The 60,948-nt window shown below is 39.0% G+C and overlaps 1 protein-coding gene and 1 non-coding gene across 9 annotated transcripts; one reads left to right on the top strand and one right to left on the bottom strand.

Annotated features, from left to right (window-relative positions):
• Window positions 1–1,327: 1,327 nt before the first annotated feature.
• SSX2IP (SSX family member 2 interacting protein) lies at window positions 1,328–46,345 on the bottom strand. Of its 8 annotated transcripts, none has more exons than XM_047872480.1 (14): window positions 46,213–46,345; window positions 26,345–26,476; window positions 25,026–25,195; window positions 24,344–24,556; window positions 21,963–22,073; window positions 19,754–19,889; window positions 17,863–17,938; window positions 17,603–17,792; window positions 13,563–13,713; window positions 11,671–11,807; window positions 11,169–11,342; window positions 8,226–8,340; window positions 7,492–7,657; window positions 1,328–4,085 (listed from the first exon to the last, which is right to left on the bottom strand). In XM_047872480.1, exons 2-14 carry the CDS (start codon window positions 26,385–26,387, stop codon window positions 3,911–3,913), a joined length of 1,857 nt encoding a protein of 618 aa, XP_047728436.1. In that variant the 5' UTR covers window positions 26,388–26,476; window positions 46,213–46,345; the 3' UTR covers window positions 1,328–3,910. The 8 variants fall into 8 exon arrangements, with proteins under 8 accessions (XP_047728436.1, XP_047728440.1, XP_047728435.1 ...); XM_047872484.1 differs by lacking the exon at window positions 46,213–46,345 and adding an exon at window positions 45,968–46,160 and having other exon boundaries at window positions 11,169–11,339; XM_047872479.1 differs by lacking the exon at window positions 46,213–46,345 and adding an exon at window positions 45,968–46,159.
• LOC125174147 (U6 spliceosomal RNA) lies at window positions 27,318–27,425 on the top strand. The gene has a single exon (XR_007155278.1). It is a non-coding gene; the product is annotated as a U6 spliceosomal RNA (small nuclear RNA).
• Window positions 46,346–60,948: the final 14,603 nt, after the last annotated feature.

Genomic DNA, 60,948 nt, shown 5'->3' with positions numbered 1-60,948 from the left:
TACTGGGTACAAGTATTTCTAAATCTTAAATATATCAATATTGAGGTGGACCTTTTACCAGCGTCTAATCACAAACCTTCCAAAACCTTCTGAACCCCTCTGAATTCAGTTTTGTGTAAATGTTAAAAATTTACAATCTTAACCAGTCAAGTGAAACAGTTTTTATATTAATCAAATAATCCATCAAATATCAATTTGTCAATAATTAATCAATAATCAATTTATAGTTTGGTATTAAATAACTTATCAATTATCAAAATAACAATTTATCCACTCCACTTTTATATCCAGCCTGAAAAATTATATTTAGAAAAGGGACCAGAATGACCTACTTCAGGACCCTTATCAACATGTCCCAAATCTTTGCAAATGCATTTTCTTTTCTTTTTTTTTTTTTTTTAACGTTTATTTATTTTTGAGAGAGAGAGAGACAGAGCATGAACGGGGAGGGTCACAGAGAGAGGGAGACACAGAATCTGAAACAGGCTCCAGGCTCTGAGCTGTCAGCACAGAGCCCAACGCGGGGCTCGAACCCATGGACCGTGAGATCATGACCTGAGCTGAAGTCGGACACTTAACCGACCGAGCCACCCAGGCGCCCCGCAAATGCATTTTCTATTACATAGTACTAAATGGTCTGTGGGCAGAAAATCTTACACCGCTTTGCAGGTCAGTATTTTGATTGTAAAAAAAAAAAAAAAAAAATGGAAACCCAGCAAAACAAAACGGTATTAATTACACAGTACTTCCCATAGGAAATCATGCAGACTCTTTAATTAGAAGCCCAGCCACGTCACTGTCGTGAAATGGACATACACGGTTCTGCAACAGAACCACCAGTCCAAGTTTTATTGAGACTGAATGAATAGCAGTAAGTGCTATTTCTTTATTATAATTTTGGTTTACATAGCCAGACTTCCATTCAGCTCAGAGGCTCTTGGTGGCAGAGTGCGTGCACTTAGTCTGTCTTCCTACCCCAGTATCTAAGAATGTAGTAGAGTAAGCCCTGAATACAACAGGTACTTCATAAATGCTTACGAAGATTGAAAAAAATTAAGGGCAAATATAGGGAAAAATATATTTACTAGCCTTCATGACCCATACTTACCTTAAATCCAAACCTAGAAACATACTTTGAAGATTTTTACAATAGGGCAATCGCATGAAGGGCTTCCTAGCTCACATCGTTCTGGTTATACACACACAACCTCTCCTGGCTTCCTGGGGCACTCTCATCATGCACCATGGAATGTGTTTTCCTACAAAAGCCGTGTTCCCACAAGCCTATACACACGTCTGGTAAGCAAAGGTAGGAAACGTGGAACTCTTTTCAAGTAACAACTGTTTTTAATTGCACCAGAAGGAAAACAATTTGCTGTGGACTATTCTGTGCATCTAAACATTTTAATACATTGCTTCAACAAACAAAGCAAAACAAGAAAACAAAAAACCTACTTATTAAGTTAAACTTTAATCTTAATTTTCTGCTATGATTCTTCTTCTAAATTTCTCATCATCATAAATTCAAGATACAAAAGTTTAAGAGTAGGAAATAAAATTTTTCTCTTAAATTTTACCGTTTTTGTCCTTTGAAAATTCAAAATGGATATGCCATGTAAAAACAAACAAGATTTCAGTTACATATCGATGAACAAGAAAACATTTATCAGGAGGACTTTGAAGCTGAGGCTCCCTGTGGTGCCATCATGTAATCATGGCTTAATGTAAGACCAAAGCATAGTTGAATTATTAGTACCTTGCAAATACCTAGAGAAGGGGAAGGGAAACAAAATTCTAGGAGTTGTATGTGTGAAGTCAGGAGTTTTCCAACACAGAAGGCATTCCAATCATCGGGGAAGTTAAGCGTGATTGGGAATCGCTGGAAGTTGCAATTTACAGTAAAGCAAAAACTGATGCTGTTCGGTAAAAGCTACAATGTCTAGCAGATCTATGCAGATTTTTATTAAAAACGTAAGGAACCTGGCTTTCATTTTACTGTTTCTTTCACACCTTTTATTTCAAAATAAGTCTCAAGAGATTGTTCCTTCCAATATGAGAATTCAACCAGCTTAGAATGGAAACAGAATAAAAAATAGATGCTGCTTTGTAGAAATCCATTTTTGTCAAGTGCATTATTCTCTGCAGTAAGATTTATTTTAAAAATTAAAATGTTCTTTCCTGGCAAAGTAGATCATGGAAACTCCTGCCAAAAAAATTCTTGATAAATGGATCAATGACTATTTCTAAATTTGATTGCCTTTCTTTGATCATATTATTGCTCAATAGTTTAAAAAAAAAAATCTCAGTTGTTTCCTCCTTTGGAATATGGTACAATCTCAGAAATTTTGTATCATTTCTAATATTTTAAACTGTGAAGAAGTGACCATGCATCGAACAGAAGGCAGTGACTGCTTTGCTTTCTAAGAGCCAGTTTTTTGAGACTATAAATGTGGCTATTGTGTTACAAGCAGTTTCGCTGTCTTATAAGATATTCTATCAGCCCTGAAAAAAATGGTTGCTACACAAACTCTTAGATCTAGTGAACGATGACAAAAATAAGACTTTTTCTTTTCTTAGCATGATGGATTTAAATGGAACACCCATAACAGGGTGAGTGTATATAAGTGGTTGAACTACTAGAAAATGGGAAGGCAGATAAGCTTTACAATATCTAGCTAGAACTGGGATCTGTATAGGCTTCTATGTACAAAGACAAACAGGGTTAGGCACTGAAGCTTTTTGATACAAATTCTGGGAAAGAACCTGGGCCTACATTTATTATCATCGGTAACAAGAAGAAACATGCAATCAGTTCTGGAAATGAGATGACACAAGTTTATCCAGAGTATTATATTTGGATAAAATCTGATGCTTTTTACATTGTCAGATTTCTTTATCATTTGTGGCAAATACTCCATTGAAAAATTATTTAAAAATTACTGGCAACTATACAAAGCCCGAGCTGGTACAGATGTTGCAGTGCTAGTCCCCATCTAGTAAAGAGAAGATCACCATTCTGATATCTTAAATATCTTCTATCATCCCACGTATCTTAAACGGATATTCTTAACTTGTTTTATTCAAGGGTACTTTTATCTTGCCTCTATTATCCTATAATCAAAAGTCCTTTGAAAAATTATAATATCCTACATATATAAAAGTCTACTGCTGTAGAAATCTCAAAAATGTAATGTCAGTAATGTTAATTATCTGAAGAAGTCAGCTTCATGGAACAGCTTTTGAGTATTTATTGCTCAGATGCATTCAAAAAATTCTTAAACATAATGTGGCAATGGCTCTAATACATCTGTAAACAGAATACCACTAAAAAAATTTTATTGGCATGAAATACTATAATTATGGATGTGTAAAATTTTTAAATCTTAAAGCCTCTTAACATAATCATGTATATCTATGTACAAAACATACATAAATTTCACTTTATTTAAAACATATGAAAGAGGAAATTTCAAATCACACTAAACATAATAAATATAGAACTTGCTTTGTTAAAAATCTACAGTATACATTCAAGTAAAGGCTAAACTTCCAATGCCAACTATATAGGAGACAAAATTAAACATTTACAATAATCAGTTTCCTAAAAGTGCTATTTTTAATACCTATAAGAGGAAACTCATTCTAGTGCTTCTGTTTTCGACCAAACATATACATTCCTTTATTCACAGAACCAGATGCTTCTGTTACTAAAAATACATTATCCAAAGCTTTTATATCCTTTTAAATAGATTTAACATTTTAGCTCTTTGGGGGAGGAACAGGAAAGTCCAAACAAACAACTCAGACCACCTTAAATTAGTAGAGATGACTGACTTTATGACACACCCTGTTTCAACTTAGATGTGAAATCTGATGAACGTGTTAATGAAAACAGTTCCAGTCCACACGTCTAAGGTAAGTCATCTTTTTCCACATGGGAGTTGGTGTAGGTCAAGGAGCACCCACTATAGCAACCTTCCTGTGACTCAGGTCTCGACGCCATGCTCCACTTCTGATTTGCACATTCTCTTCCAACCTGATTTGGTTTAGTTTCTTCAGGAGTTATATTCAGTACGTTGACTGAACTATTAGGAAAAGAAAGGCAGATCTTAATAACCATCTCCTCTTTCTTTTATACTTAAGCTAGGCTTGAATGTCTAAAGTCAGATTGCTCCCTTGTCCGATGCTAAGTCAATTGTGAAGATACACAGATAGGGAACAAAGAAATGTTTCAAAATGGCCTAATTTATCACTTTTATCATATCTATCCATGTATTATTTTTCTGTTTACCCACTTATTTTATTTTTCTCTTTGGTTTACGCTGAAGCGCTCTACCCAACTAATGCCTAAGTCAGATACAGGACACGTGGGCTTTGAAAGCCAATGTCCCTCCATGTCCCCATCTTCCTGCCACTATTTTGTAATCTGTTTTTTTTATATACATATCCATTTGTACACGCAAGTTTTCCTCTACCCACCCATTTACCCACACAGCTATTTAATGAGTGCCTACAAAAGTAGTAAGGAGTCCAGACTCTGAAGTCAGATGGTTTAGGTCCATACACCAGCTGAACCACTTACTATGTCACTGTTTCTTCAGCTTCCTCAGTTGTAAAATGGAAATAATAATAGTATCTATCTCACAGGGTTGGATGGAACTGAGTTAACATACATTAAGTGCATACACCAGTGCTGAATTAATTGTAAGTGTCAGGGAGTAACACTCTTAGGTTCTGAATGTGGACACAGCTGCTACCCTTCAATGACACAATCTGAGAGCTATGCTCTGTGACCATCTCTAAACAAAAATAGCTGGTTAAATGATTACTTTCGAATCTAAGGGGTTTAGCCAACAAATAATATATTTTTATCAACTGAGTATCTTTTTTTCCCAAAAACAGGGTTTTTTCCCCCCTAAATGTGCATTTTTTGAGACTTTGGTTTACTAACTCAACCTCGATGTGGCAATCATCTTATTACAAACCCAGATCTAAGGTGCTTCAGGAGCAAGGAGTCCAAATTTTCCAAATAACTTAAAATTTTAAGAACTATGTCAAGCTTCAACAGCTTCTCTCCTGAAACTAGTTACACAACTCTTTTCTGTGTTTTACATTCAGAGGCCAGTAACCACAAATATTAATAGCTCAATGGAGCTTCTTGATGCTCCAAAGTTCTATTTCTATGCCACTGATGTTCTTTAGTGTACCCCTTGGAATATATGAAACAGAAAAGTACTTTTATAAACCATTTATATTTACATATATTTTTATGTTTATAGCCTGAGGGCTTATAATGGACCAAGTACTGTTTTAAATGCTTTATATGTATCATCACTGAAATCTCATAACGCCCTATTATATAGGTACTAAATGTTGGACTTATCTTTACTAAACACAAAATAATGTCTTCAAGGAATGTTATGTCAAATATTTCATAACTAAAAATTAGATTTAAAAGAATTTTAGATACATAAAAATAACCAAGACAAATGCTATGTTCTCTCTCAGATTTAGAATGTATTATTTGAAAATGGCGACTAGAATTTGTGTTATTTACATAGAGCACTCTAATTGGTCAAATTTGGGAGTTTAATAACACTCCGTATAAGAAAATACTCTGAACTTACAGTATCTTTTGATTGTAAATTCAACTTTCACTTCCGATACTCCCCCCATTAGTCAATCCGTTGGTTGAAAAGCAAAATATATCCCAAATCCAGTCATTTCTACCTTCATGTTATGACCCTTGTCTAAACTACCGTCACCTCACCTTGACTCCATTAATGTCTCCTAACTGCATCTCCTGACTTACAGGACTCACTCCTACAGTCTGTTTTCCAAACAATAAAACAGTCATCTTTTCAAAACAAATATTTTCCACTGCTTACAAATCTCCAATGCTTTATCTGTTGCCCTTAGAACAGTATCTGACCTACAAATAGAGATTGAAATACTTTACAAATGAGGGGCACCTGGGTGGATCAGTCAGTTGAGCGTCTAACTCGTGATGTCTGACTTGTGATTTTGGCTTAAGTTATGATCCCAGGGTTGTGGGATCAAGTCCCGTGTTGGGCTCCGTGCTGAGGGTGGAGCCTGCTTAAGATTCTTTTCCTCTGCCTCTCTGCCCCTCTCCCCTGCTCTCATGCGTGCTCCCTCTCAAAAACAAAAACAGCAACAAAAAACCTTACAAATGAACTGCCCGGTGTGTGTATGTGTATGGGGGCAGCAGAGTGGGGTTATGTATGAACAACACGGTCATAATTTGGTAATTGTTGAAGCCGGGTGATGGCTATAAAGGGCACCATGACCTTATTCTCTCTACATTGGTATATATTTGAACTCTTGCATAATAAACTTTTTAACCCTACTCACCCAGGACCTTATAGGATGTGATCCTTGCCTACCTCCCACTATTAACTACCTCCTACCTCTTGGTCTTGCTAGCTAACAACACTTGCCCTCCACAAACACACCAGTGTCCTACACCTCAGGGGTCCCTACACTTGCCTGGAGGACTCTTCCCCAGGCTCTTTTTTGCCCCTCAATATTTAGAGTCTTAAACCTTTTAAAACTCAACAATATGTACAGTGTCTTATCCTTTTTAACCTTCATATTTTTGTTCTGAAATTCATTTATTTAACAATTCTTGGTCCAAGGGCTAGTAGGCTTCTTCAACACTTAGCTCCACACCAGTATCTCACTACCACAGGCAAGTGTGCCCCTGCTTTCTGGGGCACCTACCAAACTGGCACGTCCTCATGCCACTGTCCTCTGCTTTGGTTAAAAAGGAAAGATCACCACCACACTTTCCAAGGTATCCCTTTGTTCTTTGCTATTCCTCTGTCGCTAGGAATGTTCTATCTACTTAATCTTGGAACAGGCTCTGAGGTAGAATATTGATATTATACCTTAGAATATGATTTAACAATTTGAGACAGAGAAAAATACGAAAATGCATCAGGTAATAGAAGTATGTGGGTTTCTGGGGCGCCTGGGTGGCGCAGTCGGTTAAGCGTCCGACTTCAGCCAGGTCACGATCTCGCGGTCCGTGAGTTCGAGCCCCGCGTCAGGCTCTGGGCTGATGGCTCAGAGCCTGGAGCCTGTTTCGGATTCTGTGTCTCCCTCTCTCTCTGCCCCTCCCCCGTTTATGCTCTGTCTCTCTCTGTCCCAAAAATAAATAAACGTTGAAAAAAAAAAAAAGTTTAAAAAAAAAAAAAAAGAAGTATGTGGGTTTCCTGGGGATAGGGAACAAATTTTTTAGCTCCCAGAAGACAGGGACCAGGATCTACTTTGTTTGCTACTGCATTCCCAGCACCTAACACTGTCCTTATATAATGGCTACCCAATAAATACTTGTAGAATGAATCAATCTACTAAATTCCTCTCCAAAGCCACTATTGTTGCTAACACTACAGATATGCCACCTTTCCCTCAGCAGTGCAACTCTAGCAATGGTACAGATATGTGCAAAGATCACCCATAGACCAATACCTATGTTCAGATGCACAGGAACGTGTCTGGCAAAGGTCTGAAGTAGAAGGAGAAGCGGGAAGAGACTTAGTAAGTTTAGATGTGCAAACTGGAGACCCGTTAGACATATTCTGAGGCTTCTTTTGCCGTGGCCTTGAGTGCATTGTAAGACTGTCCCGATCAGAACCTGTTAAAAGAAAGAAGAAAAAAAGGAAGTCCCTATGGTGAGGTATCAAATATAGTGAAGGTAATTAACTATGATCACCTGAAGGGTAGTGAGGTGTGAGATAGAACAAGTTAATGTGGGTGTTCACTCAAGCCCTTGACTCTAGTCTTGCTAATCTTGCCATCTCTTATGCATATTCCATAAACATCTAGAAGGATTTAGTTTTAAAAATATTTGGTGATCTCCAGGGGTGCCTGGATGGCTCAGGTGGTTAAGTGCCTGACTTGGTTTCGGCTCAGGTCACGATCTTGCGGTTTTGTGAGTTTATGCCCCACATTGGGCTGTGCGTTGATGGTGCAGAACCTGCTTGGGATTCTCTTCTCTCTCTCTCTCTCTCTCTCTCTCCCTCCCTCCCTCCCTCCCTTCCTCCCTCCCTCTCTGCCCCTCCCCTACTAACGCTGTGTCTTTCTCAAAATAAACTAAAAAGAATTTTTTTTAAGTATTTGGTGATCCCCAAAGTTTTATATTAATAATTTAAAGTATTTTACTGACATGCATTTTCAGATTAAAGGGTTAATGGAGTACTCACTTCCTGAGAAGGCACAGAAAAGTTTCACATTTTCTGAGTTCTGGTGGTCAAAGGTAGTCATATTTAAAAACTGTTGCTTTAACCAACTGGCTCTTTCTTCTTCAAATGCCTTTCTCTGTCATAACAAGCAAACCAAAGAAATACTGATCAGTATTTCAACATTCACACCGGTGCCACTTCCCATGATTTCTGTAGCTGTTGGTGTTTGCTTTCTGGCTACCATCTATATTTTGTAAGTCAAATGAATTAACCTAAAAAACTAAGAAAAACTTCATTTAAGAAAATCATATTTAAAGAATAAAAATTTACCCATCTCACCTAAAAACCAACTGTTATTTTCACATCTATTTTAAACAAATTCAAATGGATAATGCAAAAAAAAAGATAGCACATTAGAATTTTTGAACACACAGAACATTGTAAGTATAAAATTACAAATGACAGAAAAATACCCACTGTAAATTAATCACGTGAGAAAAAGAAGCTATGACCTCACCAGGCATCGCTCTCAGCCTCCAACCATCTACCAGCACCAGCAGCCACCACCACTAAACCACAAGAGGGCACACGTCAGACCTTCCCCTTCCCAACAGCCAATGATAATCCTCAATTCTCCCTCATCCCTCAGGTCTCTTGTGCTTCCTTCCCATCCTTCACTGGCCCCACTGACCAGAGGCAGACAGACTGTCCTGCAGAGAACTGGGAGTGGTACAAAAAGTAGCTAGAGGATCTCCCGGAATAGGACGGATACAGGGATTCAGAAAAAGGTTCCTGTAAGACAGGAGAAAATGCTGATGCAAACGGATTTTATTTTCTGAGAAAGGTAGCTATTGATAAGATCAATTTTCACAAGTGTGGAGGAAACCCATGTCAGCTAAAAGCATATATCTTTCATTCATAAACACTAATACAAAATCATGCGTCCCCAGACATTTGAAGAAAACGAAGAGCATGAAAGAAAAAGAGCCAACATAAAGAGACCTGACTATAGGTAACAGTTCAAGAGCCTTTCGAAAAAATATTCTAACACAAATGACCAGATTTATGAACACCTGTAAAATAATATAATGCTCTACAAAAAGAAAAAAAATGAGGACACCAAAGCCTTGAAAGATAAATTCTAAAATAAAAACTCCTTGGATGAAATGAAGAGTTAACACTGATGGTGCTGAATATCAGGTTGGTGATGTACAACATAAAGGTGAGAGAATACCCTTAAATTCAGGACATAAAGTCAATCTATGGATGTAGTCAGAAGGCCAACCATTTGTCTAATAGGAATGTTTGAGAATGCAAGGGAAAAAATACAGAATCAAAGAAAATATTCCAAATTGAAGAAATACAGTGTCTTCAGGCTAAATTACCTAGATATATCCTCATAAAATTTTGGAACTTTAATATAAAAAGGAGAAAAGAAGAAGAGAAGGAAAAAAATAAAGCACAGGGTATCTACAAAGTATTGCCTGTAGGTTATATGATAACCGGGCTGCTTATTTGCAAAACCAAACAGCAGAAGAAATGGAATAATGGGAAACTGAATTCTATATGCAGCCAAAACAATCACATATGAGTGCATTTTTGGATATCCCAGAATTCAGAATATTTTTTACTCACACAATACTTACCAAAAAATTACTCAAGAAGCTAATACAGCAAATTGAAAAAGGAACCCAAGAAAGTAGACAGTGTGAGCTACAAATTGAATGTGATTCAGGAAATCCTAAGCTATAAAGAAAGTCAAAAGATTCACTACACAGTGGTACACGAAAGATTCTCTCCAAGGTGGCAAAGTCTTATTAATATAGAGTATTTTCTATGTGATCAAACATATTAGTAGGTTACAGAATGAATAATATTTACAGAATCATGATGTCATCAATGTTCTTTCCATTTTTAAGTCTCAACCTTAAAGTACATACACCTGGATTACACCGTAGGGCAGAGGACAAATGTGGTAACACCCAACGATGAGAAATAATAACCATAGACAAAACTTGGGAAGTAGAAGGGCAAGAGAAGGGGAACAAGGGTAAGTACAAGAATGTCTTCATCTTTCATTGCAGGGATATGGTACTGCCTCAAGTCAAGCACACGTGAAATGGAAGCATCAAACATATTATTTAAAAAAGTCAACCAAAAGAAACCATTTTTTAAAAGTGGTTTTAAAAAAGTATGAAGTATGAAGTATGAAGTATGTATGAAGAAGTCATATATAGAGATGAGCAACAGCATAGATGGGAGCTGCGGTAAGGACACTACATTCCTTATCTTTCATAGCCGGGAATCAATAGATTGTTATCAAGAAAACAAAGGCTGAAATACACTAAGGTTAAAACAGTACTTCTCAGAAGAATTACGAAGTTCAAACAGTGGTGACTTCTGAGGAATGAAACTGGTGGTAAGAATGGAGGACATTTGTTCAGTTTGTGGTTTTTTGTAGGAGTTATTTTTTAAACCATGTTCACACATTACTTGTGTAACTTTTGAAAGGGAAATATGTAGGTTAATATATCGTTAAGTCAAAAAGCAAGCTGTAGAAGGTGTGTGCACACATCCCTGGGTGAGGGGGAGAGGGAGAACTTTTGTACTACTTTTTGATGCCCACGGACAGTGGGAAGATAACAAATGTCCCAGAGAGATCTCCTGTGTGAAGCTAAACACTGACCAGTAGCAAGCCAACCAGAAGGGGATAACGGATGCTTAGAGTTTTCTAAAAAGAAAAGTTTCAATTCCCAAATCTGGTAAAGGCAAAACGACACCCTTCTATAATAGTTCACATGCTTACAATCCTTTCCAGTTTGTTATTTATAAGATCGCTGGTGAAATACTTTAGGGAACAACTGGATGGCAAAAAAACAATGAAAGGCAGAACTTCGATACATTCTGCCGGGCCTCCCCAGAACTTGCAAAAGCTCTACAAGGAAAGCTAATTGTTTAAGATACCTCCAATCCTAGGCGGATAGCCGCTTCTGTAAAGCTTCGTCTTTCCTTTTCAAAATTCTTTTTTTGCTCTCTAAATAGGGACCACTCTTCTTTGAGGCGCTCCTTTTCTTCCAACAAGTAGCAGTCTCGAAGCAGTGAAGTGGTGTCGTCATCACATGCAGTAGCAAGCTGCTGCTATTAAATTTTAAAACATAGTAAGTTCCAGAAGGTCCCCGCGGCACCCCAAGTTAAAGCAAGGGACGGCAGGTCAAACTTTTGGGGAAGGACAGAAATGATGAAGAATCAGCAAGTCAATGGAGGACTCTCATTTTCCACTTGGCAAAGCCCCGCCTCAGGAATGGTACGTAATGTCCCTGTTAGTAAGCCCAGAACTTAGTTTAAAGCAGAAAAATGTCAAATACTACATATCTTCTGAAATAAAGGAATAAAAATCTAGTTAAGATTCAGTAAAATCCTGGCCCTTTACAGGGGAAAACAGCTTTAAAAGGTAACTCACGTTTACCTGTAAAAGCTGCTGCTGAGTTTTAATCATTTCTTTACACTGTTGAATTTCCAACTCGAGTTTTTCAGTTTCTTGTTCGTGGTCTTGTCGTGAGATTACGTCTTCATCATTGAAACCTTCTAAGTGTACCTTTGAAACTAACATAAAACCAGTAATTTGACATAGGTTTTACAGCCTCCACTCAGTTTATGGGGCACCTGGGTTGCTCAGTCAGTTAACAGTCCGACTTTAACTCAGGTCATGATCTTACAGTTGGTGCATTCGAGCCCCACATTGGGTTCTGTGCTGACAGGTCAGAGCCTGGAGGCTGCTTAGGATTCTGTGTCTCCCTCTCTCTCTGCCCCTCCCCCACCTGGTGCGCGCGCGCTCTCTCTCTCTCTCTCTCTCTCTCTCTCTCTCAAAAGTAAATGTTAAAACAATTAAAAAAAAAAAACTCTCAGAATTTTTCTAGAATCTCAACAGGTTTTCTAAAAGGTACCTATTCCCTTTGCTCTCTAAAAATTTCATAAGCTATAATAATAAAATTAAATTTATGGTATTTTACCACCATGAAAAAATGTAAAAAGCAAAGCAACTATAAAGGATTCAGGACAACTACAAATTCATACTATTTTTTGGACTCAAATGATATCTTTACTAGTTCTACTATGAACATTTAATTTGTAATCTGTATTTATTCAAGATTATGTCCTAATTAAAAATGGACAACCTATATTCACAGAGGAGAAAAATAACAAATTCATAAACTACTTTCAACACTTCTTCAAAGATCAATGCAGCACTACAAATCTTGCTCTCCAATATTAAATTCAACAAATAAAAAGTCCAAATATACTTGCTATTTACTAATAGACTGGGACTGAAATCAACAAAATCTCATGTAAATTAGTTTTGGTACAGAATTTTGTTGATTAGTCTTTACTACTAAAGACAACTGGCAGTGAGTTTGTGACTTCTGACATTTTAGAATAAATTTTCTTTCAACAGACTTCATTTACTGAGCAGAAACCTTAATTTTCTTGATTTAGAAGCTTGCAACCTTCAAAAAATATAAAATGTTAAGAATACATTCATCAATGTAAATTTATACTATCTATGGTGACAGGAAATGGTGTCTAAAATAATACATACACTCTTAAGTGAAAAAAAGTGTAGAAAGAATACCTAGTATTCGGTTTTTGTTTTTCATATACATATATATATTTTTTTCATGTTTGCTTGCTTGCTTATTTATTTATTTATTATATTTATTTATTTATTGAGGGAGAGCACAAGAGAAGCCCAACACAAGGGCTTGATCCCACAATCCTGGGATCATGACCTAAGTCGAAATCAAGAGTTGGACGCTCAAATGACTGAACCACCCAGGTGTCCTGTTTTTTATATATTTTTAAATAAATTTTGTAAATGCCTACAGAAAAATCAAGAAAGATATGCACCAAACTGTTGAGTGTTAGCTATAGGGAGCAGAAACCTGAATATTCTACTTCATATACTTCCTAATTGATACTTTAAACCTCTATTATATTGAAAATAATTTAAAAATAAATTATTAGGAACCTAGAAGTATGCAAGTATCTAGAAATAATAAGCAACAGGTTTATATTTATACCACATCATGATTAATAATTCTTCATTTCCAAGATTTAGTAAGACACTCAGTTCACTTCATTCAACTGTATACTGCACTCAGAGAAAGATTCACTCTGAAGGCAAAGTATTTTCTCAGTGGGGTTCAAACCTCACCTCTAGAAGTAGATAGAAGCTTGATTATCAAACTACCAAACTGAGTTCGAGTACTTCACAGCTGAGCCCATAACGTGGCTTTCTAAGTGACTGAAATTAAGAGCTGAGTGTCAACTCACTTTGCATGCACTGAGGCAGTAAGTTACCTTGGTTATCAAGCTTTTCTACATGACTTTTCAAAATTCTCCACTGTTTTCTGATGCTGTTGGTAAGCTGCTCTCTCACAGTTTCACAGGAAAGGTCCCACATACTCTCCCTACTCAGTTCCCCAGCATCTTCCTCAGCATCAGAGATAACCTACAAGCGAGAGAGGTGAAAGGGAAAGACCAGTATCTTAAAATGGCTCTAGATACTCAGGCAGTAGTAATTATCAGAGATCCTTATCAAAATCATTTCTGCACCATATCTGAAGCATATGTGACCTAACATTTAAGATAGAAATTGTCCAATTCAAGTCTCTTCAAATGTGAATTTGAATCTAGTGATGAGAGTCAAGGAGCTGTGTGAGGAAGTTATTCATTACCTGTCCAGTGCTGTGTTAGATGCTCTCATATGTTAATTAACCCTCAAATCATGTTATAATGTGGGAAAAATGAGGCTTTCAGAAGTAGACACACTGCCCAATATCACACAGCCAAGAGGCAGAATGGAGATCTGAAGTTAGATCAACTTATCTCCAGTCCTAGGCTGTTTAAATAAATAAACCAGTGAAGTTATCTAAAAAGTAACTGTGAATCCTATTTTTTTCATAGAATTTTTAAAAAATAAAACCAGAGGGGCGCCTGAGTGGCGCAGTCGGTTAAGCGTCCGACTTCAGCCAGGTCACGATCTCACGGTCCGTGAGTTCGAGCCCCGCGTCAGGCTCTGGGCTGATGGCTCAGAGCCTGGAGCCTGTTTCGGATTCTGTGTCTCCCTCTCTCTCTGCCCCTCCCCCGTTCATGCTCTGTCTCTCTCTGTCCCAAAAATAAATAAACGTTGAAAAAAAAAATTAAAAAATAAATAAATAAAAAAAAATAAAACCAGAGATTATTTTCCTTTTTACTCTACCAGCACATTAATCATAGGAAAATACAGCAACCACGGACATATGATCACACAGAATCAAAGCAGGATAAAGAACATAGGAAAACAGTATTAAAATATATCGAAATAATCTATAGCTACATAAACAATAATATATATTAGACAATAATAATATGTATATAATGTGCAGGTATATATACATATATTATATATATATGCAGGTATATATATGTCTGCATAACAATCTGCATGGTCCTATTTTATTATTAACATCCAAGAAAGTGGACAGATCTACTTTACTAAACTGAACAGTAAATATCTTGCTGGGGGAAAAAAAGAAAAAACAGAAGATGAGAAGAAATGCTGGTTAGGCTGTTCCTGCATGCAGATGCAGCAGGAATGAGCGAGTGACTCAGTGTGGAGAGCTGTATCAATAGTGTGAGGTCAGCAATGGCTGCCAAAGTCAAGGTCTCCCAGGGGAAGCAGGCTGGGGAAGGGCCCAGCGCGGAGCTCACTATGACTCTGCTTCTTGCCAATCAATCCTCTGGAGCTACTTGCCAGTAATTCTTCCAAGAAGCTATACCTTCTATGTGTTAAAGCATACCAGAATACTATAAATCCATTACTTAAAACATTAATAATAATAATTGCTTTACACTCCCCAGACTAAATTAAATGCTAAAACCACAAAATGAAAACAAAAAGTTACCTTGAATCTTGGGCATATATTTTGGCTACAATTAAGTAAGAAAATAACTAATAAGTGAAACCTGAAGGCTACCTAGGCATTCTAAGGTTATACCTTACTCCCTTACTAAAATGCTCCAAAATCCTTAAAAGGACTGATTTAAATTATAAGAGAAAAAAGATCTAGAAAAACAGACCTTTTAAAACCAAGAAATATACTTAATTAAGGGTACTTCTCCAAACTTAAACATTTGCATTATTAAGAATTACACAGGATACTAACCCACTGGATGAGTAGCGGTGAGGAGAGGGAAATTTAAATATCTGAGGAAGGTCTCCTTGATTTACTACTTACTCTTGCTGACTGAAAGCTGGTACTGTTTGTAAAGGTTGGGCCAAAACCTGAAGAAACTACAGGAGTAACAGAAACTATGGTAGCTCTGGGAAAGCATTTGTGGATTTTCACAACGAACCAAAAAGTGACAGACTTTGAGAGAAAAGGCTAACTCAATATAAAGGTCAAGAAGGTCCCAAACTGGAGAGTTTATTTTTTTATTTTATTTTATTTAAAAAAAAATTTTTTTTTAACGTTTATTTATTCTTAAGACAGAGAGACAGAGCATGAACGGGGGAGGGTCACAGAGAGAGGGAGACACAGAATCTGAAACAGGCTCCAGGCCCCGAGCTGTCAGCACAGAGCTTGACACGGGGCTCGAACTCACGGACCAAGAGATCATGACCTGAGCCGAAGTCGGCCGCTTAACCGACTGAGCCACCCAGGCGCCCCAAACTGGAGAGTTTAAAAAGAACATCTAGGTAATGATTTTTTTTTTTTTTCTGAGAGAGAGAGAGAGAGAGAGAGAGAGACAGAGAGAGACAGAGAGAGAGAACGCATGTGTGCAAGTGAGCGAGGGGCAGAGAGAGAGAGAGCATCCCAGGAGGGGCAGAAAAGAGAGAGAGAGAATCAAGGCTCGAACTTATGAACTGTGAGATCATGACCTGAGCTGAAGTCAGATGTTTAATGACTGAGCCACCCAGGTGCCTCAGATAATGATTTTTTTTAAAAAAGAAAGAAAATAAGAGGTAGAAGAAGGTAGACTTATCAGCAGGACTGATCTGTGACACCACAAAGTAAACAGTCCCCAAATGTAGGTTTAAAAACAAGTTCTGATGGACTTGCTGACAATTAGCATTTTCCATCAACATTGCTATTTTCAGATTTTTAGTCACTTGGTTGAATCCAGAATTTAAACATGGAAAGCAATTAAGTTAAAAGAAGTTTTCACCATGATGTGACTTGTTCTTTCAGACCTCTGCACGTATCATTCATTCCCCTTGCATCACATGCTTTCTACTCCCAAAACATACACCTACTTATTTTTAAGAACCACCTCAAATTCACTTGCTCTCTGATGCCTTCCTTGACTGCCTCACTTGATTTGTTCTGCACACTGCACCACCCCGTTATAGCTCTTAACAAGTGTAACAGTTACTTTTCTACATGCCCCTTCTCCCCAGAAGAGCTTCTGAAGAATGCAATGGACTGAATGTGTTCTCTCAAATCTGTGTTGAAATCCTAACACCCAATGTGTGGGTATGCGGAGGTGGGGCCTCTGGGAAGTGATCAGGCCATGAAAAGTAGAGCCCTCGAGAATGGGAGGAGTGCCCCTACAAAGGGATTCTGGTGAGCAATCCTCCTGTTTCTGGGCATGTGAGGGTACAAGGAGTCAGCAATCTGCAACCTGGAAGACCTCTCTCACAGACACTGGCCCTATGGGCACCTAGATTTTGAACTTCCCGGCTCCAGAACTGTAAGAAATAAATTTCTGTTGTTTTTAACCACCCAGTCCATGGTAGTTTGTTATAACAGCCCCAACTAAGACAAAAGAAAAAGTCAAAGTCCTTTTAGCCTTTTCTTTCCAGGGACCAGACAACAAATTTATGGACTGAATGATTAGCTGGTTCCCAAAGTTAATGAATGTTTCACTCTCTGGAAAGCAAAGCATACTTAAATATGTAACACCTAAACTAAACTATTTAGAGGATATTCAGCACAGTACTTAAAAACATGAACTCTGGGGTAAGGCAGACTTGGATTTAAATCCTGATTTTGTCCTGTGTGATACTAGGTTAATTAGACTAAGGTGCCTCAGTTTGCTCAGCTATAAAATGGGGGATAATTATAATATGAAAAGCATCAAATTATAAGAATGAAACGAGACAATGCTCATAAAGAGCTTAACACAGTGTTGTGGGCACAGATCAAGTCCTTGGAAAATCATCTCCCTCATTTCCCAGGGCATGTCTAGAAACATATCGGACAATTTTTTGGGTTGTCACAGTGATTGGGGGTAGTACAGCAGTGAGTGTCCTGTCCAAAACATCAGTAATGTCCCCCACTGGGAATACCTATCTAATGTTTTAATTGTTCAACTTAGCAATCCAAAACTGTATTAGAGAGGAAAGAGCCACTTACAGTTCCTGTACTATCATCTGCTCTTTCTCTAGGTTTCTGCTTTTGGGGAGAAAGAAGAGAAATCATTTCCTTTTTCATTTGCTGAAGAACCTTCTTAAGTTCAGCATTTTCCATTAGGATTTGTTTCTGACGATATTCATAATCATTCAAGAGAATTTTATACATTTCATCTTCATTCCTGAGAAAGAAACTGTCAGCATGAAAATGCAGTTATAGAAAGAAAAGTCTGATGAAATGTATCAATTTAAATTGGAACTTACCTGGCCTCAGTTTTACCCGTCCTCCAGGAGCCTCTTTTTCCATCAGCTCTCCCCACATAATTTAAAACTTCCATAGCTACAAACATGAACATGCAAAACAAAACCAATTCTTAACATACATGTTTAAGTGTATAAAACCCTAACACACTATAAACACACTGGAGACCTAAGTCAACCTGGTGCAGATTAGGATTTGGGCTCAGAAAGTCCAGGATTTCAAGTTCCAGTTCTCCATTACTGATAAACACTGAGATCTTGACAAGTTATTTACCTGCTAAGCCTGTTTCTTCATCAATACAGTGGGAATAATGAAAATATCTACCAAAGAGTTGTTGTGAAGAGTAAAAGATATTGTTAAAACACTTAAAGTACTTGATAAATATTATATTATCATTATTAATTTTATCTTCGGGGTTGGCAAACTATGGCCTGCAGGCCAGATGCCTGATTTTTGAAATAAAGTTTTATTACAACACAGCCACACCGTTTGTTTATATACTCTTACACCACAAGTGCAGGGATGAATAGCTGTGACAAAAGGCCACAGACTCCACAAACCTGAACACATTTACTATTAGAACCTTTATAGAATAAGTCTGCCAAGCCCCGCATTGTCATCATCATCAAACGAGCCAAAGCCCCTGACAGTATTAATTTCTCTTCTATCCTAGGGGGAGACGGAAGCAGTTGGCATAAGAAGGAAAGAAGATGACAATAAGTTACTGTAGTTTTAAGCTTGATAAAATCATTATGAAAATACCACTTCCAGTTAGGTTTGGACTAGGAGACAGCCAGATTCCCACCAAATAAGAGCTCTGTTACCAGAGTTAAATCTTCAATAAACTTCTCTAATTAGTACACTTCATACTTCCGGCATTTCATCTTGCTCTTTATTTAATTCACGGATGAACATGAGGTTAACCAATGAAGTTTAAGTTTGATTACCTAAAGATTTCCCACCTTGTCTTAATAGCTTACCACACTTCCGTTTTTCAGTAATGTTTAAAATAAAATAGCTGAATAACTGAGTCAATAGTGAGCTGCCTGCTGACAGCGGACATGGCCCACCAGGTGACAGCTTGGGACATCTGCTCATCAGCTGTCGTGTCAGCAAGTCCAACTGAGCTCTGTTTCCGAAACCACGGTTTAGGGTATTACTGTAGCATGCAGGTTAGAGGACAACCTGCAGCCCACGTGGGAACCACTCCTCGATAAATAAATGCACACATTTCCTGTTCTGCATCTCACCAGCCCAGTAAAACCTTGCATGTAGCTCGACTTTTGTGTGCATGGTTCCACTTTGTAATCTATGTCATGTACCTGAAATTATGCTTGGATGATGTAAGCTGTAAATTAATTTTCAAAAGAGTAACACTAGAAAGAAAAAAAAAAAAAAAACGTAGGCACAAGCAAAAGCATAATGTCCACAGTCCCTTCTTTAGACCAGCTGCTTCAAATATGCACAGCTACATTGAAAGGAAATGACATAGATGATTTGATGTGAAGAATAATTTTGCAAAGTTATTTCTAAAATCATATACTTTTTTTGGTACTCAGAAACTCATCTTGCCTTTTCATATTATCAGTTCTTTGCTATAGAAGATTAGAATATCCTCTGGCTTAGTTTTTTCTCTATGGAACCACAACTGCCATATTAAAAAAATATGTAATTCTTAAATGCAACTAAGGAAGCAAAGCAAAATTATTTACTTTTCACTAACGAGTTGTCTCAATTTCTAGTTTATGTGGATATATACCGTCTAGAGACATTTTATGCATAAGGCATAAAAATAACACTTCATGGGTTGTTGTGCTCCATCTATTCACATTTCTTTCTTAGCATATTAGCTTATGCATTTACTTTGCTCTATCTCAGCCAGTTGTTTCTTACCTATTTTTTTATCCTTCTTGTTCATAACAAGTTGATGCAGACGCTCCTTTAATTTATTATATTCACGTTCTTTTCTCTTCATATCATGATTATATTGAGTAGCTCTACTTGCAATGATATTTTGTAATTTTTGTACCTGAAAAAAGCATTTTCCATCAAATGAGTCCCTTTATGATTGACAATCCCCCAGTTAAAATTTATAAATTCAGGGGCGCCTGGGTGGCGCAGTCGGTTAAGCGTCCCGACTTCAGCCAGGTCATGATCTCGCGGTCCAGGAGTTCGAGCCCCGCGTCAGGCTCTGGGCTGATGGCTCGGAGCCTGGAGCCTGTTTCCGATTCTGTGTCTCCCTCTCTCTCTGCCCCTCCCCCGTTCATGCTCTGTCTCTCTCTGTCCCAAAAATAAATAAACGTTAAAAAAAAAAAATTTATAATTTCAAAAGAGAATAGAAGTCCTAGCATTCACCTCCTCATAAAATAGTTTACTCTAGGATTATTCTTTCTTCTCAATAACCACTGGAAATCACTTTGAAAAGTATCATTAAGTGAACCACAAAGTTTTTATTGTTTAATTCTGAAACTTCCAGAACTCCTAACTTTCGAAATTATCTTTTTCTACCCTCTTTACTCTACATTTAGAGTCTGATCATTTAGAAGCCAGAAACTCTTACAGAAGTATTAAAGTGATCAGAGCTTCATCTGAAACAAGAATCAATTGATCATTTGTAGTGACTTCCTTACATTACTTACTTGAACCACTTTATTCCCTATAAATCTGTGACAAATTAGCCATAGCACATCACAGCATGTAAACAGGTTTATTTTTTTGTTTGTTTTTTGTTTGTTTTTTTTTAATTTTTTTTTTTCAACGTTTATTTATTTTTGGGACAGAGAGAGACAGAGCATGAAAGGGGGAGGGGCAGAGAGAGAGGGAGACACAGAATCGGAAACAGGCTCCAGGCTCTGAGCCATCAGCCCAGAGCCTGACGCGGGGCTCGAACTCCCGGACCATGAGATTGTGACCTGGCTGAAGTCAGACGCTTAACCGACTGCGCCACCCAGGCGCCCCTTGTTTTGTTTTTAAACAGGTTCATTTATCTGATCACAAACACTTCTCAAATTAGAGTAAGCCCAAATAGCAGACAGAATCTAGTTCAAATATTTGCTGAGTACCCACGATATGCCATGCCCTACTGTTCAATGTTTAGATCTACTATGGTTTCTCAGGCAACCCTTGATAGAAAGCATGTTCTATTCTATAATAACATTTTTAATCTCTGGTGAAGATGATCACGTTTAACTCAATCCTTACTAAAGACTAACTACATTCAAACCACTTAAGTGTAATCAGCACATCAAGTCAACATTTTTCTGGGAAATAACTCAAGAAAATGTATAAGCAATCTTGCAGTTTAACTAAGATATTTCATTATCCACCAACGGAATATATTACCAGTCAAATATGATAAAATCTGTCTAAATCACTATAAGGTCATTAATGAAATATGCTCCCTTAGAAGTCCTTAATTATAGTTTAAAAAAACATACACAACACTGAAAATATTGTATTTTTACAGTTATCAAGTGGTCAGGGATCAAAAACTGCAGAGCAGTAAGAACATAATGGTTTCTTCATATATAAATTAAAAAATAACTTCAAATGCATGAACTCTATAGATCTAAATACTAAGTAACCACTATAGCAGAAGTGAGATTATAATTATGGTATCATTAGCAATCAGAAGTAAGATTTTTAAATGTGAATTCCTTTTTTTAAAAACCAATAACTCTTGTGTCCATTTAGTCAAGTAACTGCTTGACTGTATGAATAATGGATTTAAGATAAAGAAGAGGGATGCCAGATATTAAACAGAGATATAGCAGAGGATAAAAGATCTGCATTTAAAGCACCCCTGCCCCTCGGAAAAAATATCAATGCATTTGAGTCCAGGCAGACATTACAGGACACTGGCTGTCACAAGCTATGGACCACTACACTAAACCAAATGAATCCTCTTGGAGCAGGGATGACACAGAGAGTTCCTGACCTCAGTTAAATATGCTGCAGTGGTGTAGAAAGAGGTCCACCATACCAATTTGACAAAGGATGAATTAATGATTCTTGTTTTAAGGTAGCCATTATGGTCACCTCAAATCAAAGAAGAAAAAAAAAAAAATCACTCAAACTTTGTCTTCAATAACTGACAACTCACTTCATCTTTTTCATTTTTCAGTAGCTGATGCAAATTCCGGTTCTTGCACTGTAACTGTCTGTCTCTTTCCTGAAGCCCAATCATTTCTCTCCTGGAGGTTTCCAGTTGTTCCTAAAACATCCACATGCAATCCTGATTAAAATTAACACAGGACTCAGAGCAAATGAATTTTTAGAAGAACAGTATAAACAATGTACACATACTAGGGTTCGTTAGCTAAAACTGCAGTTCAATGGCACACAAAATGTTTAGTTAAAACGATTATTCTCAAACAATACTATAAAGTTATAAATTTATTTAAATTCCAAAATGTTGTATGTATCTGACAAAAGAGTTTCGAAGTGGACCCCTTGAAAGGCTCTTCACTTATTCAAGTGATGCTGCCACTGGACACTTTTAAAATTTCCTTTTAGTACTTTGTAACATGGCTATAGCACACTCTTTGAGAAAGAACCAAAGTGATTTGGAGCTAAGTCTAAAGAAGATGGGTGACCAAGCAAGCAACAACCCTTCAGGTCAAAAAAAGTGAGGCTCAGCACAATACTAGTTCTCCCTTGCAAGTGGGAACGTCTGAAGATTTTCTCCAGAGAGGAACGGCAGCATTGCTGGAATCAGTATGGGATAAGATGCTCACTTTGAATTCATTCCACACGTTCCGTGAGGAAATGTGCCAAGTTCTGCATGAGACCATTGGAATATTTTTAAAAGCCTCTTATCCTTATAAAATAGAAAACCCACTCAACTTATGGCATAAGTGACCATAAATGACAACTTGCACAATCTCTTTAACAATGGATCTCAAGAGGATTTAGGAATTTATAAAACTTAGGAATACAACTTGGATAACTAAGGCTGTCAGAATTTTTGGCACCTTTTTCTCTGGAGTGCTGAAAGCTTCCTATCATGCCAGACCATTTGGAATGGCTGAACTTAAAGGCACTGGGCCAGTTGACATGTCCCACATATGTCAAATCAGATTCACTCTGAGTAATTATCAGTGCTTTACCTGAACTATCATCCCTGCAAATCTGTACACCCCCCTGCTATATCACTTAATTCAGTAAATCATACCATCATCCTCTGTAAAGTTGACAGAGACCTGGCTGGTATCTTAATTCATCACTCTCTTTACTCCCCAAATTCAATTTTTCATAGAATTCTACCCATTTTACCTCCTAAGTTTGCTTAATATCTCCCTTTTACCATCTCCACTGGCAAAACCTTTCTGGCCTTAGCAGCTGCTAAGGCCTGCCAACAGCTGTCCTTTCCACCATGCCTTCTAGGCTCCCTACTTCCACCCCAAACACAAACCTACACCTCTCCCATAATTTCTCCACCCTACTGCCAGACTGGTATCTCTACATGATGCCCACGATGCCTTCTCTTGCTTACGTTCCTTGGTGCCTCCAGGTTTCTGCACAATGCGCTCACATCATCTGACGCCTGGGTCCCAGCCTCACCTATCCGTCTTCATCATAACCATATAGTTCAGCTCCTACAGGGCTACTATCTGTTTCCTAAAAGTAAAATCCTCTCTCATACCTCTATGCTTTAAACAGGTTGCACCCTCTGCCTAGAATGTCTTTTCCAAACATTAGCAAATTTCTACTTATTCCTCAAACCTGAGATCAGTGTTAAGTCTCTGTGAAGCCTCCTTTTACCTCCAAGAACAATTAATGACGCAAATAATCTTAGTTCCATGTATCGTCTTCCACTGGACTACAATCTCCTTGAGAGCAGGGACTGGGGTTCACTCCTCTATAAACCCATTGACCCTAGCACACATAATACTCAATAAATTCTCCTCCACAAATTGAATGAATCATATACTAGGAGAGATCAGCAACTTTTGCCACTGAACACATTTCTGTCCACAGAGAAATACCTGATTTTGGCCCAGGTCAAACCCTGAATTAGAAGACTTCCTGGAAAACACTCTATACTCTGGGCTGTCCTAATAAGCGACCACTCCTTAGGGGAAAGGCTAAACAGCCCCCGGTTATCAATATCATTGCACGATTATTCACTATCTACTTAAAAAACACTCAGCCAAGGTTATCCAGATATAAAAAGTTTTAATGCAGAATTACTGCCTTCTTAGGCTTACAACTCTGAGTCACTCTAATTCATAAGACCTTCCATAGGCCTCTCTGATTAAAATTAAAGTACTATCCACAACCCACAGCCTTTTTATAACCTGGAGGGTATACCAACTACCCCCTCCAGCCCACCACAGCTCCCCTGTCAAAATAATCTCTAGCCTGTAGGCACCGTAGGATGTACAGAGACCTAAAAATATTAAAGAGAAAACATTGTTATCATTTGGCTTAGCTTATGAGACGTCTGCCTTATTGAAATACAGGTTGACATGCAATTTCTACCTTAAGTTTTGCATAGCAGTTCTGTAGATGGTCCATATCACTTCCCAGTTTCAGATTCTGTGTTTCTACATTTTCCTGAGCTAGAAGGTTCTTCCGCTGAAGTACAAGTAGCTCATTCATACAATTTAAAACAGCAACTATATTTAATTCTCTCTTTGTGTCTTTACCTTTGGATTCTTCATATAATGAAGGAAAACCGAAAGTAGTCAATTCCTGGTAGGAGAAAATGTTTTCCTCAAAGTTGGTTATCAGACAACTAAGCATAGAAACAAAAGACAGAAATATTTTCTGAGAAATCATAAAAACTACCCTGAGTTAAGAAAACTGTAAATATCCCAAAGGACAAAGAACAGAGAGAACTGGGCTCTTTTAGTCTCTGCTCTGCAATTGCCTGTATCCTGGAGCAAGGCACTCAGGTTTCTGCAGCAGTAAAATAAGGGAGAGACTCCAAGTGGAAGAGCCCCTAGGGTGATGTGCAGGCCAACCTGCTCCTGACAAAAACATTTACCATGTATCCAGACTAGATGATCACGGTGGTTCTCTGCATTTCTAGTGTGTTTAAGTCCCAGGCCGATACATAACAACATACATGTGCTTAACAAGTGTTTTTCTCATAACTTTGATATGTTCTATTATATAACATGATTTATGCTATTCTTCTCACAAAACATTTTTTTTTTACCTGATCAAGATATGAAACACTTTGTTCAATATTCTCCTCTGTGCAGAAGGCACTGAAAAAACTGTGCACATTTTTTGATAAAGGTATTGAAGAACATAGCACTTGCTGTGAGTATAAACTTGATGGAGACATCTTTGTTTCTGAGGTATATTGACAGATATTTTTGCTTTCTGAAAGAATAAAAGGTATTTACTTAAACAATTTATAAAACACATGCAAAGAAAACTATCTCCGTTACCAAAGATGTTGAATTATATAAATATTTTTTAAAATTTTCAAATTCAGACAAAGCTGGTTTTTGTAAGAAAACTACACAAAATTGACCCTTGAACACTGCACTGACTTCCAACACAGCTGAAAAATCTGTATATAACTTCTGATTCACCAAAATTTAACTACTAATAGCCTACTGTTGACCAGAAGCCTTACGAATAACATAAGCAGTTAACACATATTTTGTATGTTACATGTATTATATACTGTATTCTTCCAAAAAAGAAAACTAGAGAAAAAAAAGTATTATTTAAAAAATCATAAGAGAAAATAAATATGCAGCATGGTACATTTATCAAAAAAAAATTCTTGTATAAGTGGACCCACAAAGCTCAAATCCATGTTATTCAAGAGTCAACTGTACTTTTTTTTTCAAAAAGATACAACTATCAAGTGCCCTTAGGAGGCATGTTAAGATACAATAGATTCTTAGTTTATACTATTTCAGATTTATAAAAATAACAGAAGGGGCGCGTGGGTGGCGCAGTCGGTTAAGCGTCCGACTTCAGCCAGGTCACGATCTCGCGGTCCGTGAGTTCGAGCCCCGCGTCGGGCTCTGGGCTGATGGCTCGGAGCCTGGAGCCTGTTTCCGATTCTGTGTCTCCCTCTCTCTCTGCCCCTCCCCCGTTCATGCTCTGTCTCTGTCTGTCCCAAAAATAAATAAAAAACGTTGAAAAAAATTAAAAAAAAAAAAAAAAAAAATAACAGAAAAAAACCACCTATGTCAAAGTTTATATATTAAAGGAATAAATCAAAGTGTACTGAAGTAGCCAATAAACTCATTTCAAATGCATAAACGTTTCTCTCAAAAACAGTAACAATCAAACTCATCATCCGTCAAAGGCATTTAACCCCACTTAAGTATGGCACAATTCTTAGCTTTCCCAGATAATTTTTCTCAAAATAAAAATCTAGATATTTTACAATTATTTATGTCTCTCTCTAGTCACATCTTCAATATCTGTGGTAAATCATTTTACAGTTTCATTTAAAAATCCACCTTTACAATTACTGATTTAGTTTATACTTATTTTAGACTCAGGTACCTGAAGACAGATCTGGATCTGTAACAGTCATCCACTCTCCCATAGCAATCACCAGAGCCAGGATACCTGAGGAACCAGTTCAGCAGTGAAACATTCAGTCCAGCTGCTGTCACTCTTCTATGTAGGCATCTCCTTAAAAAGCAAATCATAAAATAACAGCATTTAACCAAAAATAAAAGCAAATATAAAATCAATGTGTAAAAAGAAGGATTTTGCATTATTTACTCCTGCACTCCCATGGTAGAGCAGAATGATAATCTGTGTCCATGTATGCACGTGTGTGTATGTGTGTTTAAGAATCAGGAGTAAAGAGGGATGTCTGGGTGGCTCAGTTGGTTAAGCATCCAACTTTGGCTCAGGTTATGATTTCACGGTTCATGAGTTCGAGCCCCACATGGGGCTCTGTGCTGACAGCTCAGAGCCTGGAGCTTGCTTCGGATTCTGTGTCTCCCTCTCTCTCTCTGCCCTTCCCCAATTCACACACTGTCTGCCTCTCTCTCAAAACTAAATAAACATAAAAAAAATTTTTTTTAATTAAAAAAAAAGAATCAGGAATAAAGAGTTCTAGTAAAGTATTCATATTTTTTCATATACGAAGTACACAGTACATGATTTGACTCAGAATATAAATCTAGGTACAGCATTGTTGTACTAATAGATATTTCTATATTATATTCCCTAAGATAAAGTACAAAGCATTTATACAGATAAGAGAAAGAAAAACTTCTTAGATAGCATTCTCATTTTTTGTTTTTACTAACTATATTAGCAAAAAAAAAAAATTTAATTGCAATTCCCAATGGTGGCACAGATGTAGAAAAAAGCATACTCCCATACACTGCTCGCCACAAAGATCACATCAATTTATACAACTACCAGTGATTTGGCAATATGTACCAAATCTTAAAAATGAAAACACATTTTGACCTAGAAAAATTACTTGTAAAGTTTTACCCTGATAAAATAATGATTTATGCTCATTTTCAACAGCACATATACAAAAATTGGAACAATACAGAGAAGACTAGCATGGCCCCTGTGCAAGGATGACACACAAATTTGTGAAACGTTCCATATTTTTTATGTGGAATTTAAGAAACAAAACAGATTAACATGAGGGGAGAAAAGAGAGAGGCATAATAGGAAAAAAGACTCTTAACTACAGAGAACAAAATGAGGGCGATGGAGGGAGGTGGGTGGGGGGATGGGCTAGATGGGTACTGGACATTAAGAAGGGCACTTCTGATGAGCACTGAGCATTGTATTTAAGTGATAATCACTGGATTCTACACCTGAAACCAATATTACACTCTACATTAACTAACTGGAATTAAAATAAAAACCTGAAAGTAAAAGAAAAAAGATTTGTACAAGGATTCATCTACAAGTTGTTCTTGAAATCAGAAATAGCTTGTATGTTCCACAGGAGACTGGTTAAATAAATGACACATTTATACAACAGAACACCTTTAAACACAACCATGTGGAGTTAGGGTGGTTAACAAATACATGAGAGGCCAGAAATATGTATGAATGAAGTGGACTAAGTATAAGAACCTTTCATATAACAGTTTCAGCCTACCATCATTTCCACTTTTTTATAAAGAAAAATGGAAGAAATAAATACTTCTACACCATAAAAAAATTCAAATGAAATTTTGTGAAATCTCCTAATGTTAGAAGCTAATTAGAAAATTACGCAAGTACCCTGTGGAAGGGGCAGTGGCTGGAAGGAGGATGTGAAAGAGCCTTTTCCACAGTGATCCGAGATGGCTGCACAAGTATACACATTAGTACAATCCTTCAAGTTGTACACTAAAGATCTGTGCACTTAACTGGATGTAAGTTACACTCCAAACAACATTTTTTAATAAGCCAAATAAAAGGCCGGATCTGGATTATGAAACAAAGAGTTCACAGCCTGTTCTGAATATTTAAGATTATGGAAATATTCATAATGTAATACTGAAATGAGAGGAAAATTTTCATTCATTCAATATATTTTTAATTGTGCTACTGTGTGCCAGGCACCCTCTTCTAGGCACAGGGGAAGCCCTGCTCTCAAGTTTACATTCTGGGGGGGGGGGGGGGGGGGGTAGAAATAGATAACGAGACAATAAATTAACCTAACACAGAGTGATAAGAACTATAAAGAAAGCTAAGCACAGTAACGTGAGAGTCCTGGAGTGGGGGTATCTAGATTCATCAAGGAAGGCTGCATCGAAATGTTGACATTTAAACTGAGACCTAAATGATACACAGTCAGCCACAAGATGTTCCAGCCCAGGTAGAAGAAATGAACTTGGTAAGAATGAAAACCATAAAGAAGGCCAGTATCTCTGAAGTACACAAGGACAGATGGTAGGAAGGTAGATTTTCTCAAAGTAGCAATGCAAAGCCATGGAAGGCATTTAGGCAGTAAATCAACAGGATCTTCTCTAGGCTTTGAAAAAGATCACCTCAGCTACTCTACCCCCTGAATATATTGCAGGTGGGCAATAATGGAGGCTGGAAGATATGAGGCTACTGCATGAGTTCAGGCAAGAAGACACTTTTACATTACAGCTTGAACAGAAATAGACACAGGTAGATAAATTAGCGATGTGTTTTGGAGATAGAATCTTCAGGACTTGGAAGATGGGATTAAAAATACACAGAAGAGAAATCATCAAGGATGATTTCTAGGTCATAACAGCAGCCTATAATACATACTAATGCAAATTATGTTATGTGCTGTATTACATGTTACAATGTCACACACATACAGGTGGTTACCCAATCCGGCACCAATTTTTGCTATTTTTCTACTCATGTGCCTTAGTAAGAGCACCTTGAACTATTTTGCACTTCCCTCTGTCCTTAAATGGGTGCCTTCAGGAACAGGATAAGCAGGATAAAGGTCTGCACCAAGAAAGACAATGATTTCACTTTTTGCTTTCAGAGCTAGCAGCCATAAACAAAACAGGATCTAAGGGACAATAAACCCGTCTATACCAGCCCAGCTCTGCTTTGGTTACGTTACTTAACCTCTCCAAGCCCTACTTTCCTCACTGGTAAAATGACATAATAATGGCTTACTTCATGATTTTCCCTGAGGATTAAGTGAGCTCAAGCACATAAAGAAGTACTTAGCACACGACTCGGCATATGGGACACACATAATTACTATGAGTTGTCATCATCACCATCACCATCATCATCATCTGGACACAGATCTGGACTGCTTGAGATAAATGACAGGAGATTCCATAATCTATATAACAAAAGGCACTGTTGCTCTTAATGATAAAAGTTGAACACAAATCCTGAGAAAATGTGGAGGCAGATATCCTCATAAAAACACATTTGTCAGTGGGTTAATTCTTTGTAATCATGACATAGAGGGGAGGCATCATATCAGAAGAAAATAGGCACTTTCCCAAGCCCTTCCTGTTTTTGTTTTGTTTTTTTTAAAATAAGACACAATACTGCCTTAAGTACCTTTTGTCTTCATACATAACAGAAAGATCAAACACCAAAATGTTTGCTATACATCCATTCTTTAAAATTGTAATTTAAGTCAGTTATTCTTCTTCTGTGAATGTAGCTCTGTCCACTGTCTACAGGTTTAGACAGTGAATTTGTTAATTAAAATAACAAAAACAATAAGAAACAACCAACTGTGAAATATTCAGGTCTAGTTAAATGTTCACAATGAAAACCAAAACTCCACTTTGAAGCTCTACCAAAAGAAGAACTTAACCAACAGTATCTGACTCCACACAATCTAAAAGTTTCTAAGTATCCTCTTCTGTTCAATGATGCACCAAATTATACGCCAGAATGCTTGTAATAAAAGAAGTTACCCAACCAGACTATTAATCAACATACATCCCCAAACCAAGAGACTAATAAGTTAAGCAAGTTATTTCTAGCTCAACCACAGCTAAATTTCAGTAAGGATACCAACTATTTTTTATAAAGATATTATAATAAATTAGTATTAACTTCAAAAGATAAAGAAAAAAGCTAACAGGAATATCTCTGCTCTGCATAAACCTAACACCATCACAAGTATTTCAACTTTGAAAGCTTCAAAAGCAGCCAAGAAGGACCCCATTAAAGCCAAGTGCTGAAACACACAATGAAAAGTTCCACATAATAGATAAATCAAGTCATAGCAAATCATTACACAGTGAACCTTGAGCACCCATGACAAGTCACATAAGAACAAACTTGGCTATACTAGCATTGTTATTATAGATTCACTATAGAAGGAGAAAAGGAAATGGTCTACAGTAAATCATTTCACATTCAAGTAAACTGCAACCCCCATTTCTCTCCATATACCACTGGTTAGGGAAGCTGTCTGGATTCCAAGACAGATGAAATTCATGAATGAATTTTATGAGCAAATCTTGAAGATTGAAGAATTTAACCATCCTGTAAAGGTCCTTTCATTCATCTAAAATTGTTGAGGAATAACCTTGAAATAAATTAAAGAAAGAAAACATCTATAAAGTAATCCACAAAAATTCTTTCTCCTACCCTCTACATCAGAGAGTTTTATTCCCTCCTCGTGGGTAACATATATATAGACATCTAAAAAACTTTCTTGATTCCAAGTATTTCTCAATGTACATTCCAGTAAGTCAGTCTACATAACAAAAAATCTTACTAATTTCAGCAAAACTGCAGTAATTTCTGTAAAAATGTTACCTTACTCTTTTCTGAAGAACTACTTTGGCTTCCTTAATATGTTGCCAAAGTACCAATGCCATATTTCGGGTATAAATAAGCAAGGGTACTCTAGTCTTTCCTGGGTAAAATTATTATGCAGAACTTAAGAATTGTCTAGTGGCATTTTCTAGGTTAGAATCCTAACAGAAAATGGGGAAATAGTAAGACATCTGAAATTAACTGTACCCTTTATGAAAAATGAAGATTTTAGTAAGTTTCATAAGTTTATCATTCTTCATGTCAAAGCATTTTCTTTCATATATATATGTATCTATATTACAGACAGAAAACTTGGGCTCAGAGAGGCCAACAGGATTGCCTGAGGCCACATTTCTGGTTGGTTGTGAAGCCTGGACACAAATCTGTCTTCAAAACTGCTCTTTTCACTCTGTCACCAGGTAACCTTTCCACACTGTTCACACAAACCTCTATATACAGAAAGACAAGAGTTAAAAGTAGAATAGAATAAAAAAGATTTCCATCAAATTTCTTAAAGAGCATGAATCCCATAGTTCACCTGAAATCATTCTACGCAGAGCATACAGTCCTTAAAGGAACATATCTACTACCTAAATTGAGGCATATGCATAAACTTTTCTGCTATGCCATAAACAACAGCTTTTTTCCTCATTTAGAAATACTTTGCTTTCAAAAGATTTAAAAACAATTCTCAGAAATGAATTCAGTTCTATAGAAAGTTTAACGAGGGTGGAATCACTCATCTTACCATTTTGTATTCTAGAGTAAATATTAAGACAACATCAAAACCAAAAGTTTGTAGATGTTTAGCAAAAACATTTGTAGTTCAGGTTAATTACACCCATTGTTTTTTGTTGTTGTTTAGTTTCCATCAGAAAAGTTCCTTGGCTGGTTATTGCTCTTCCTTTTATACAAAAGACTCTGGGGGTCTCAATATACAATAATCACTTGCAAAATTTGGGAGTAGGCAACCTCTAAGATGACTCCCAATTACCCCTGCTTCCTGGTGTGCACACCTTTGGGTGCCCTTGCTCCTTGAATGTGGGCTGGATTCAGTGGCTAACTTCTAACAAAGAGAATACACCAAGAGGTGACAAGATTTCTCTTCCATATTTGGGTTATAAAAAGGCTGTGGCTTCTGATTAGGATCATTTACCACCCACTGCCTCTTGGATCCCTCTTTCTGTCATATTGTGAGCAGAGGCCAATGTGGCAAGGAGCTGATGTCTCAATGTCTCCAGCCAATAGCCAGTGAAGACCTTAGGCCTGCCTAGACTCACAGGAGTAAGGTTAGAAGTAGATCCTCTCCCAGTCAAACCTTGATGACTGCTGCCTTGGTCAACATCTTCACAGCAGCCTAGCGAGGGATCCCGAGCCAAAGGCACCCAAATTCCTGATGGACAGAAATTGGGAAATAAATGTCTGTCGTTTTAAGCTGTGAAGTTCTGGAGTCATTTGTTATGCAGCAATAGACGACTAATGCAAGTAAAAAAAAATATGTATACATTTTGCGTCCCTCCCATAATTTACATGTCTCTAGCTGAAACATAACTAAAGTGAAATCATATACGACAAGTGCAACAATCACCTTTACGACAATATCATCTAGTGCAATTCATCTGTCCATATTATTATAGGCAGATGCCTCCCACGACTAGTTTATGAACGTCTACAGGAAGTTATGAACTTTCCTATAGGGTTGGGATCTTTGTATCAAACAGTGCCTGAAACAAAGCAGGTGCTCAATAAATGTTTATAAAATGAACTGCATCCCACATTTGGCCCACTCACTTCCAACCTGTGTGCTCCACCTGGGCTTTTGTCTCTCACCTAACCCCAAACTAACGCTTCTTCAAAGCCCAGAACAACCACCATCATCCCCTCCACACAGCTCACGAAACTCTATTCTCTAGGTCCTCTGTATACTTACTAATTTGTGTCATTGTTCCTAGCTAGACTCTCACGTACTACAATTTTTACATTCCTGTATTCCCTCCACTAATCTTAACAGACAGAACAATACTCAAAAACTGATGATAAATTAACATGTTCATTCTGGGAAGCAAAGGAAAACAGCAACGGAAAAGATGCAAAAGATGTGAGTCCTTCAGAGAAAAGTATTACTCTCTTCATCCCCCAAATCTCTAACACAACTACCAACTGAAAAAGAGCTCAGCAGAAACATAAGTAGTATCTTGATTACAAGATTCCCTTCACACAGTACAATATTTTAAGTGTTCTTTTCAAGTTCACTTGAAATTCAAGCTTGAGAAGGTGCAATTGCCTACCTAATCGGAATTCTAAAACTTCACTCAAGTGTCAGAAAATAATAGCTTTTCATTACAGGAATGTAGTAACACTCACTATACCATCTAGGCTTCTAAATATTGCACAGGATTTGTCACAAACAGCTAATTAAAGTCTTCGCTAATATCTCACAAAGTTAGAGTCACCAAATTGTCAGGTTAAGAAAATTGTTAAAACTATGTCTTTATGTATTCGTCCTATCTTACGAATTCACTCATAAAAATTAAAAATTCAGTTATCAGCATATTTTAAATAGATGTTATTACTCTCAAAAAGCAAACGTTATTACTTTAAAAACTAATACTACTATCTATATTTTTGCTCCAAAGAAGACTACAGATTTAAATTCCATTATAAATACTTCTACTACCTTACACAAAAGCACTGAGGTTTGCATATCAGTGTAGAAACACACCAAATTCAACTTAGAAATTCTATCTTTTACAAATTTAAAATCTAAAGTAACTCATCTGAGTGGCACAGTTTAAAAGTATAGAAATTTTCCACAGAAACAAATTCCTCATAACTTAAGTTTGAATAGATACTTGGATGGCTGAAACTCCAAACGTGGCATTCCCTTAACCATCCCTTCTGTTGAGTCTGTGGCTACGAGGAGGCCTGAGGGTTCGGGAGTACAGTGCCAACAGGGAAAGCCTCACAGGCCTGAGCCAGACAGACTAGGATCACATCCTGACCAAGTCTCTCCAGCTGGTTTCCTCACCTGGAAAACGGGGTAGCACTCTCTTTTTGGAGGGTGGTTGTGGGTATTTAATGACATAATAGGAGAAGAACTAAGCACAGCACAGCTACTAGTTAAGGAACTGATTTAACAAACATGTGCCAGAGGCTGTTCTAAATGTTTTACATATGATGTCAATTCTCACAACAATCCTATATCATTTCCTTTTTACAGATAAGGAAATTAAGGCACAGAAAGGCTACCCACCCCCTCCCTAGACTCCAGAGCCCATTCTCTTAACCAACACATGCTGCTGCTTTAGTGGATGAAAGGCTCAGGAAGCAATACTCCTAACAATTATTAAAGGCCACCACTCATTAATCCAGATCTCCAACTGGGCAAAGACTGCACAAAGTAGTGTCAAGACACAAATTATGGTCAAATATTTCATGCATATCCTTTTGGGTTGAGGGATACAATCTTGGTGAAGCTCCAAGCCAGAATCTGCCATTAGAAAGCCACCCTCTTAGTAGCTTCGGAAGCAGGGAACAACATGCTATATTTTAAACTTCTTATATACACCCTTGAACCAACTGTTGCTGCAGTATGAGTAACAGTATGGTATAATGGTTAAGAGCACAGGATCCAAAGCCAGACCACCGGGTTTCAAACCCCGGTTCCACCACCCACAAACCCTGGACAGAAATCTCTGAACTTCATTTTCCTCATTTGCAAAAGGAGAGTATAGAGTCTTTAGTCTCAAAAGATTATTAGATGGGTAAATATATTTAGTTTTAAAAATTATTTAATAGCCTTATTAAAAGTTTATGCATGTGCAGGGCTTCACATAAGGTCTTGGTTACATGGTAAGTGTCCAGTAAGTACTCAATAAACGTTAGCTATTATTACTTTACTAACTTGAAAAGATTTTACGATATTTTGTTAATAATAAAAAAAAAGTTGCAGAACAATTATCTAACATGACCTTATTTGGTCTTTAAAAAACTCCCAGGGCGCCTGGGTGGCTCGGTCGGTTAAGTGTCTGACTTCGGCTCAGGTCATGATCTCACGGTCCATGAGTTCAAGCCCCGCATCGGGCTCTGGGCTGACAGCTCAGAGCCTGGAGCCTGTTTCAGATTCTGTGTCTCCCTCTCTCTCTGCCCCTCCCCTGTTCATGCTCTGTCTCTCTCTGTCTCAAAAATAAATAAACGTTAAAAAAAAAAAACAAACTCCCAAAACTATATGAGTATATACAGATAGATATAAATTCTGCTCTATAAAGATAGAAATTTGTTATAACAGAAAAAAACTAGAAAACAAGAACAACCTGTGAGTGGAAAAGGGAGGGGGAAGAGCCAGACTTTATCCCTTTCATTTACACACAGATCTTATGCATAATCGTTAGTTTTTTGTGTCTTCCAAGTTTTCTGTAAGTGAATGTGTTTTCCTTACAATGATGAAAAAAAAATCCACGTTTTTAAAAGGCAATTACAATGATAAACATCTGCAGTATCTTAACAAACAAAAGCAAGCAGCCCTGTTGGGCAAAAACCAGTGAGAAATTATACAAAAGTCCTACAGCTACTCAGATAATTATGTAAGGGAAACAGAACTTTAGCAGCGGTCAGTAGTTTGTAGTTTTAGATGGCGATCTATCAGTCTGTAAAAATTTGCAATCTGTAAAACGCTTCTATTACTACATATCCCATCATACAAATGAGCAAGCATACCATAATGACAACAAACTGGAGACAATCTAAACATCCGTCAATAAGCAGTTAAATGCCAATACAGATAGTTTAGCCAAAAGATGGGCTACTTTGGGATTATTCAAGAAGATCTGCATGTACAGCAGATCTGAAAAAAAAAACCCAGTATGGATAATATCAATAGTATGATCACCATGTTTCATTAAATCAAACTATATAAATACTACCTAACTCTAGGAGAAAGGTCTAGAAAAGTTACAAACTGTTACTAACATGACAATCCGTGGGATGAGATGGCTGGGTGTAGGGAGGGGTGGACCCTACCTCCATTCACTTCTTTAATAGGACATTTTGATATAGCTGGAGTGTTTTAGGAGCATGGATTATTTTGTAGTATCTTTAAAAACAGTGGGCTCATGCACAATTAATGAGATAATGTATGAGGAAGTACTCCCACATCAATCCCAGATGGTAGCATCCCTACCCTTTAGTGGAAACATCAACTTAGACAAATGATAAGCTCTCTCCACCAATCAGTTACATTTCTAGCACCTATCCCACCTATTCACACGTTCAAGTGAGCAACGGTGACGCAGTCTTCACAATGATGCCCTGCTTTGTTGGAGTATATCCATGGGGATCTAGCCCATCAGGGAAGACCATCCCCCACTGCACTGCTGTGAAGAGTAAAGACAGAGTACTGGCACACCTAGCAAAAGGGACTATCCCTCTGGCTCAGTTATAATCTCAATGTGGTAGGAGAAAGAAGGGAAATAGGTTGACACGGATTTATAACTATGAAGATTCTTTTCAAAAAAGAATGCTCTTACTCTATTGATCTTCTATGACTCAGCAGTACTTCCTTGCGTCAGGAGAGCAGTTTATTAAGTTACATAAGGTATGTACTTAGAGATATTCCCCATCACCTGATACTTCATTATACACTGACTTGCACTGCTTATGTTTTTATCTGTTCTGGTCATGGCTCCCCAATCGAATTGTTAGTGTGTTTCAGGACAGTGTCACTTCAGGAAGCTGCACAGGATATTGAAGTGAATGGAGGTAGGGTCCACCCCTCCCTACACCCAGCCATCTCATCCCACAGGATTGTCATGTTAGTAACAGTTTGTAACTTTTCTAGACCTTTCTCCTAGAGTTAGGTAGTATTTGTATAGTTTGATTTAATGAAACACTAGACCAGGTGTCAGGGGCTAAGGTTCTTGGGGCCACTTCTGTCATTCACTGAGCAACCTTGACCTAGTCATCATTTCTCTGGTTTTCAGTATCCACATCTGCAAAATGAGGAGGCTGAACTAGGTGACCTTTAAAGAATTTTGAGTCTATTAACTATATATTTTTTTACATTTCTCATGGGACCTAATATGGAGTTGAGTACAGCTATTCATACCAAAATTTCCTCTTTATAAAAATGTGCACACATGGTCTTCACAACCGTATGTTTAGCAAAAGAGATTCTACCTAATTCTAACAAGATTAACTTTTTTTTAAAGTTTATCTATTTATTTGAGAGAGAGAAAAAAGAGCAGAAGGGGAAAAGAGAGAGAATTCCAAGCAAACTTCAAACTGTCAGTGCAGAGCCTGATGTGGGGCTTGAACTCACAAACTGTGAGATCATGACCTGAGACGAAACCAAGAGTCAGACACTTAACCCACTGAGCCACCAGGTGCCCCTAACAACAGTAACAATTTATTAAGGATAAACCATTAACTAGGAAAAATTTAAAGCATTTTAATATAATAACTCATTCAATCTCACAACAGCCCAAATAGTTATCTTCCCCCACCCCATTACAGATGACAAAACCGAGACCCAGAGGGTTTTCTTGCCCAAGGTCACACAGCTAGAGTGTGACAAAGCCAACATTCAAACCCAAGTAGTCCAACACATTAACTATTACAACTTACTGTCTTTATTATAAGAGAGGAGGGAAAACACAGTACATGAGCTGCTTTTCAAACTGAACACAAACATAAGTACTCACTTTTCTGCCAAGTCACCTTGAGACTACATTACAGTAAGATAATAATTATTCCAACTGAGCAACTGGGATGTGAAGTATATAAGCACAGACAAAACATTCCATGTTATAGCAATTAAAAAAATTTTTTTTTAAATTTTTTTTAATGTTTATTTGTTTTTGAGACAGAGAGAGAGAGAGAGAGAGAGAGAGAGAGAGAGAGAGAGAGAGACAGAGCATGAACAGGGGAGGGTCAGAGAAAGAGGGAGATACAGAATCCGAAACAGGCTCCAGGCTCTGAGCTGTCAGCACAGAGCCCGACGCGGGGCTGGAACCCACAGACCACGAGATCATGACCTGAGCAGAAGTCGGATGCTTAACCGACTGAGCCACCCAGGCACCCCCCAAAATTTTATTTTTAATCTAGTGAATATAGACCCCAAATTGCCAAGCTTTCCTGGAACTGCCATTCCCTTCTGTTTGTGTTTCCAGGTCACTTTGCATTAACTTTTTTTTTTTTATATTTACCTTTGAGAAAGAGAGACAGAGCATGAGTGAGCAGGTAAGGGGCAGAGAGAGAGAGAGACAAGTAGGCTCCAGGCTCTGAGCTGTCAGCACAGAGTCAGATGCAGGGCTCCAATCCTCGAACTGAAGTTGGATGCTTAACCGACTGAGCCACCCAGGTGCCCCCACTTTGCATTAACTTTTACAACACAGATCTCACTGTAATGAAACTTGTCTCCCACTACCTAAACTGACCTACTGGTCAAGAGGCCTGGCATTGTACTGTTTGTACTCTGCTTTGCTATGATGTATCATAAATGAGCCATGGTAGGATCCAGTAAAACATTTGCTGAATAAATGTCAATTAAGTTCAATGACATATTAGTGTGAGGTATGCTACTTTAGTATGATGACAGACAAGAACCCACATTTAAGCCATAGTGCATCTCAGAATGGCTTTCAATTCAATCTTGATTGGTGCCAGCTCATAGAAGCAGCAAGGTGATCTAGTGTACAAATCAAGAGCATGATAATTTAGGGGTGCCTGGGTGGCTCAGTCAGTTAAGCATCCGACTTCGGCTCAGGTCATGATCTTACAGTCCATGAGTTCAAGCCTCACATCGGGCTCTGTGCTGATATCTCGGAGCCCGGAGCCTGCTACTGATTCTGTGTCTCTCTCTCTCTCTGCCCCTCCCCGGCTCATGCTCTCTGTCTCAAAAATAAATAAAACATTAAAAAAAATTTTTTTTTTAAAAGAGCATGATAACTTAGAGACAGTATACCAATTTCAAATTCTTCCAGTATACATGTAGGAAAGCAACAATCATATTCTTACAAGAGGATTGTTAAGAACAAAAGAGAAGCAGTGTTTTAAAATTTATCTTACTTTGTAAGGTTGAAAGTGAGCTAAGAAGTCCAAATAAAAAAGTTACCATTTATCGGTATTTTATTCCTAAAATAATTACGGTAACAACACATAGTAAAGGCAATGGAAACAGCAACAACAAAAAACCCACCATAATTCATGAATTTGTAATAGTGTAATCATGTATAATAGCTTTCTCAATGATTCAGCCCAAATTCAGTTATTGGTTATAGTTCTCAAATTGTGGTCTCAGGATGGGCATCAGTAGCATCTAGAACTTGCTAAAAATGCAAATTCTCAAGTCCCATTCCAGGTCTAAAGATTCAGAAACTCTGGGAGTGGGACACAGAAAATCAGTGTTTTCACAGAAACTCCATGGGATTCTGATGCATAAAGTCTGAGAATGTGGCTTATACTCTACGGAATGTGTTTCAGTGTTAAGTTAGTATTCTATTTATGCACTTAGAATATGGAATACCAAAAAGGAATTCTTACCTATGGGTGCTACAGAATGGATTTCGAGAATAATGTAAAAGTGTTCCAGAGTACTACATGAGGGTTGAAAATAACAGTCCTAGACAGCCTGGCTAAGGCTCAACAAACCTTGGAAGGTAGGGAGCACCTTTGAAAAACAAAGTTTGGCAGCTGAAATTCATATATCCCATTCATATACTCTACAACCTAGCAAGTCCCCTTATAGGTATAAATCCAAGAGAAACTTGTGCATCTCTGTGCAAAGGGGCATGAACATAAATAGTGACATTCTTTATATGAGCCAAGTAGCACAAGAGCATAACCCTGGGGCAACCCAAACACCCAAGAGCAACAGAATGAAAAAAAAAAGTGGGGCATATATGCAAAACAGAGTATTAGGCAGCAATCAGAAAATCCCAGAGACACACAACATAGAGGAGTCTCAGCAATACCACGTGGATGAATTTTGCATTATAGTAAGTGAAAAACAAGTCTCAGAAGACAGGGCACGTAACATAGTTGTTAATTGTGTATGTGTTTGGAAAACCCGTAGATGCCATAAAACTGTATTTTAAAAGACACCAAGGGAATGATGAATATATGATTCAGTAAACGGTTGCCTCAGGTGAGACAGGTAGGGAAAAGGGCTGGAAGGGCCTATATGGTTATACAGAAGTTATTGTCAAGGCACTACTGTTATGTTAGATGGTGCCTATCATCAAAACTAAATAAATAGACTAATTATGAGAATGTGTCCTGAACCAAGAATATAACTAATTCTTTGTATCTGAAGTCCTTTAATTTTTTTTTTAAATATATAATGTCCCTCAAATATGTCAAACACTAAATTCTACCTGGTCTGGCTATGAGGCACCAAGAGCCCTGGGTCCTCAGCCTGACAACTCCTAAAGCGGGGATAGCTAGTGATTCTTCCTCCCCCTGAAAGTATAAAAACAAGCAGTTTTGGCTATAGTTTCAAAGATCTATGAAGCCATACAGATCTACAAAGGATGCATGGACAGGGAGTGAAGAACTGGAACTCCTATGCCAGTTAATTACAAGAAACCAGTAGGAGAGAACAACTCTCAGCCGAGTGGCTCATCAGCTATGCCATCCTTACCATGGCTCTAGAAAGGAGCAGACAGAACACCATTTATAGATGGAAGAATCTGAGACAGATTAAACTAACTTGCCCAGTTACAAACCTGGGAGCAGGAATGAAAATCCAGCTATTTAATAATATGGAAGGTAAGAATAAAAACTAGCTATTAATGATTCCAAAGCCTCACAGATCCTGGCCTCCTCTTGACACTCAACACGTATCCCAAGCAAATGATATGAATTCTGCAGGCCCATCTCTTCATTATAAAATAACACAGCTGATGACGGGTTTACTTATTAACGATTTCTAAGATGTCTTCTTGCATTTTATATTCTAGATCTTTTGTGTGGGGATATTTTTAAGACTTAGATACAGAATAGAAAGAATAATGTTGAAGGTGCCAAATTTTAGACAGGAAAGTACAGACAAGCAGATGACAATCTATTGGCAAGGGACTGACACACTCAAGACTGGGACCTTTACAACCTAGACTAACTCTCAGATGAAAGGCATATGCAATAGCCAGTACTCATCTTGGATTTTAAGTAGCTACTGGCCACTCATTAAAACCCTGTACATGATTGTATGTAGTGTTAGGATTCCTTTAGAGCAATATTCTTCTAGCAATCTCATCCCAACTCGATGTTTCCAAAACATTAAGGTTCCATTCTCGGCAGCCCTCGCACAAAAATATTAATAGCCAACTACGCAATTAATGGTCAGGGTCCGGCTGATGGACTTAGCCATGATGATGAGGATCATGAAGGACAGATAAACACTTCGGAAGTTGGACTGACAAACGCGATGACAAGTATACAAAAGGGAGGCATTTATTCTCATGCAAAAATCTGTCTTTGGTGCTAGACAGGTAACAGTGTCACTTAAAGAGAACAGAGGAAGAAGATTAATAAAATCAGGTGTAGTTAAGTATGTGATAATGACCTCAGTGTAGAACTTACCGGGTTTAGAGATGCCCTCATGAGACATTCAAATGGGGATAAACTCTAGGGCCTGGAGATCAAAAGACATCAGGGCAGATTTAGGAGTCGTCAGCACATATGTGGTACAGAAAAAGAGAGGCAGCAGAAAGAACTCTAAAGAACATTAACATGTAGCAGGTGAGTGAAGGGAACCTGGATATATACTGGGGGAGATAAATACTGGGGTAGGGGGTGGACTCTAGGAAAGTTAAGGGAAAAGAAATTTTTAAAGAAGAGGGGGTAATGAACAGCAGCAAAGGCCATGAGAGGGCAAGATCTGAATAAAATATGGTGGATTTGGCAATTAGTGACTTTATGACAAAGGTGAAGAAATTGGATTTCAGAAAAGTGATGAGCAAATATGAAAAGGAGACAATAAATCATTTACTCAAGGTTAGTTTCCCAGAATGTGAAAACTGAGTTCCTTACATGTGGAGACTTTATTAGATGCTCACAGATCTGCTAGCAACTCAAAAAAATAAAAACATTCTGTCCTTAAGTTAGTTATTATTCAATTGCAGCATTTTTATATCAAATAGAAATACTAAATAATAAATGTAAGTTATTTTTCTAGGCACCATTATGGATATTAACATATTATTTAATCACAACTCCATGAAGTATATATTATTCCTAACTTACAAATGAGATGACTAAGGACAGAGAAGATAAGGTCAAGTAATAACTTGCCCAAGGTCAAAGTAGTAGCAGAATGGTCAAAACCAAAATTCGACTCAGGAGAGTTAAGAGGGAGGGAAGGCAATATAGGAAGCAAGAATTAACAGATGAGAGCTGTAAATATTATTGGCTAACTGGCTGTAGCTTAATTTCTACTTAAGAACTTTTTTTTTTGAGATGGGGATGGGGGGAAGAGGAGCAGAGGGAGAGGGGGGAGAGAGAGGGGGAGGGGGGAGAGAGGGGGAGGGGGGAGAGAGGGGGAGGGGGGAGAGAGAGGGGAGGGGGGAGAGAAAGGGGAGGGGGGAGAGAGAGGGGGAGGGGGGAGAGAGGGGGAGGGGGGAGAGAGGAGGAGGGGGGAGAGAGGGGGAGGGGGGAGAGAGGGGGAGGGGGGAGAGAGGAGGAGAGGGGAGGGGGAGAGAGGGAGGGAGGGAGGGAGGGAGAGAGAGAGAGAGAGAGAGAGAGAGAGAGAGAGAGAGAGAATATCTTAAGCAGGTTCCACACCCAGCAAGAAGCCCAACTAGGGGTTTAAGCTCACAACCCTGAGATCAGGACCAGAGCTGAAAACAAGAGCCAGAAGCTTAACCAACTGAGCCACCCGGGTGTCCCAAGAACTTATTTTTCATTTAAAACACAATTTGTGGGTCTTCTCTCATCTCGGAATCCTACAGTGCTAGGGCCTTTGTTTTTTAACAGCCCTTAATGACACTTAGTTTCCGTACTGCATTATAATTTTATTTCTCTTAACCAACTACAAGTTGCTTGAAAATGGAGCTATATCTTATTTATCTTTGTATCCCTATTCCCCCAATCTTGAAAGTAAAACATCCTTGATAAAAATTGGTTCTATGAATAATCACTTTTCTTTCCTACAGTTTCTGGGGGCTTCAAAAACTATTTTTAACTATATTTAACTGTTGAGTAGGGCTGAGGTCTCTTAGATTCTATTTAGATTATCTACATTCAGAACATTTTCAGATCATTCAAATTACTGGCTTTGGCAGAAATACCCTTCTAAAAATCTAGTATAATTCTCCTGGATAAAAACCATTTAAAAGCAGGGTGCTTGGGTGGCTCCATCAGTTAAGCGTCTGACTTCGGCTCAGGTCATGATCTCACAGCTCTTGAGTTCGAGCCCCACATCAGGCTCTGTGCGGACAGCTCAGACCCTGGAGCCTGCTTCGGATTCTGTGTCTCCCTCTCTCTCTGCCCCTCCCCTGCTCACACTCTGTCTCTCTCTCAAAAAATAAATAAACACTAAAAAAAAAATGTATAAAAAACAAAACAAAACCATTTAAAAACTCCCTAGCATCTACTGGTCAAAGGTCATAGCTCTGTTCTCTAACCTTATCACTAACACACCCCACCTGACTCCAACAACCAATCCACTAGTATTTCCCCAACAGTATATTGGGCAGAAAGTGACACCATGCACTTACCAGGTGAACTCCTTCTCTGTCAAAACACAGCCGAAATTTTCCTTTCCGAAGCCTATTCCTAGTTGCAATTTTTCTTTTCTATTTTTGCTCTCTCCCTCCCTACACTGTTAATTTCCTACAAAACAAACTCCTCAAGGCAACACTCATCTTTTTTATCCTTAGGTCTGGCAAGCAGCAGCTCAGTGTTTATTAAAGCATAATTCAGTACATCTGCTGGTACTGTGTATACTACTGACCCACTATCAAAAATAATGATTTTAGGTTGTTTTCCATTAGCAATAGTGAATGGTGCACCTCTCTAGGTCACCTCTGAATTCAAGATTAACATCTACCTTCATTACCAGCTAATCATAATCACCATCACTAAAGACACAAAAAGCCCCTCAAAGTATCAAAACCCTTTGTGTCTTGAGCGCAACAAACCAACAAGGCATATTCACAGCTATCGTAAAATGTATGAAAAGAAACACTACTTAAAAAGCTTTGGACTGGCTCCGATTTAAGGATGTGAAACGAACTAAAATCACACACTTGTGGGGCAATATCTTTGACCTTTTTATCTGTAGGCACATACTACACATATAAGGATACTTTTGTCTACTTTTATAATGTCCACCTTTTTAAAACCTGCTTTGTCAAAGAGCAGCTAGGTCGGGTTTTAGGAGAACCCATGAGTATATACAATCTTTGTGCCGGTCTTGAGGCTTCTGACAAATCATCTGAACAGTTAACGTTTTAGTTCTCATATATATGCCACCTCGGCATGCCTGGAACAGAACGTACTTTAACAAGTCTTGTCACAAGGCACAATGTGTTATGAAGAGATCTTCACATTTCAGCATAGAATAACAGTCTTTGCAGTTATCTTCAAGCTGCTTCACCCATGTTACTTAATCCTAGGGCTTTATTATCTTCATTGCACAGATGGGGAAAAAGGAGGGAAGGAAGGGATAAAACGACTTGGCTGAAGAGGCCCCGCAAAGTCACTAAATGAGCCTTCATTTTATGAAAAGAGCTGCTAATCCTCTTTTCAAAGAACCATTTTGTTTGAGGAACTTTCACTGACAGCAAACAGAACAGTGGGTCAAATTGGTCATTAGCTTTTTTACTTGTTTAGTTTGAATAACATAAGATTCCTAGGCCTCCGTGTTATGATAGCTATAGGAGAGGAGTTTTGATGGAAGTTCTGTCTGAATCCAAGTTCATAAATCTACCTCTAACTTCTTCTAAATTTCAAGATAGCTTGACTTCAAGTTTAACTCTAAAAGCATCTTTGTCACTCTCCAGATCTCTCACTCTTTTCAAGTTTTATTCAATCTCCTAAATGTGTCAAGTCATACCTACCTTTCAGCTCAAGATCAAGCTACCAGAATTTTCTTCTACCTAAAGAGTAAACCAATTCCTCCTGAGCCATGCAATGTTCCAAGGCATCCATCTTTCACCACCAACTCTACAGCCAGACTCTAATCTGTGTTAGGGAAGCCTTAGCAATTTCAAACTCCAGGCCGCTTCCACTCAGTTTAGATCCACTCTTGGAGGAGTGCCTCTTCTAATCCTCTCCCCCATTATGCCCCACCCACGAAAGGGAAATCTCGATTCTCTCAGATTCTACAAGAACTGTATCAGAGTTGCAAGTAATGACAATCTGGCAATCACAACTACGGACCTTGAAATGAGGTAATAATCTAAAGATCGCCACATTACACGTGCTAGGAACAAATTATTTAGCAGATTCCATTTCTTGGGCCCAAGGGGCTTGCAAAACAGGGCGATTAGCATAGGCTCAAAAGCGGGCAGGGAGCTCACAATTCGGCTTACCGTTCTCTACGGTTAAAATTCTACACCAAAATATTTTCACACTTGCCTGCCTTTTAGATGATGTAAGCTCTTCCCCTTGACTTTTAACTAGACCTCCATCGGGGATCTCTTCCCCCGCAGCAGCCACGGGCCGCTCAGTCAGTAACTCATTCTAAGGACTGCCTCTTGCGGCTCGCCCCAACAAATCCCGAAGCCCGCATGCCCCGCAGCCTCCGCTAGCGACACACCGCAGCCCCAAACTGGCCATCCCCTCCTCCCCCACGTCGCTCGTCATCCCACGCCAGGCGCCACCCTCTCTCCATCCGGGAGAGGATTTGGGGCTCCGCGGTCCGCATTCCTCCCGGGGGCGCAGCGCTGCGACCGCTAGCGGGAGCGGACCCGCGCTGGCACCTACCTCCCACCTCCTCCTCCAGCCACGGCCGGGGTCAAAGCTCGCCCGCCACCTCCAACGGCCCCAACGGCCGCGCCAAGCCTCTCGCAGAGGAGCGGGGCGCCGAGCCAGGTGCCGGCGCTCACCTCCGCACCCGCCCTCTGGCTCCCAGCCGGCGCCCACCCCAGGCCCCGCCGGCGCCCCCGCCCCTCTCCGGGCGGGCGCGTCACAATCCCCGTTCGCGTGGCGGTGGGGGGAAGAGTTCTCACCGTCACCGCCCCCGAGAGCGGCGGGGGAGGCACGGCTCGCTGTCTTAAGCCGGCTCTCGCAGCCCCGGGGGCCCGCACAGGCGCCGCGGCACGCAGCGCCCCGCGCCGGCGGCCCCGCCTCCGCCTCGGGCTCCCGCCTTCCCCGCCCTTGGCCGGGCTCCGCTCCTCCCCTCGCGGCCACCCCCAGCCTGGGCAGGTTCGCTAGGTTCCCACCCCGCCCCCGCGCCGCCGGCGCCGCAGGCTCAGCCGCCTCCCATTGGCTCCTCCGGTTGCTAGGCGATGAACAACCGCGGCCTGCATTGGCCCCCAGAGTCTCCTCCACCCCCTCCAAAAAAACCTAGAGAAAAAGAAAACCTTATCCCTAGAGCCGGAGAGGGATGCGGGCGCAGCTGTGGCTGCGGCACCTGTTACGCCCTGTGATTCACCCGGGCCCTGCTCCCCGCCCCCTCCTTACGCCCGCGGGGCTGGGGCCCCTGGGCTCCGTGGGGGAAGCGGGTCGTGGCTGCTTCAAGGCACGTGTTCCGAGCCCCAGTGAACCCCAACACCCACCCTAGAAGCAAAAATGAAGCATCCCAAAAGAGCCACGTGCGCTGGCAAAAGTGGAGAAATAAACCAAACAACAGCCGGCACCCAGAATTAGGTCAGGCCCAGGGGAAGGGAGGTTCAAGCGTTGGGAATCATGGATGCAAACAACCCAACCCGGGGAAAGTTACATGTAAAATTAGGGCAAAGAAACGGACCTGGGCAGAAGACAGCGAGAAAACTGACGATGGCACTCGTGAACTAGAAGTTTATGCAGCAATGTTCCACACCCACTCAGCAAAATATGTGCAGAGAAAATGAATGCCTGTGTTGCTCCCGTAGCGGGGGTCAAACCAGCTCCTCCCCTCTTCCATAGCAGCCTAAAATTCTCCAGGGAGGAAGAGGGGCCGGGGAAAGGAAAGAGATCAGATGGTGAAGTCGCAGGCATAGGAGCGGAGTTAGAAAAAACACAAAGATGTGCTTTGATGGATTTTGTTTGTTTTTAGTGGAGCCAATGGATTTACTCAAGAGGAGAGAAACAGGTTTGGTATTTTAAGGAGGCTCCTGAGAGCTCTTGGAAACCTAAATAATTGAGACAAAAACAAATATTAACACTGAAGAACAAGGGAGGGTGTAGTGCTCCCACCTCCCCCGCCCCCAATGTACACGCACAGACCCCCAATCCTGGATGAAAGATCAAGGCGAGAAAGTGAGCACACCATGGTGACAGCTTCAGAGTCCAATGAAATCCTCTTTGCTTTTGGCCTAAGCCATCAGGAGGCTGGCTAGATGTTGTTAAGCATAGGTGAATGACAGCCAAATAGCCTGTTAGGGGCCATCATTGCAAGCTCGCTATTAGCGCAGGGCTGATGGGGAGGAAGAAACCAATTATCACCAAAGATTACTTACCTATCCCCTAACCCAGGCTACCGATACGGGGGCGAGGGGCTTAGTCCTGTTCCCAAGAAGGGTTTTGAAATTTCAACTATCCATCCCTCAAAATCCCACACCCCTCCCCATCCTAAGAAGCAACTTAATATGACAGTTTTTCCTTGAAATACCAAGGCTTCATTTTGGCCATTTCCCCTCACAGTTAAAAAGGGAGTGCTCACTCTTCAACAGGTATAAGAGTTGAGCTCAAGCAATTCAAAAAGCAGCCTCTGGCACACCCTGTTGTGACCTAACCACTAACAGACTTGGATTCTAAGAAAAGAAGGCTTGGGTCAGGCTGAGGTCTGGAAATTCAGACGTGCCCCCACCCCCAAGGATGAATCAGGTCAGTCTGAATAAAACAGTGGTCTTCGATTTTTTGGTTTCAGGAAACTCTTTCCATTCCTAAAAATGATAGAGGGGCCCAAAGAGCTGTTGTTTATATAGGTTATATTGACACTTACCGTACTAGAAATTAAAACAGAAATTTAAAATGTTTATTTAAAAAAAGAAAAATTACATCTTAACATAAATAGCACATTTTAATGGAAAATAAGTATATATTCCCCCAATATAGTAAAGAGTGATATTAATTTAAAAGTTTGCAGATATCTTTGATGTCTGGCCTAATGGAAGACAGTTTGATTATTCCATCTGCTGAATTCAATCTGTTGCACTATTTCAGGTCGCCTTCACTACACGCTCATAAAAGAATGGTAGTAAAAAGGGCAAATAACATTGTAGCATTATGATTAAAATTGATTTGACTGCACACTTCCTGAAAGGGTCTTGGGGATCGCCACCTCCTTCCAGGGTTCCTAAGATTACACTTTGAGAACTGGTCTAAACCTGTCTTGATACTCTGTCCCTCTTTGTTAACTGGTTTAGGACCTGAGCATGTGACCTAATTCCGGTGAGTAATAATGTGAAGTAAGAGGGTGTGGGACTTGGAGGAAGAGTTTTATCCCTGAGAACCCATAAGAATTCTTTTCCTTACCTCTTGCCTTGGCCATCCTCCAGTGAGCAAGATGTGTTTGGAGCTGCTGTGGTATATCCCTCAATAGTGAGAGAAAAACAAAAAGAATTCAGGAAAAGCAACCCAGAACCCAGACATCACTGAGTAGGGCTCTGCATACCTGCATACTCCTCACATGCTTATTCACTGATGTATCCCCAGTGCCTAAAACAGTGCCTGGTACTTAGTTGTTGGTGCTCAATATTTATTTGGTGAATAAATAAGCATAACTTCAAATGAGTGGTTTTCGTTTCAAAGTAATCACTTTGGCAGGCTGTATACATGACCTATTCCATTGATGCTGCTGGAAAGGTATCACACCAGTAGGGACTGAATTTATTGAAAAGAATTTTTTTTTTTTTTGAGAATAAACCTGATTTTTGAGACAATCCAAAAGTTATTCAGAGCCAAATCTGATGAACACATTCTGGAGCCATGCTAAAATGCCAAACCTGTGTTTTCCAACTAAGTTGCTGCATTTGGGTAGATAAAGGTCAAAAAACAAGATGTGTTTGATTTTCTAAGACAGTAAACTGACTCGGAACCTAATTGCAAAGAGGAGTTCTAAAAATGTACACCAATAACAAGTTGCAAATGTATATGTGTTTGTGTTTATGTGTGAATGAACCTCTTCCAAAATGTCTGCAGACTACAGACATTGCCCCTACTACATGCTCCTACTACATCAGTTTTTCAAAAATGAAAATCAGATCCTTTCTGTCCCCCACCCCCGATTAAGAACGTTTAATGGCCTCTCGTTGTATTTAGCATGACATGAACTTCCTAACCAATTATACACACACGATCTGGCTCCCATCCCCCTCTTGGTAATCTCACTATGGCACACAAAGTCCCAGCCACAGTGGTGCCCTTTGTGGCACTCTGTCCCTTGAACCTGCCATTCAGTTTTCTTCCCACAAGGGTTTAAACTCTGATTCTTTTCCATCATTCAGACCCCACTTTCAAATATAAAGTAATCTTTCTTTGGGCTTGGTTCTATTTGTTTACTTGTTTCCTTGCTTATGGTCTGTCTCCCCCGCCACTGGAATGGAAGCCTCATGAAGACAGTGATCTTGGTTGTGTTCGCCTTTGCAGCCCCTCCATGCCTGCCCTGGAGGGTTGCTAACCAAACTATTAATAGTGAGATTGGGAGGGAAGGAGGGAGATAGGAGGGAGGGAACATTTGCTTTACATTTTATTAGCTTCTGTTATACATGAATTTTTACAAGTATGTATTATTATAACTTTAAAATATTTTTATTTTACAGAAATAAATAGGTTCTGACTTTAGTATATGTATTAAATTAATAATCTACTCCCTATTTACTCATACACATGCCTTAGAAACCACTGTTTCAAATACCACAGCAAACATTCAGGCCACACAGCTTCTACTAATGTGTATATTCAAATCTGGATAATAATGGACAAACTTATAAAGCCTTTCTGTTGTAATTCATACCATCTGGACTATTTCAATAACAGCAACCATTTCTGGACCTAGAGGAGAATATTTCTTGTCAGAGCCTGTAGGCTGTAACAGATGAGAAGAGGGGCTGAGTCACCTCTTAATGGCTACACTTTTATTATTTCTGTGTTCCGGCCAAGACCATCTTTCCAGGGGTGGCAGGGTGGATAAACAAAATCTTACTGGATATTGTGCTAGCGATTCTCTTACCCATGGCCTCATTTTATTTACAAGATCAATTTAAGGCTGTTTGTAACTAACTGCAAAATACTGTAGGACAGGTTCCAAGGCCCAAAGACTTCAGAGTCCTCCTTGTGGGCTCAGTGGTCTGGGAGTCCTCCATAGAGGAGAGAGAACTGTGGCAATCTTCACCCTGCAAGCTTGACAAAAAGCTGAGACCAGCCACCAGCTCTGCTTTCTGACTTCTAAAAGGTGGCCTTATACTTGGCTGGATTTGGCTCCCTTAGCTATCTGACTGAATCTCTACATCATGCCGCATTTCCAAACATGATTCATTCCTGGCAAATCCCTTTGGATTTTGGCCACTTGTAGTCTGGCTTGAAATGAGAGTCCTGTGCCACTTACAAAGTCCTGGCTACATCTGCAGGGAAACAGACCGCTGTGGTGCCCTTTTCCTTTCATCTCCACTCAGGTGAAAATCTCCAGAAAAGAAAACTGTCCCTTCACATTACCTGTCCCACCCTACTCTGACACATACAAACATACAGAACAGCGTACAATTACCTGATGCCTGACAATCTTCCAGGTATTCCATTCTTAGTGCTTTAGATTTTTGTCTAGTCTGCTGAGTGTTTTGCTCTAGAATTTTTTTTAATGTTTTTTAAAATAGTTTATTCACTTGGGGAGTGAGAGCACAAGCAGGGGAGAGGCAGAGAGAGAGGGAGACAGAGAGAATCCCAAGGAGGCTCCGCACTGTCAGTGCAGAGCCCAAAGTGGGACTCAATCTCATGAACCGTGAGATCATGATCTGAGCTGAAATCAAGAGTCAGACACTCAACAAACTGAGTCACCCAGGCACCCCTAGTTTTTTTTTTTTTTTTTGGTGAAAGGGTTCTCTTTGAGCAAGAATGCCTGATGAATTTATTAAGCTCTAACACTTTGGTTTCCAACTCTCCCATTTGTCCCCAAATCAATTTGTTAATTTAAAAATATGCCATGCAAAACTTGATTATGCATAAATCACACAAACAATTATAAGATATTATCAAGAAAGGTGGTAAGATATCAACTGGAGTAGTTCTCAAAACCTTTATTTCTGGGAGAGAAACATACCTCCTTTAGTAAATACAGTGAACACGCGTGTAACACACACACACAATGGGCAAGCATTTTGAGCATTAATAGGGACTGTCTTGAATTCTGATATAAAACATTTGGATCACATTAACATAAGTCGTTGACACAAACTCATCTTCTTTAGTATCTACTCATACTAAGTATAACGTTTTTTATATTTTTACTGAATATATGTATATATATATATAAAGGAATATTACTTGGTTACAAAAAGAATGAAAGCTTGCAACAACATGGATGGATCTAGACAGCATAGTGTTAAGAGAAATAAGTCAGTCAGAGAAAGACAAATACTGTATGAATTCACTCCTATGTGGAATTTAAGAAATAAAACAAAGAAAAAAGAGATACACCAAAAAGCAGACTCTTAACTATAGAGAACAAACTGATGGTTACCAGAGGGGAGGTGAGTGGGGGGATGGGTAAAATAGGTGAAGGGGATTAAGAGTTCACTTACTATGATAAGCACTGAGTAATGTCTAGAACTGTTGAATTGCTATATTATACACCTGAAACTAATATAGCACTGTATATTAACTGTATTGGAATTTAAAAAATAACAACAAAATAAAAAGATTAAAACTTACCAATCACACATATCTCCTATTGGGTCTCTCCTTCGGCCACCTTGTTTTTACTCGGGCCCTCTACCCCGTCCCCTCCAGTACATATACACACTCATGCACAAAGCTAACCTTGCAAACTGTGGTGACTTCTAAGCCTTTCTCAGAGCAATTTGGCTCATTCTACTCTTCTAAACTTGCAAATTTAAACCCAGAGCACCGATCAGCCAACAAAACACCCTCCAAGGAAGTGGGGGTGGCGGGACTATCAATGACCCCAAATGCTTTTTAGTTATACTGAAACCTATTTAAAAACCACAGAGCACAAAAATCCAGCCTTGACTTGAACAGTTCTGATTTAATTCTGCACCAACGCACCCTTTTATTTCACATAGTCCTAGTCTCCCTCCTCTTATTTGAAATTTTCCCTAATGGTTCAGTGAATATTTATTGAATGATTACCATGGACCAAGCATTGAGGGATATAAGGTCCCTGTTCACAACAGGAACTCAGAATCTCCCAGGAACACAGGACAATGACAGTCCTGTAGGGAAGAAGTAGAGTGTATCACAGGCTCTTGAGTCAGACTTTCTGGGCTGAAATACTGCCCAGCCACCTGACTCCATATTGACATTACTGAGCTCCCAAACCAGCCTGAGGCTTCCTTCCCCTGGACATTGAGTTTAGTAAACAATAAATGCTTTGTGGTCTAAGTCACTACTAGTTAGGCTGTGTGTTCCTTGCAGCCCAAAGCATCCTGATAGTATTCTCATAAAGTAATCTGAGGGTATGATATTTCATTTTATTGGTACAAATGTACTCAAGTGTCACAAGTGGAAACAGTCAAGTGAGCAAAAAGTCAGTGAAAAATGAAGTATGGGAATTATTTACAAAGGACTGATTGAGTGGAATAATTAAATAAAGTAGCAAAAATATGGAACTTTCTGTCATTTGAATTATAATATATATCTAGGATATTAACATTTTTCTACATTATATTTTCTTTCTTAATTAGGCCAGAAAAATTATAACATATTGATAAATATAACTTTTCACAAAATTTTTTGTTATTCTGAAAATTTGAGGCCACACTATGTTTTTTTTTTTTTTTTCCTAGTACTTGCTTTATGTTACAGATATTTTCCAGGAAAAGCCGTGTGTAAATAATGTATTTAGAAATCAAATTTTATTCTAAAGCTCCTAGTGAAACTAGGTGTTTCAAAGAAAATTATGATAAATCTTTTTGTATGGTAAATGACATCTTTGTAGAACAAATAATCGCTTTATCACTTATCCATTCTATAAGATAGTATTTTAAATATGCTGGCTATCCTTAAAAGGGTTTTACCTATCATCATTTTAAACCCAGACTTTTATATAACTATTTTATTTATTTATTTATTTATCTATTTATTTTAAATGTTTATTTATTTTGAGAAAGAGAATGATCAGGGGAGGCGCAGAGAGAGGGAGAGAAAATCCCAGTCAGGCTCCACACTGTCAGTGCAGAGCCCAACGGAGGGCTCAGTCTCACGGACAATGAGATAATGACCTGAGCTGAAACCAAAAGTTGGATCCTTAACCAACTGAGGCACGAAGGCTCCCCTCCGTAACTATTTTAATGAAGAGTTTTCTCTAATATGAATCGGATTACAGAAGGCTGAGGTGTTGAACAGTTCATATCCTTTTATTCTGCAACTAGCATTTCAATTTCACCTTACTTTTAAATTTCCTTTTGATTTCATTATTTATATTTTGCCAGACAAAGTTTCTTTTCCTGCATTGTTAGCGAGGAAGAAACCTGGAGGCTTGCCTCCTGATTTTATTTCTCGCTTTATAAACCTCTATCAATGATGTCATCACATAAGTGCTCAAGTTGAAATATAATGGAAGAGAATCTTCTATATGCTGGGTAAACTGCCCATATAAAATTTCAGATTTCAAAAACGTTGATATCGATTAAAGTATGGTATTGCCTTAAAGTAACAGCTTAAGACTGAAAATCATATGTGAATCTGCCTGTCCCTTTAAAGAGAAAAGCAATTGCATTTTGGTTGCTGAGCTCTCTTGGATTTATTTTATCTTAACAGCTGTTCCTGAAGTCGATGTTATTCAAATGAGGGGTTTCAAGCTCTTTGTTATGTTTTGCAACTTATGGTGTATGCTATCAAACATAAAACCCAAATTTAGAATGGGGTGATGGGGGAGGCAATTAGCAATACTAGAGAAATAAAATAATATTGAAAAAAACCCTCTAATTTTTATTTAACAAAGATACAACTGATGAACATGATCTGCCTGAGGCCCCGGTAACAGTAGCAAGGCAAAATCCCCAAACCTCTAGGACTGAAAGTTGGATGATATATTTAGTAATAAGTATATGTGTAGTGGGGAGGGGTGGCATTCTAGATGGAAATAATGGAAATTTTCTGTGGTTATAGAAGATGAGAAGAGAACATATCAAACACTTTTCAGTCCTGGAAATCTATGCTGGAAATAAGCATATTATAAACTTTGCCTAACATAGGCCATTCTTTGATCTTGGAAGAATAACTTTACAACTCACACTCTCTATTTCATTTATTTTTGGTGCACTTGTGTTTCAAAAGGCAGCAGAGTCTGAATGTTAAGACTATGCAAACCCTGAGCAAAAATATATGCTTTGCTCTGTCACATACTTGCTGTGGAAACTTCAGTTTGCGTTTAATTTACAAATTAAAGCAGTTCACTTCAGTCATAGCAAAGTATATATCAAGTTTTTAACTTACTTAGGAGTTATCATCTTTATGCGTATGTAAGATTTAATAATTTCCTAGTATTAATGTTAATGATTTATTGAATGATTATTACTTGTTAAGCATTGTTGTCAGAGCCTTAAATATGAATGTATTTCATCCTCAAAACAACCCTATAAGGTAGATATCATTATTGCCTTTATTTCCAGATTAGGAATTAACCAGGGAGAGGTTAAATAATTTGCCCAGGATCACACAGCAAGTAAATTTCAGAGCTAGGGTTCACAGGGCTCTTTTCTTAACCACCATGTCATTACCAACCTATTTAGGACTGCCTTATCTCTGTTGCTCTCCAATCATTTTTGTTCAAAAGGCTGCTAATTAGTGAAGAGTAGTTTTTTTTATTAAAAAAAATTTTTTTAACGTTTATTTTTGAGAGAGAGAGAGAGAGACTGGGGAGAGCATGAGTGGGGGAGGGGCAGAGAGAGAGGGAGACACAGAATCTGAAACAGGCTGCAGGCTCTGAGCCGTCAGCCCAGAGCCCGACGCGGGGCTCGAACCCAGGGACTGTGAGATCATGACCTGAGCTGAAGTCAGATGTTTAACCCACTGAGCCACCCAGGCACCCCAGGGGTAAATTTTTAAACTGAGGTAACCACGCTCTGCCTATAGACACAAAGACTGTCCATGTGGTACAGAACATGGATAGTTTGAAGGGAATCAATTCCACACCCTCCATTTCCACACTTTTCTTCAAATGTATCTGCCTGAGAACTGGCTTGTAGTCTCTCTAATTAATTGCCATTTTTCCACTTAACAAAAGAAAGTCATTCTCACACACCCCACTTCTTCCTATGGTGCACTAACCCCAGGTTCACAAAACACAGGAAATCTGAAGACCGTGTTAGTGTTGAGAAAGAGGGAATGTGATGAACAGAACTGTTGCCTGATAGAGCATTACAAGTAATTCAAACGATAAATCATCACGTGACTCTTGGCATATAATTGAGAATTCGAAGAACTGAGTAACACTGCTACAGCAAATTCCTCCCATTTCCATCTACTCATTTCTGTGGATAAAGTACTTCAGCGTTTCTATCTATACAGTGTCAAAGGCATTGAATAGAATTGAAGCAGAACCCAATCATACAAGCAGAATATAAATATATTCATCCACAAATCCACAGGATTTGAAATCCCTTTCATTAACACGTGCATTTTCTTTTTTTTTTTTTTTAATTTTTTTTTTCAACGTTTTTTTTATTTATTTTTGGGACAGAGAGAGACAGAGCATGAACGGGGGAGGGGCAGAGAGAGAGGGAGACACAGAATCGGAAACAGGCTCCAGGCTCCGAGCCATCAGCCCAGAGCCTGATGCGGGGCTCGAACTCACGGACCGCGAGATCGTGACCTGGCTGAAGTCGGACGCTTAACCGACTGTGCAACCCAGGCGCCCCAACACATGCATTTTCAATAAAATCTCATTTTGTAACGTTTCACGGTAGTTATCAATTTGTAATATAGCCACTCTTTGATCAGTTGTGTACTACTAATAATTTTAATGATAACTCCATCCAGAGACATTTTTAACACCTAGAACCTAGAGAGTCACTGGAAGTAAAATGATGTCAATATATAGTTAAAATGTCTGTTATGAAGAATGATGTAATGATCAAGAAAAATTTTTCATGCATGAAAATACACAATAAGATACCATCCTGTGGGGAAAATGGAGTGAAAATATGAATTCAAGAATAAAAAGCAAAAATTTAAATTTTCTAACTGTTAAAGGAGTGCTAGTGTATAGACATTGAAATAATAATGTTGGGTAAAAATTACTGTGGGCTTTAAATTCTTTGGGACATCTTTATTTATTTATTTATTTATTTATTTATTTTATTTTTTTATGTTTATTTTTTGAAATTTATTGTCAAATTGGTTTCCATACAACACCCAGTGCTCATCCCAACAGGTGCCCTCCTCAATACCCATCACCCACCCTCCCCTCCCTCCCACCCCCCATCAACCCTCAGCTTGTTCTCACTTTTTAAGAGTCTCTTATGCTTTGGCTCTCTCCCACTCTAACCTCTTTTTTTTTTTTTTCTTCCCCTCCCCCATGAGTTTCTGTTAAGTTTCTCAGGATCCACATAAGAGTGAAAACATATGGTATCTGTCTTTCTCTGTATGGCTTATTTCACTTAGCATCACACTCTCCAGTTCCATCCACGTTGCTACAAAGGGCCATATTTCATTCTTTCTCATTGCCACATAGTACTCCATTGTGTATACAAACCACAATTTCTTTATCCATTCATCAGTTGATGGACATTTAGGCTGTTTCCATAATTTGGCTATTGTTGAGAGTGCTGCTATAAGCATTGGGGTACAAGTGGCCCTATGCATCAGTACTCCTGTATCCCTTGGGTAAATTCCTAGCAGTGCTATTGCTGGGTCATAGGGTAGGTCTATTTTTAATTTTTTGAGGAACCTCCACACTCTTTTCCAGAGCAGCTGCACCAATTTGCATTCCCACCAACAATGCAAGAGGCTTCCCGTTTTTCCACATCCTCGCCAGCATCTATAGTCTCCTGATTTGTTCATTTTGGCCACTCTGACTGGCATGAGGTGATATCTGAGTGTGGTTTTGATTTGTATTTCCCTGATGAGGAGCAATGTTGAGCATCTTTTCATGTGCCTGTTGGCCATCTGGATGTCTTCTTTAGAGAAGTGTCTATTCATATTTTCTACCCATTTCTTCACTGGATTATTTGTTTTTCAGGTGTGGCATTTGGTGAGCTCTTTATAGATTTTGGATGCTAGCCCTTTGTCCGATATGTCATTTGCAAATATCTTTTCCCATTCCGTTGGTTGCCTTTTAGTTTTGTTGGTTGTTTCCTTTGCTGTGCAGAAGCTTTTTATCTTCATAAGGTGCCAGTAGTTCATTTTTGCTTTTAATTTCCTTGCCTTTGGGGATGTGTCAAGTAAGAGATTGCTATGGCTGAGGTCAGAGAGGTCTTTTCCTGCTTTTTCCTCTAGGGTTTTGATGGTTTCCTGTCTCACATTCAGGTCCTTTATCCATTTTGAGTTTATTTTTGTGAATGGTGTGAGAAAGTGGTCTAGTTTCAACCTTCTGCATGTTGCTGTTTGGGACACCTTTAAAAACACCTCACAACTTTATGTTAAAATATCATGAATTGCATTATGCTGGAAACCACACCCTTTACAAATTTATGATAAAAAATTATAAGTGGTAACATAAAAATGTCGGAGGGAAGCTGCCTGGGTGGCTCAGTCAGTTAAGTGTCCAGCTCTTGATTTCAGCTCAGGTCATGGGGCAGTTGGTGTGTTCGATCCCTGCATCGGGCTCTACACTGATAGTGCAGAGCCTGCTTGGGATTCTCTCTCTCTCTCTCTCTCTGTCTCTCTCTCTCCCACACACACACACACACACACACTCAAAATAAATAAACTTTATTCAAATATGTGGGAGGGATACAAGTTTTTCAAAATTCTTTCAGGGAGGTATATGAGCAAAAAGTTTGAAGACCACTGATCTGGAAGCCCGAGAAGATCTCCCTAGGGTAATTAATACCTGGTCCAGGTAGTCATTAACAATACCATTTTACACATAAAAACATGACTGCTATGTAAAATAAAATGCCCTTGGTCACTGCGCTTATGCCCTGGACATTCAGCAAATAAATGTTAACAAATGAGAACTGAATATACCATTTTGAGTTGACACGGGCACTTTTTTCTATGCCCTTCTTTCATCTTTAAGGACACTGTGTATGGCTCTGCCTACCACACTATGTGTTTGAAGAAAACATAACATAAAACACAACTTTTAAGAGCACATTTAAGATAAAGAAATGTACTACAAAATTCTCTTGTGAACTTTCTGTTAATATAAGCCAGGCCTATGAACTACTTGGATTATATGATTTCTTTTTTTTTCTTTTTTTCTTTTTAAATGTTTATTTTTATTTATTTAAAAAAAATTTTTAATGTTTATTTATTTTTGAGAGAGAGAGAGAGAGAGAGTGCGAGCAGGGGAGGAGCAGAGAGAGAGGAAGACACAGAATCTGAAGCAGGTTCCAGGCTCTGAGCTGCCAGCACAGAGCCCAACATGGGGCACGAATCCACAAACCTCAAGATCATTACCTTAGCCAAAGTCGGAAGCCTAACCAACTGAGCCACCCAGGTGCCCAGGTTACATGATTTCTAAAACCAAATTTAAGACCAAAGTGTCCTTTGGAGATTAAACCGGTAGTTTACTGAAAATCAGAAATATCCTGAAAATCCAGGGCCTCAGGTCAAATTGGATACAGTTCACACCATGTTCACGATCTTAAAGAGAAAATCTTGTAATTTATTCTAGGGCCAAAATGAGACCCCAGAGAGCTTGGATTCTCATTTTCTTCTGCTACCAATCCTTAATAAGTAACTTCTCTAGGCCTCATTTCATCATTTATAAAATGATCAGGATTATTTCCATATCTTTGGTTCCCCTTCCACACAGAAGTTCTACGCACTCATAAATTTAACAAACATTTACTGAGCACCTGCTATGTACCAGAGCTGTGGAAGGTGCCAGAGATTCAAAAGAGAGTAAGACCAAGTCCCTTTCTTCCAGGAGCTTCTAGGTTCTGAGAGTATTAAGACTGCTTAATTGTTTGCAGATAATTACAATACAGAATGATAAACGCTGTGCTAGAGGATTATGGAAAGCACAGTGATAGCTCAGTGGAGGAAGTGTGAAGTTAGGGAAGACTTCACAGAGGAGGAAACACTTACATGTATCTTTTTTTTTTTTTTATTTTTTTTTTTCAACGTTTATTTATTTTTGGGACAGAGAGAGGCAGAGCATGAACGGGGGAGGGGCAGAGAGAGAGGGAGACACAGAATCGGAAACAGGCTCCAGGCTCCGAGCCATCAGCCCAGAGCCCGACGCGGGGCTCGAACTCACGGACCGCGAGATCGTGACCTGGCTGAAGTCGGACGCTTAACCGACTGCGCCACCCAGGCGCCCCGTTACATGTATCTTTTATTTGGTCTATTGATGCTTTAACTGTTTGTTTGTTTTTTTAATTTGCATTACTTTTAAAGATGAGGCAATACATTCATATGGTATAAAATCCAAAATGTACAAAAGGGAATGCTAGGAAAGGTTTCCCTTCTACCCTCCCTCCCCCCCCCCCCCCCCCAGGCTGCCCGGTTTCCCTTCTCAGAACAGCCAGGATTGCCACTTTTTCTTGTACATTCTTTCAAAGATTTGAATTCTCTCTGAAAAGAATGAATATAAGATAATCAAATGAAAATGGGGGACTGAGCATTGCAGACAAAGGGAACAGCCTGAGCCTGTGGGAGAATTGGGGCCCATGAGGCCGCAGGACAGAATGAGGGTCAGCTCCTTGAGGGGCATCCCCATGCTAAGAAGTTTGGATCTTATCTTGCAGCATTTAGAAGAGCCCTCAGTGGATTTAGAGCAGAGAAGGTACCTGATTAAATGGATGACTTAGAGGGGATCCTGGGTGGCTCGGTCAGTTAAGTGTCTGACTCTTGGTTTGGGCTCAGGTCATGATCTCACTGTTGGTAAGATCGAGCTGCCAGTGCAGAGCCTTCTTGGGATTCTCTCTCTCCCTCCCTCTCTGCCCACCCCCCACAATAAATAAACAAACTTAAAAAAAATAAATGAATGACTTAGAAATAAATGAGTGACTTCTGGCAGAAATATGGAGAATGAATTAGAGAGAAGCAAGATCAGTGAGAGCAACCCATTAGGGGGCAACTGTAATAACCCAGGGAAGGAGTAGTGAAGACCTAAGTCAGTACAGAATCAGTGGGGATTGGAAGAGGGCCAACTTGAGCTATTAAGGAAAAAGGATGAACAGCATTATAGAATCAACTGGATTCCAATGAATTGAATTCTTATTCCCTCCTCATCTAAGAATTGGCTGAGTCAAGTTCCAAGAATAATTAGAATTAATTATCCCCTCCCTTTAAGCTGCCACCAGGGCACCCTGTCTTGTCTAGATGTTTATCTCAGTGAACTCAAGATGCCTAAGCTTCCCAGGTCAAATTCATCACTCAAATTCGAATCCCCATATGGCTCTGTCATCAGAAAGTCCCCTATACCCACATTCTTCTCTGACCAGTCTCTTCACCTTCTGGCTCTGGGGGAA

Source organism: Prionailurus viverrinus, chromosome C1 (genome assembly GCF_022837055.1).
Source record: "Prionailurus viverrinus isolate Anna chromosome C1, UM_Priviv_1.0, whole genome shotgun sequence".
NCBI classification, from domain to species: Eukaryota; Metazoa; Chordata; class Mammalia; order Carnivora; family Felidae; genus Prionailurus; species Prionailurus viverrinus.
Note: the sequence above shows the minus strand (reverse complement) of the source record. Positions and strands in the feature narration are given on the sequence as shown.

Coding starts and splice junctions, on each gene's coding strand:
- SSX2IP (XM_047872480.1), bottom strand. CDS start 26,387: ATGGGAGAGTGGATGACTGTTACAGATCCAGATCTGTCTTCAG. Junction 13,714..17,602: donor CAGATGATAGTACAGGAACT/GTAAGTGGCTCT, acceptor TCTCGCTTGTAG/GTTATCTCTGATGCTGAGGA. Junction 8,341..11,168: donor CTATCCGCCTAGGATTGGAG/GTATCTTAAACA, acceptor TTGTTATGACAG/AGAAAGGCATTTGAAGAAGA.